The sequence below is a fragment of the Mus pahari genome, chromosome 21 (genome assembly GCF_900095145.1).
Source record: "Mus pahari chromosome 21, PAHARI_EIJ_v1.1, whole genome shotgun sequence".
NCBI lineage: Eukaryota > Metazoa > Chordata > Mammalia > Rodentia > Muridae > Mus > Mus pahari.
The window spans coordinates 32287531-32359619 of NC_034610.1; the positions used below are offsets into that span (position 1 = coordinate 32287531).

Genomic DNA, 72089 nt, shown 5'->3' on the forward strand with positions numbered 1-72089 from the left:
GTGGGATGGGCCTTGTTCTCTATTCTCTGACCCCTGTGGGATCTCTGGTTGATGCCGTGTATGCTTCTGAGTCCCCCAGCCCTGGGGGGAGGGAGTGCTTTTCTCATGGGTGTTTGTTCTACATAGTAGATACTTCTTTTGCTAAAGCTCCTTTTTTAAAAAAAATATTTATGGTTTTAAATTTCTATACATTATGGATTAATGTTTGTGTCTCTATTGTAAACCAGGCTTTGAAATCTGGTCACCAGGGCTCCGGAGGGACCTTTGCAAGGTAATTAGGTCCCAGGGCTCAGTGAATGGGATTGGGCCCTTGTAATAGCATGGAGCAGAACATAATCCCAGCACTTGGAAGGCTAAGGACGATAGCGAACTGGAGGCTAACCTGGGCTACATAGGAAGCCCAACAGAGTAAAACAATATAAAAGAGGGCAGGAAGCCTGCCTTCTCCCCCTATGAGGGTAGGACAGGAAGAGTCTATTATTCTGGAACAGTCTTTACCCAACTTGAATCAGCTGTTATCTTGATCCTGGGCTTTCCCAAGCTTCTAAAACTGTGAGAAATGTTATTCATTGTGTCACAGCACATGGAATGGACTCTATATGAAAAGATATACTCATGCCAACTGTATAGTTTATATACAATATTATGTTCCCTCCATGAAGTTTACATTTTTTTTTAATATTGCACTTTGTATGTGTTGAGTGGTGGTGTATATAGTTGGCCCATGGAGTGACACTATTAGGAAGTGTGGCTTTGTTGGAGAAGGTGTGGCCTTGTTGGAGGCATTGTGTCACTATGGGAGGGAGGGTGGGCTTTGAGGCCTTCCTCCTAGCCACATGGAAGCCAGTCTTCTGTTTGCCTTCGGAATAAGATGTAGAATTCTCAGCTCCTCCAGCAAGATGCCTGGCTAGACGCTGCCTGGGCAACAATGGACTGAACCTCGGAACCAGTAAGCCAGCCCCCATTCAATGTTGTCCTTTGGAAGAGTTGCCTTGGTCATGGTGTCTGTTCGCAGCAATGGACACCCTAACTCCGACATCACAGAGGGAGTCAGTGGTCTTCTGCCGTTTGGCCACTGGAGACTGACTTCAGGTCACTAGAACAAGCAGGAAGTACTCACTAGCTCTTAAGCATCTCTCTCCTCATATATAACCTTGCTACAGTGAGCGTGCAGCCCATTTTAATCACCCCCAAAGTCTGTGTTTCCCTCTGCAGTGAGTCACGTCTTCTAGCCTCCTCTTGCAGTCACTGTAGAGGGTTTCTGTCTTTCCTGCAGATGATACCAGACAGGATGGGGTCTTCTGCGTCTGACCGCCTTCATGCAGTACGACACACTGGAGACCTATCGACATTGTATCCGCCTCTGCCCTGGTAGTACTGAGCTGCATTCCAGTGTAGAGATGTTCCAGAATCTACGCCTGCCTCTTGATGAAGGGAGGCATTTGGTTCATTTCTAGTTTTTAGGAACTATGAGTAAAGCCGCCATTGACATTTGTGTGAGTCTGTGTCTGAGCTGACGTTTTCCTCTCTTGGGCGGCGTACTCTCATCTCTTCAAAGGCAGTGCCTCGTAACTGTTGAAGGCATGAGTGGAGCCAGTTGATTTTCAATTCTTGCCCAGGTGCTGTACGTTGTGACCTCAACTCTGCATGCTGTCTGTTGAGTTCTGAGGATTACATGAGCTAATATTTGGGAGGCAGCAGTACCTAACACGGCTCCAGTCCGTGCCCAGCGTGTCTGCTAATGAGATCAGGCCAATGTGATTGCTTTGGGGGAGAGAGAGCTTTGCGGAATGTGTCACTTATGCTTGGCACCTTCACTTCCAAGCTAAGCAACTGAGATCATGGCCACTTATTAAGTGGTCAGCATCTTGACATGATGGCGTCAACAAAGTTCAAAGTTCATGTCTGGAAGCTTCAAAACTGAGTTACAAAACAAACAAACAAACAACAAGCTACCTAACGTTTTGAGTCAGTTTCTGATTTTGTGTTGGTTGCCATTCTTCGTTATTCTGGGGTTCATGCGGCCTTGCAGGCCCAGGCTGGACACAGCTGCCCGGTGAGAAACCACACCGTGAACTCAGATGCAGAGCTCTTTCTTCAGCATCAAGGCACAGACTGTCACTCACCGCACACCGTATGAGAAGCCGCGCCACACTCTGTGCTTGGTTCCTGTGGGGGACGCCTGTGGGTGACACAGATGCAGAGAGGTGTCGATGAAAACCCCTGCGGGATGGAATATTCACCCCCAAAAGAGTAAAATTTAACTGAAAACATTAGACATATGACTAAATAGCCTGGAGACAAATGTATGGATGAAGGAGAAAAGAAAAAGAAACAGAAACGGACAACCACCGACAGGGTAACTGGAGGTCAGTTGGGTCCAGGCAGAACACTATTTGATGATCCCTTGGTGGAACAGCTCCTGTTTGTTCTAGCAAGGAATTTGAAGCACACAGTGTGTCCAAGTCCATAAATGAAGCCATAGCCTGCTTCCCTAGCAAACCAGCACACTGACCGACTCCCTGGCTGAGCAGTAATTTCTAAGATGTGGCAGGGACAGCTGGGCCCTCAGAAATGGAGAGCAGATTGTATTAGGGAAGACATAGTTGCTTTGTCCAGAGTAGGAAGAAGGAAATCACTACCACTCAATTATATTCTTTGAGGATGAAAGGGCCTCTCAGTATCGTGCCTATTAGAACCTGAAAGAGCAGGCAGTGAGGCATGACGTAATCCAACATGCCACTCGGGGAATGGGGAATGCTAGGCACACTGAAGCTCTGCCAGGATCCAGTTCTAGGGTTGTCAGGTTCCCGTGCTGGAGAATCGCATTTTGGCTTCCAGGACTCAAACAGGAAGTAGCATACTCTCTGACCAGTGCATTATTGACTAGGGACAGAGAGGAGACAGGCTGGAATTCACGGGCATACACGAGGAAAGCCTAAAAAGAGTGTGTGTACTCTGGTCATTAGAAATGTAGCGACTTACATTCCGGGTCATTCATGACCATGACAAAATTCACTTCCTCTTCGCTGCAGGGAACTGCCAGCTGTGCCTCTCATCAGCTCAGCAAAGCTTGGCTGTCTGGATTCACAAGTGAGTGCCTCACGCATATGTGCTGCCCTGTTCGGAGACCACGCTGGCAGGTTAGCACAAGGCCGTGGCAAAGACTTATTAAAACCACAAAGGTAGTAATTAGGACTTCAAGCCAACGGCTATAATAAGCCACAGGTCTGTTTCATGTCACATATTACATGGAGTCTTGGTTTCATGGACTCAATGTACAAATACACTCGTGGTTGCTGTTTTTGTCTGAAACCCATCTTTCTGTCTTTCCTGGGACACAGGAAAGAGGGTTATCACACCCTTGACATTCAGCTTTTTTCTTCTCTTTTCTTGACCAGTTAGTTTTCTTTGTAAAACTATTCTCTCATGTCCCTCTCTGTTCTAATTCTCTTTACCCCTCTCTTGAAAAAGGCCAATTTCCAGCTATGAAATAAAAAAATCAATTTGACGTAACAAAACTTAGGGACCTTAATTTCAAATGGCACCTTGTTTTAGAGTATCCACAGGCACGTACGTCTCACCAGCACAAGCTGTGTAACTAACATTACTAATAATTAACTAATAATTACTAATTATTAACTACTAGTGAATGCCATTGTTACATTTATGGATCCCACTCTACTTATATCGGCATTCCAATAGTGGTCTAGCCTGGGAACCTATCATTTATAAGATAGCTACTATGGGGAAATACATGAAGCTCCAAAAGGCTACCCTCACTGGTGAGGTTGAATAGATGTTGGAAACATTACTTGGCTTTCAGATTAAGAATCATCACCATTGCCAGAAAGAGTTGGCACATCCCTTTAACCCCAGCATTCTGGAGACATAGGCAGGTGGTCTCCTGAGTTTGAGGTCAGCCTGGTCTACAGAGCGAGTTCCAGGACAGTCAGGGTTACACAAAGAAACCCTATTTCAGAAAACTTAAAAATGAAAAAAGAATCACCACCATCAACAATTACCAGTCTCTATGTTCCTTATTCCACCAGGGAATAAATCTAGGGCCTTGTGCATTGGTGGGCACATCACTGATTATATATCCAGCTGACATCTTAGTGTGCGTGCGTGCGTGCGTGTGTGTGCGCGCGTGTACTCTATCAGAATACATGTAAATGAAGTTGTCAGAACACTTCAGGGATATGAGGGAAGGTGCAATATGGAAGGCCCTCACCACTTTAAAAAGCTTTTATGTGGCACGTGTATGTGTGTTCACACATGGAATAATGTAAATGTGGGTCGCAGGGATTGAGCTCAAGTCCCCAGGCTTGGCAGCAGGTGCCTTTACCCACTGAGCCATCTTGTTAGCCCAATAACTTCACAAGGATGGCCCTGTCCTTGATTAGTTAAACTGAATGAGAGAGCCAAGACAAACAAGGCAGGCAAAGGTGGGGATGTGCAAGGTCTCTCAGGGAAGCGACAAGGCCGACTTAGATGTCAGAGAGGCTTTTGTGGAATTGATCCTGCAGAGGCAGCAAGGCAAGCCCAGTGAACCTCCGAGGACAGGAAGGCTCTGGACAGGAGCCTGTAGATGAGGCATTTTCTCTGCCTCTTCTGTATCGTACTACAATGCCGGAGCAGGTTAAGTCCCAGACGTGGAGTGGGCAGCCAATTACAAGCCTACTGACCCATGGCGGCTAGGTTCCCAGGTGGGACTCTCTGAAGCAGAGGATGGAGATGAGGAAAGCTGCAGCAAGAGGCAAGGGAGTGTTTGGTGGATTTATTTTAGGCCACATTAAAGTGCAAGTGGGCAATCCCCAGAGTGTCTTTCGAATACAGCATTTGTCATCCTGGAGAAATAATTTGTTATACTTCATTATAAAACACACATTTCCTAGACAGCTGGACAAGCAACAGAAACACGCACATGATCTTTAGGCCACATTTACATGATCCCATGCACACATATACACATACCCTGACATTAAAAAAAAAAAATTCAAAAATATCTCTGTAAAAAAGCAGGCTGGAGGACAGCGGTGGGTAACGTGGTTTCCTGAGAGCCCAAGTTCAGCCCCCACCCCCCCACCCCCCACCCAGCATTAGGTGTGCTGGCCCACACGTAGTGCTACGGAAGCAGAGGAGGGTAGCTCTTGGAGGATGCTGGTAGTGCTACGGAAGCAGAGGAGGGTAGCTCTTGGAGGATGCTGGTCCTCTGGCCTCTATGTACACCCCTCCCCCACCCCCATCTCTGCAGACATTGAGAGGACTTCAGTCTCTGTGACTAAAACACCAAGTGATCCACAGAAATGAAGTGTCCTTAGAGCTTGGCAGTGGTGGCGCACACCTTTAATCCCAGCACTTGGGAGGCAGAGGCAGGCGGAGTTCGAGAAACGAAATGTCCTTAGAGGCCAACCTGGTCTAGAGTGAGTTCCAGCACAGCCAGGGCTACACAGAGAAAAATCCCTTGTCTAGAAAAACCAAAGAGGGGAAAAATAAGTCTTTATGGCAACTGACAAAATCAAAACGCAGGGCATCTCATGTGTTAATTGTGCTGTGGAGAAAAAGGCCTTGTAAGGCAGAGGAACCTCAGGGAGCTCACACTGGGAGACCCAGGCCCTCTGGTCTCTGTGGGCACTACTCACATACACCCCACACCCAGACACACATTACATGCAATGAAAGAAAGCAAATGGCTGGGTACAGTGCACAGAGGCTGAAGCAGGACAATGAGCCTAAGGCTAGCTTAGGTTACTATGCAGCAAGACCTTGTATAAAAAAGCTACAAACTGCTGGGCTGTGTTGGCGCACATCTTTCATCCCAGCACTCAGGAGGCTGAGGCAGGCAGATCTGTGAGTTCTAGGCCAATCTGGTCTACAAAGTGAGTTCCAGGACAGCCAGGGCTAAACAGAAACCCTGTCTGGAAAAAAAACAAACAAAAAAACAGACATAAAAAATAAAAATGGTAACTTAAAAAATGTATTTTTGTTTACAAAAATTTGCAACGTGGGTCTGTGTACATTAGACATGGTAACAGAAGGTAACCATTGCCTTGAACTGTGTGTGTGGATGTGGATGTGTGTGCTTGTGAGCACAGCACACCCATGTAGAGTAGTTAGAAGATGACTACCAGGAACTGATCATTTCCTCCCACCACGTGGGTTCTGGGGACTCAACTCTGCCTGCTGAGCCACCTCATCGGCCCTGGCTAAGGTTTCAGCGAGTTCCTTCGGTGTCTGAGGATGGTGGCACATGCTCCTGTGAGGCTCTCAGGTGACTCTTTTCAATACGGTCATTTCTAAAGTTGGCTTCCAGACCACTGTCCTGGTCAGGCTTCCTATTCTTTGGCAAAGAAAAAATTTCTCTCACTAGGTTTCAAAAACTCAAGGTAGGCCTGCACACACAGACCATGTCCAAGACGCCAGCAGACATGCATGACATTGCTTGTCTCCAAGTCTGACTATGAGAGTTCCCTCCGAGAGAAGCACCACTGTACACCCAGGGCTGTACACACCACGGGGCTTAGTAAACATGAGCTGACTCCTAGGCCAAAGGGCCCAAGACATCACGTGCTTTTGAACAGGAGGGTAGAATTTTTAAAAATTAAAAAGAAATAAACAGCTAAAGTCCACCATGAAAAGAAGCCACCGCCCACTTCCTTCCTCAGGTGAAACCCGATCAGTAAGCCTGAAAGTCAGACACGGTGGTGCACGGCGAGAATCACAGGGTTTGGGAGGCTGAGACAGGGGGACTACAAACGGGATGGTAGCCTGGTCTTATGTAGTCAGACTCTGCTTGCAAGACCAAACCAGGCAACTAACCAATCAGGACGCCCAAAAGAAACTGGTCTGCAGCAATGGGCAGAACTCCCAGAGGGATGCTGGGCGCTCGAGAGGGAGGGCCGCTTCCTTCTGACTCCAGCCAGCTATGGAGCACTATGCTGGGTACACACTGTCCCACGAACTTCAAAGACAAGCCACAAAATCCACATTAGAATATAAGTTTTTTTTAATTTTTATAAATAACTTATCTGTTACAAAGATAGTTTACCCAGCTAAATCACAAAACCATCAACTCAAGATATCCAAATTACGTTTTATTAATAAAACAAGTAAAAACTGATTTACCAATCTTCACATAGAACTGCAGAGGAAGCTGAAAAACAAGGCCCACTTTTAAAACACAATGCATCAAATGTACGAGTTTGGGGTCCGTTGCCTAGTGACCTACGGTTGCCGTATCTCTTTCCATACTCACAGCGCACAGCCTGGGAGGCAAGGCTCTGACCTTTTAACGCTCATCCAGAATAATCTTGTTTATTTAAAACATAGCCACTTGTGAACATTTACAGTGGAACAATCTACATTATTTCCTATTTTTTCTTATATTTCAGCACTTTCCTCAGCCCCATTCCAAGCACTGATAATTTCATAATTCTTTTAAAATGCATACTGTTATTTTTTCTTGATTTCATTTAGTTATCTATATTCCTGATCATATGAATATTTATTTTCCTTACAAAAATATATCATCAAAATAAAGAGATGTCTGAGGTTGCGTCAGTGTTCAAGTCTGCTCGTTTTCTTTCTTTTTTCCAGCTTTTCTTCAGTTGTCCTAAAGATGACTATGTTTTATAAATACACATGACTGTCCCAACAGTTCGGCAGCTACACTTCTTCCCGGGAAGAAGAGGCTGTGGGAACAGCTGCCGAAGCTGCTTCTTAAACTGCATTTTCCCACCAAGAACCTCCCATGGAGTTCTATGGGATACCACACAGATGGGGCAAGATGGCAGTGGGTTGAAATACTTTCTGCTTTAAGCTGCTGGAGAAGACAAAAACGACATGTTTGGTCACCCACTGCTCAAGTCAGTGTACAGCGTGACCATGACCATTCGACATGGCTGCAGTGTTTCCTGCAGTGACTCACATGCAGCACCTGCATGTCTTCTCAGAGCACTGGCACCAAAGGACAAAGGATAGGAGGAGGAGGAGGAAGGGGAGAGGGAGTTATGTTGTGCACAGTTTCATTTCATTAATGCTTTCTATCTTATGGCATAAGGTAAGGCTTAAAAGGAACATGATCGTGCTTACTAAAAGGGAAAAAGGACATTAGTTAACAAAAGTCTATTATACTATACATATAGAAATTTAAGAAGATAATGGATAAATCAAAGCAGACATGAGAGATCTGTACAGTAGGAAAGGCTTGGGGAGCGCACTGCGGATGTACAGACAGACACACTGCTTTCCTTTTATCTCACACCTAAATGCTGGCTTCACAGAGACGTCCTCAGAAGACAGAGGACANGGCCAAAAGTACCACAGATTTGTGACGTTTCCCACATCTACTGGCACTATGTGGCAGCAGAGTTTTTAGTCAAACCTTGTTCCTTCTCTTTGTGTATGTAGTGTTTCACCAAAAGCTTTAAAAACACAAAAAGCATTCATCCTGTCCCTTCCTCCCGTCAGGATCAGTAGTGACAAGAGGGGAGGAGTCCTGGGAACACCTAGGCATTGACANGGTGACACTGGACATGGACAGGCAGCAGGCAGCCTGTCGGTCACCTTTCAGGTGATGAATCTCACTGCCCATGACGTTAGACTGAGGTATCGTTAGCTCTGTGGGCTGACACTCAACACAGCACACCACTGTCTCATCACACCTTCAACTGGACTAACTCCTGTGGCAGTGAAACACTTCCCCGATGACAGGCGACATTCTTGAACTTTAGATGTGGTTTCAGAGGAAGGCGGGGCCTTTGGCTCAGAAATGCNGAGGCATCTCACACTGTTCACAGCGGATTAAGGCCGGGTGATTCAGAAACGTGCAGGCAGTGCAGTTCCACTGAGCACCCTCCTCATCCTCTGTGTCTTGGGTCTTTGGTGCTTTCATGGTGGACCTTTGATCTGTAAGGAAGAAAAGAAAAAACAATTTTAAGTTAGAAAAAAAAAAATCACAAAGTCTACCAAATGGTGACCAGATAAAACACCTGCAGGACTGACTGCTTCCCCTGGGGGAAGAGAGCGCCGTGACTCGACACCAACACTTCCGGTGGCCTAAGGGACAGCACAGCCGCGCGCGCGGTTTCAAGTGCAAGAGAAGGAAGGGTAAGCGCCCTCACCACCCTACCGACTGTCACATTAGACTGTGAAGGGTCCTGCTGACTGTCACCAACCCTCCTGCCTCAACCTCCTGGGCGCCGGGACTCAGTGTGTGCTATGACACTTGTTTTAAACAACTACTTTCTAACATTTATGGTTTACACTATGGCAGTAACATGTTGAAAAAGTAAGGCAGAGTCAAAAAATCATCCCATTTTCTTGTTGTATTTTTAAACCTCAGACATGGCCTAAGAGAGCCCTGAATCTGGTTTAGAACAGCAGGGAGCCTTCTGCAGTGTTCAGTCCTTTGGTATACAGCTCCTTAGATGCCATATGCAAAAGTCACCTCCCTCAGCAATGCCAAATGTTTTCATCTACCGAGTGTCAGCTTCTATTTAAATTTATAATCTAGTTAATTTGTTTTACATTTATGCATTTTGTGTATGTACATGTGTGAGTATGCATGTATCATAGCAAGCACGTAGAGGCCAGAGGCCACCTTGGGGGAGTTGTTTCTTTCCTTCTACCATGTGCAGCCTGGGGAGTGAATTTAGGTCATCAAGGGTTGGCCAGCACCAAGAGCCCTTAGCATTCAACCTTCATGCAGCTCCATCTGAGTCACTGTTTGGATACAGAGGGGCCAACCCCATTACTCTGCATGTGGAGACCCGACTTTACTAACTGTCCCCTGTAAGAGGAGGTGGTTACTGATGCACCTTGCTTGTCCCTCTTCTGCCCCACAGCTGTGTGTCAGGGGGCATGCTTAGGCCAGTACTGCACTCTTCTGATCACTGTCCCTCTGTCGTCCGTCTGAGGTAGGCGTGCGATATCCCCAGCTCCATCCTCACTCAAGGTGGCCCTGCCTATTCAGAGTCCTGTCTGAAGTTTATAATATTTTCCTCATGTTTATAATGACATTGGAATTTGGTAGAGTGTGTGGACTGGGGCTGAAGAGATGGCTTCGCAGCTAAGCACACTGGCGGCTTTTCTACAGGACTGAGGGTCAATTCCCAGCACCCACATGACAGCTCACAATTGTCTGTAGCTCCAGTTACAGGTGACCTGACACCCTCACACAGATACAGGCAGACAAAACACCAACATACACTAAAACAAAACAAGCTGTAGATCTTGGGTATTGTAGGTAATTCATCAGTGTAATTTTTGTAATCCATGAACATGAATGTTTCTGATAGCTTCCTTCTTCAGTGTTTATAATTTTGGTATAAAATTCTTCTGCCTCTTTGGTGGAGTTTACTCCTATTTTAACGTTTTGATTGTTACTGTGAATGAAACCTTTTTTTGGTATCTATGAATTTCTTTTGCATAACTGTACAAAAAATAACTGATTTTTGTGGGATGATTTTGTATACTGCAACATTAATGAATCCACTAAGTAGTTTTTAACAGTAAATGCGTGAAACTACGACTAACACTGAATCTGATAAATACTGCATTTTCCTTAAAACACAAATACCCAAAGCTTAATTTATAAATTAGGTATACTGAAAGAGTAGTAACTCATAGTAAAATAGATCATTAACACTATACTAATGAATACTATCTAAAATTTTACTTCTCTTAGGGCTGAAAGCATATTATGCATCATAATTAGTAGTGACAATAGTGACCTAAATAGACATGCCTATATATTTAACTTCAGCCAGTCAGATTTATGTACGTAATTTCATTTGTACACACATCCTAATGTTTGGCTCAGATACACAGGCCTATCTCATGCCTCAGCTTGGCACACACATACCCTGTGACTTTCAATGCTGGAAATGGTTCTAGATGATAACACTTTTTTGAAATTTACCTGGAATTCAGGATATATGACTACTCAGAATTATACAAAACAATGTTCTCAAAAAACTGAATTTCTCTAAAGTGCCTGCCTTATCACTGTTTACAAATTTAAAGACACTAATCTTTGCACTTTGTTTTAAACCCAAACTTTCTGTTTTGGGAGTCCACAATGGGTTCTAAGGTCTCAAACATACTCTAAAAAGTTACACACGTCACACCTTTGCATCCTCCCCAACCCAGAGTGTAAATAAATAAACAAACACCTTCCCGAGGAGTCAGCCCATGCCAGAATGCCCACGCTGGAAACACTTCCCAAGTGGAAGGTTGAGAACATAAAAAAATAAACATTTTCTAGGATTTTGCTTTCCAAACAGTCTCATATTTAATGGATGCACTAACCTTTGGGTTTTGGTGGCACAGGGCCTACAAATCCAATATTATCATAAAAGTTATGAATAGCGCTGGGGTTAAAATGTGGTCCTGAAATATAAAAAGGAAATATATCAATATTTATAATTCTTTCTAAAAATAAGCAGAAGAAATGCTTTAGATGATACCCGCTCAATCTCAAATTATATGTAAGACTTCAAAAACGTATCTCAAAATATAGAGATAAGATAGCACTCATAAACAGAGGCAAGTGATAAACTAGGAGGAAGTGAAGTTAACACCCGCGAGGAAGAATCAGCAGCAGATCCCTGGTTCTACGTGACAAGGTAAAATGACAGCTTATTGGCATTTTAACATCAATTTAAGAAAGGTCCATCATCGTTCAGTTTTAATGGATGCTGGATTAAACACAGAAATGGGACTCAAGACTTCTTCGTTAAGTTTCTTTTTTCTCTTTAAATTTTGTGTATTTCTAACCTTCCTCCCTGACCCACACTTCAGAATTAGGTTTCAGTGATAAAATTTCATTTATGTTTTCTATGGAACCTAGTGAAATCTAAGTACTTTTTACTACAATAAGAAATTAATGCTGGTAACTAATTGCTTGAAAAGTATCAAGTCCTATCACTGTCCATAGACTATAACATACTTTTATGTCATTTTTCTATTTTATCAACCAAGACAGTGCCAGTGAGATGAAGACACACAATTCTTGAAAGAAAAAAGCAAAAGAGATAGAGAGCTACATGGACACATTCTTACTAATACATCCCGTATATACCCAGAAGCCAACCCTTTGACATGCAGCTAGAAAGACAAGCACTGCCTTCTCTTACCACAGGCTACAGCAGAGGCTACAGCAGAGCTAAAGGCTACTGGGTGTATCTGGTTTCTTGACCAAGTACATATTTACTGAAGGCAGAGGGGCGAAAAAGCCAACTGTTCTTTAGCGCTTTCTGGCTCCAAAGCTGAAGCTCTGAGACAGGGACTGGGAAGCCACAAGAGAAGACTTGGCAGATCAATTCAATGAATTTCAGCTGAGAGTGCACGGGACTTTACCTCGGGCTTGAAAAAGATCAATTTCTTTGGTTAAGCAGTCAATGTCGATCTGGAGTTGTCTATTACAACTTCTCAACTGCTGCATTTCTTCGAGCTGAAAAATAATTCCATGTAAAAAGGTTTGTATTGAATTCTCATGTGAACAAAGAATGGAGTTGGCAGGGGAGGTAAGGACAGAAAAACAAGTATGAACTAAGAGCATTTGCAGAAAACTAGACCAAGCCTTTACACTGTGGCAGGCAGCCTGTTCTCCTGATCAAGCACAGACCACGGTGGATGCATAACACTTACTGAAGGTATCTGGGAAATGGAATTTGATCTCTTCAGGTGCCTTCGAGTTAGATTATTTTCCATCTCATTGACCTCAGATTTGAGTTTATCCAGCTTTTTCTTTTGCATCTCGAGCTCTCTTTGAAGCCGTTCCATCCTGGCCTTCTGGTGCACCAGCAGAGCTGCAACATGAGCACATGCGTGAGGACCCACCCACTCCAGCAGCCAACTCTTCAGCAGACAAGCATTTCTGTGACAGTCTGCCAAGAACCCCAGAGCTACACTACAACAAAATATTGGGATGCACTTACATTTTCAAAAATCTTGACCTGGAAACTTTTCATTACTTAAGCAAATACTGCACACCATGTTTTATGGTTTGAATGAAACCTACACTACTATGGCTGAAGACAGTGGTCTGTTACTTTTTAAAAGATCCTAGCTTACTAAACTAACTGAGTTTGCTCTTTTGGTAGTTCACATCTGACTTGTGGAAAGGACAAACCTCTTTCCTCCAGTGAGACACAACGGTCTATGTTCGAGATATTCTAACATGATCATTTTACAGACATTTTATACGGGAATATGGAATGGGGTAAATAATTTTGATTATAACAAATAAGAATGACTTCAAACCACATGAATATTAACAAATTGTCCAAACTTCAAATTAAAAAGTGTCAGTTAAGAGAAGCAATAAGTCTTATGACATAAATGCTGAGCTATCTGGAAAAGTTCATCAAACTGTCAAAATTGTTGTCTATCCCTGGGAGCCAGCCCTGAGAAATGGAAACCTTGTCTTTAGGACACTGGATAGGAAAGACACCTTGGGATGATGCTACCCAGACAAAAATAAGCTGATGTGAGAAAGTCCGTCAAGTCTGCAGTATTCTTAGTGCTTCCAATGTTCAGAAATGTTTGGATACACACAAATACTTGCCATTGTATCACAACTGCCCCAAACAGCCAGTACAGCTGCATGCTATGCAGGATTGCAACTTACAGTCAGTAGGTATACCAGGGTCTAGATATGCAGTAGCATTACCACACTGGTCTGGGCACTCCATGGTAATTGTATGATAAATGGACTGGCTACATGGCACAGTTTTCAGACTGAATCACTTCCTGAATGTTGTTTACCTGTTCATTTAAAAAGGAATTCCAGGGGCAGGCAGAGTGTGTGGAGAAAGTCAAGATCTGAAGAGTACTGGTTAGAAATGTCCCCAAATTGAAGAAAAAGAAAATATAATTCTACAAGATAATGGAACAATTTGTTCACCTAACTAACTAAATCATCAAAGAGTACAGATGAATAAACACATTTTCAAAGTTTGGGAGAATGTGCAAACAACAGGCAGCTGCTGATATACAGATAAATATAAGCTGATATCATGACAAATGACAAAAAGCTAAGACTACAGGAAAATACCACAAGACAACTACGGTGAAGGGAGAGAGAACGCTGGAGACTGTGAAAGCAAAGGAAAACTCAAGTACTAGAAAATAGCAGAGTTTTAGGAAGTAGAGCATCCGAGAATTCCGCCAAGGTCTTGGAAAGAGTGCCCAAGCCCAGTGAACCAGCCGTTCTGTGTTTCCTCTACAGGCCATGCTTCAATCTACACGGAAGCCCATTCTTAAATGCCAACATGCTAAGTGTTTAGAGATTACAAATGAAAGGAATCGAGATGTAATATCTAAATGAAATACCCAGTTTCTAAACTAAAATAACCAAAAGAAAAATAAAGAATGTGTGTTTAAACCTAGTCACCAAGAAAGGACATGAAAGACATAGAAAACAAAAAAATTGACAAGAACAATTTATACTGTTATTAGTGACCACAACAGATTCAAATCCTAAATAAATAAATAATTTCTTGAGATGGAGGAAAGCAAAGAAGATTTTAAAAAATATTTACTCTATTTTATATGTATGACTGCATGTATGTGCATTCCTTGTGCCTGCATAGGTCAGAAGAGGGTGGAAGATCCCCTGGAATGGCTGTGAGCCTCCATGTGGGTGCTGGTACCTCAAGTCCTCTATAATAGCACTGCTGAGCAATCTCTCCAGTCCACAAAGTAGATTTTATAAATTAAGATCTATGTTGTTTATAACAGTCCTAGAAGAAGCTGCCTTGCGTCAACTTCTGCCAGATTCTGATGGACACAAACGTTTTTTAATTTTATTAAAAACTGTAAAGACCTTTAATCCCAGCACTCGGGAGGCAGAGGCAGGCGGATTTCTGAGTTCAAGGCCAGCCTGGTCTACAAAGTGAGCTCCAGGACAGCCAGGGCTACACAGAGAAAACCTGTCTCGAAAAGCCAAAAAACCAAACCAAAACAAAACTGTAAAGACATTTCAAGTTCTATAGTGTTAATTTTAGGTACTGTAAATAATGCCTAGTTCTTACAGAAACACCAAACTCAAAACTATTAGAAGAGAATGCACTTATTAAAGACTATCCATTGCACAATGTCCCAGGTATTAATGATTATAATGATTTTAGATTTATTTTTTTAAAAAGATAATTTTTGTCACTAAAATGTAGCAAGCCCTTGTTTCTCAAGTTTAAAATTTATATGATTTAATATGCCTAAGTTAGGTATATGACTAAGCCATATTCAAGTTAGAATGAAGACAGTACAATGCCAGCTTTTAAAATAAATCTAAATTCTTCTGGACAGCAGAGATTGTATCTGTTTTATACATTGCTGCATTACTACTAGACATCCATTTGGTGACTGAATTACAGAAGATTCAAAGATGGCATCTTGTTTTCATTTGTTTTGCCATTTTTACGGAGAGCTGAGATAAGATCTTGCAGCAGGGCCTGTACTCAAACAGCGACACAACAAGGAAAGTGAGATGCTGCAGGAGCTCTGTACCTGAGCCATCCACACCATTTACACTCAGTCCTGACAAGACATGATCACATTAACACAACTGCCGTGGCCTCTGCGAGGCACTCACTTGTTGGCATTATCTGCACGTAACTAAGGCTCGACGTGCAGTTTTACAGCACTGAGGTACAGACACCATCTAGAGCTTACTTCAGAGCCTGCTTACAGCTTAAACACATCTCTATTTTAAAGGAGACACACAGCCTTCAAGTCTGTGATGGAATGTCACGAAGCTAGTTTCTTGTGGTTTCTAGGATATCACCATAACCAGAGAGGAACAGGGCAACATTTCTGCTGTCTGTTTTTCTGAATTGTGGAACAGGAAAGGGTTTTCTAATTATGATACAATTGCCAGAAACTCGAAGGGGAAGAGACTAGCAAATGTGAATACACAAAAGTAAAGCATTTACACCATTAGTGAGCACAGTAAAAAGCACAGCAAGTTACAAGAAAGTAGAACAAGTCCCTAATAACAGGCATGCTCACAAAGTAAGAAGCATGACGCCTCCTGAAGACACTCATGTTCCCTCACTGACTAGTTAAAAAAAAACCCTCCACACAGAACATTTCTATGTGAAAGAACAAGGAAGTATTTTCTTTCCAATCATTTATTCACTTGATAGAGGGAGAACACTCTTGTGAACACTCCTATGAAAGAGCTCTATGTTCATAAATGGGGCATACGGACTAGTCAAGAGGGCTAGGAAGCTTTTCATAGAAAACGGCCACATTTCTTGTGGTAGTGGCATGGTGGGATACAGAACTGCAGTTTACTTAGGGCTGGGTCTGGCTATGGGACATGCTTTACCAAAAGAACTCTCCTAATCCCCTCCCCCCAGCCAGGGGCGTGACAGATCTGCTAGCCTTTCTCTTGTCATGGAGCAGAGATGAACTTTTGCTATCTGCTTCTTGGGTGGAGATGGTGCAGAACAGAGCCCCCCAGCTAATCTAGTAATGGCATAGCCTATGAGGCAGGGAGAGCTTGAATTCAAAGCTTATTTGGGCATAATAGAGAAAGGACCTGTCTCAGAAAAAGAAAAAAAAATGTTAATATTTGCATAAGCATAACTTTGAATTATTTTTGATGATATCTAATATCTTATAAACATTACATAAACAGCTGTTATACTGTACTGTTTAGTGAATATGTCTGTATGTCTACAGTCCAGATGCAATCCTGATTAAGTCCAATTTATCAACTAAGGTTAGATGTGACTTAACCCATATATTTACAGATATACATGTATATAATATGTACTAAAAATGTGCTTTTATGTGTATATGTAGTTGTATGTATACATATTTATATATGACTGACTATAAGGAGAAAGACTTAATAGAGATTGTATTTAACAGTTAAGTAGATAAGAGGTGAAGACATATTTACTGTATCTTTTTAAATTTGCATACTACTTTCGTAATACTTTTTTTTTTTTTTTTTTTTTTGGTTTTTCGAGACAGGGTTTCTCTGTATAGCCCTGGCTGTCCTGGAACTCACTCTGTAGACCAGGTTGGCCTCGAACTCAGAAATCCGCCTGCCTTTGCCTCCCGAGTGCTGGGATTAAAGGCGTGTGCCACCACGTCCGGCTGTAATACTTTTAAGATACCATTTTTCTTTGTTTTTTCAAGACAGGGTTTCTCTCTGTGTAGCCTTGGCTATTCCGGAACTCACTGTATAGACCAGGCTGTTCTGTAACTCATAAATATTCACCTGCCTCTGCCTCCTGAGCGCTGGGATTAAAGGTGTGCACCACCAATGCCCATCAAGACATCAGTTTTAAGACACAGCTTGCTAGGCAGAGCTCTCCAATGCTGCTCCAGAAGGTAGCTGCTAACAGATCTGCCATCACTGGGGCTCCTGTCTGATGGGGCAGGATGGGGACATAGACTGGTAACCCTGGATACAGAGGGCTGCACATTTAAGGAGTCTTTTAATTCTAAGAGTGACACCAAACTAATAATGGTTCCTTTAAAGAATGAAAGAGCCGACAGGTGGGAGACTCACTTGAAAAGAACAAATCACAAGCAGTTTGATATCAACTTGTAATTATTGAGATGATTATTTAATAATGTGATTACAATTAACATAAAACAAAGTTCTATGGGAGGCACTTCATAAAATTAAACCAATTTAAAAATGTAATTTATATTTTATTTCCTTTTAAAAACAAATCACTGACTTTGTATGACAAGCAGAATTTTATTAATTCTCCATAGGAGTGCTGTGACTTGTAAGGAAGTGCTGGCGAGAAACGACGAGGAATGAGAAACATAAAACTCAGTAAACTTTTCAACGCACAAGTTTTTTAACTTAAATTTCTTATATTTTGGTTGTGAGCCTAGCCTTTAACGGCTGAGCCATTTCTCCAGCCCACAGACCATATGAAGCATGAAGCTCAAGAAGGAGGAAGACCAAAGTGTGGATACTTTGGTCCTTCTTAGAAGGGGGAACAAAATACCCATGGGAGGAGTTACAGAGACAAGAGTGTGGAGATGGAAAGGCCATCCAGCGACTGCCCCACCTGGGGATCCATCCCATATACAGTCACCAATCCCAGACGCTACTGCGGAGGCCAACAAGTGCTTGCTGACAGAAGCCTGATATAGCTGTCTCCTGAGAGGCTCCACCAGTGCCTGACAAACACAGAGGTGGATGCTCGCAGCCATCCATTCACTGAGCACAGGGCCCCCAATGGAGGAGCTAGAGAAAGGCCCCAAGGAGCTGAAGGGGTCTGCAGCCCCATAGGAGGAACAACAATATGAACTAACCAGTACCCCAGAGCTCCCAGGGACTAAACCGCCAACCAGAGAGTACACATGGAGGGACCAGTGGCTCCAGCTGGATATGTGGCAGAGGATGGCCTTGTCAGTCATCAACGGGAGGAGAGGCCCTTGGTCCTGTGAAGGCTCTAAGCCCTAGTGTAGGGGAATGCCAAGACCAGGAAGCGGGAGTGGGTGGGTTGGTGAGCAGGGGGTGGGGGGAAGGGGAGAGGGGATTTTCGGAGGGGAAACCAGGAAAGGGGATACCATTTGAAATGTAAATAAAGAAAATACCTAATTAAAAAAAATAATTTCTATTTTAGGCTCAAGTGAAGGCAATCAATCGCTCAGTAAAATCAATGCTTCTGTTGTTATTAACAGGATGAGAGAATCACAAATATGGCTGGAGACAAGACACTGAAATCAAATTATTAAAATATAATTTGTGTGTCCATCAATTACTCTTAGAGAGGTTGCTTGGAGAAGGGAGACTGAGTGCTAGTCCGCTGAGCTTCTGTCACACATAGTATGTACCTTTCTTTTCCTTGTGACAACAGTCTTACTGAGCAGTGTCAGCCCAAGGACAGACAGCATGCCACTGTGGGGGAGGAAGAGATAGCCCCCCCTCCTTTTCAGCAGCTACTCTCTGTAGTGGTCTCCATCAGGAGGGAAGAGGAATGAAGCTTATAGCTCAGCAGGTTCTCAGGGACATCCAAACAGTAGAAACAGTAGTAGGTACAGAGGCACCAAGGGATGCATTTCTTCTATGTTTATGACAACCTGGAAAGACCAGAGGAGCTGGACAGATCAAGCCAGGTACTGGCTGAAAGGAAAAAGAGGGGCCAGCAGGACGGTTCAGTGGGCAAAGCACTTGTCACACTCATAACTTGATAACCTGAGATTGATCCTCACAAGCCATGTCAAGGTCAAAGGAGAAAACTGACTCTGAGTCCTCTGAGCGTCACTCAAATGCTGAAGTACACGCATTCCTACCCACACATGCAAGTACACAAGAATGCATGTGTGAACATAAACACACTCTTAACCACACATACTCATACTCTAAATAAACATAAAAAAAGGAGAAAGCCAAAAAGTAGATGAGAAAGCATGACAGGCACGAGAGCTTTCACTGTGGAGAGAGCTATCACCTGCAGTGACGGGTTTGAACAGTGTCCCTCTGGCTGCTGGGTGCGTGTGGACCACAAGTGTGAGGGCAAGGGTGAGGGCCAGGTGCTAATACACTAATCTGAGAGGTAGTGGCATTTGTGAGGACAGGGACTATGCGGGTGGGAGGACAGGACTCTGGACAGACTTGGAAGGCTACCTGACAGAGGTGACCGTGAACTAAAGGAGTCAAGTATGTCCCCACAGTTATTTCTAATCGTTAGAAAATCCAACTACCAGTAACGGACCACGGGAAACCAAACCTGCTGGGAAAGTCTCAGGCTGCTTCAAGAATCAGTAAATTTGAGAAAGCCATCAAACATTCCAGTGCAGGGTTACTGTGCACACAAGATGCCTTAAACTCAGGAAAGAAGTCTGGCTTAAGAGTTACCAAGTTAAGGTATATATAATGTTATTTAAAATCAAAGGCCAGAGCTGGGCATGGTGGCAGAGGTCCATAATTCCAGCACTTGGGAAACTGAGGCAGAAGATTTTGTCTTGGGTAGAGATGGACTACATAGGACTATCTTGTCTAAATAAATAAGTAACAAAAATCAAGAGATCAAATGAGATACTCAAAGAGAAAAAGGAAAGAGGTTAAGAATTTTATTAAGCCGGGCCTGGTGGCGCAGGCCTTTAATCCCAGCACTCGGGAGGCAGAGGCAGGCGGATTTCTGAGTTCGAGGCCAGCCTGGTCTACCAAGTGAGTACCAGGACAGCCAGAGCTATACAGAGAAACCCTGTCTCGAAAAACCAAAAAAAAAAAAAAAAAAAAAATTTTATTAATCATGAGCTAGGAGACTCTGGACTCACTAGAACCAAAGAAGTGGAGGAGCAAAGACGTGAGCAGAGTCAGGGGAGAATCCACAGGGTAAGACAGTGAGGACACTGTGAAACAGTGCTTCATGGACAAGAGGGTGGCTGATCTCCAGAGAAGAGAGAGGAAGGCTCGGAGATGTGTCTACTGAGGATGTAACAATGCTATCTATCACCAAAGACCTTGACAGTAGTTTTCTGGGTGACTGCACTGGGGGAAACTTGATTGTAGTAGATTCTAGAGAGAATGGGAAGAAAAGCAATATGGAGGCAGTGTATTTAAGGAACATTTGTTTTCTCATTTAAGTTAAATACAAATAACTAATACTTAAAATGTCCAGTTAAATGCGAATGTCTACTTCATTGAATTTACCATCATAAAAACTTTGCTCTACATTTAAGAATCAGCAAATGCTCAAACACAGGAGTCTTGCCAGAGAGGCAACTAAGACTGATGGAAGGACTTAGTCAGTTACAGAGACTGAGGCACTCTGAATGGAAAGAAAACCAGTTTCAGGCAGTCACTGTATTGGGGTAGTATCAATTTTAACCTAATTTCTAGTACAAACAGAATCACTCACAGACCTCTACAACACACTCGGTACATCACTATACCAAGATGCTAACTGCGCAAATTTAAGCTGGGCCCTGGGCACATGATGTTTTAAAATCTCTATACAGGATTATGGAATGAGAAAAACACCCCAGTCTAGCATGGATGAAGAATCCCTGCGTAGTCATCTGTTTAAAACAAAACAAGAGCAAAGAGTCAGAGCGCTCTAAGGGAGCACCCTCACAGAAGCAGGGGGAGGGGAAACCAGGAAAGGGGATAACATCTGAAATGTAAATAAAAAAGAAGGAAACTTAGTAATAAAGTCAGTGTATTAGAAAAAGATTAAGGCGCTGGAGAGATGGCTCAGTGATTATGAGCACTTGTTGGTCTTAAAGTAGACAGAGGTTCAGTTCCCAGCACCCACATGGTGCTCACAACCCTCCTTAACTCTGGTGCCAGGGGATATAATGCCCTCTTCTGACTTCTGTGGGCACCAGGCAAGTATATGGTACAAAGACACACAGGTAGACAAAACATTATTCATACTATGGAACAAAATAAAGAAAAATATTTAAAGCCAAGCCAAGTTGATTTTCTGAAGCACTACTAACTATAAAACTCCAGATTATAACCATATTAAAATTTACATGAATAGTTTCAAATACTAAAATAATATTATCTGGGACATTTAAAATTGAAAGCTGGGCCAGGGATGTAGCCAAGTGAAGAACACTTAGTGAGCAAGGCCAGTACTGCGAAACAAACTACAGAGACCAGAAGGCATGCTGATGCCCTCTTCTGCTGTGAAATCACATGTACAGAAATCCAGCACGCAGAATATGCACCCCTTAACATGAGCATTACCTTGTGTGTAGGCAGCGTCATCAGATCCCATACTCAGCTTCCGGGCCTCGCTTATTCTATCCACATGTGCTAAAGCAGGGTCTGTGAGGTGCTGANTGTTCTCTGTTTCTACATAATGGTCAGGATGGTTTAGAAGGTTTGTGAGTTCAAAGGTGGGGGAGACCACCCCGGGGGAAACAGCAGGGGGCTTATTGGGGGAAACTGTAATTTTGAAAGTATATTTTGTGTTGGGTTGAGTGACCACCACTCGAGGAGACATTGCAAAGTTACCACCTAACACTCGGCTTTTGGGAGGATGGTGATGGATAAAGGCAGGACCCATGCTCACTTGCCCAGACATGTTCCTGGAGGCCGCAGATGGCCCAGAGTTTGTAGATATGAAGAGTGTCGGTTGATTCCGCATGCCTTGCTCATCTCCCGTGGTGGCATTGGCTGAAATATAGACCTTGGGTTGACTACGGGAGATCATCTCATCAGTATTTGGAGGACTGGCAGCTATGTAAACAGTGGGCTGATGTCGGTTTAAGGGCTGGCTGTTGACTAATGAGGAAGTGCTGGCAGTCCGAGGTCCAGAAGAACGCAACTTGGAAGAGCTGTTTCTTTGTGGGGGTTCAAGTTTGATTTCTATCTGGTTTTTTCGAGGTCCCGTTGAAATATTCTGGATGTTATATTGGCTATGGGCAGAAGACTGANAGCTACCAGCCGAGTGAATGGTTGGCGGCTGTGGAGTAGTTGGCGAACTGATAGGCATGTAGACATGAGAGGTCTGATGGCCCTGCTGATTCTGCTTCTGGGTTGAGGTATGTGGCAGAGGATTGGATGCAGGGTAAGTAGTCNAAGGTCCAGGCTGTGAAGGTTGATAGGCTTGCTGAGGGTTCATGGGATTAAACTGAGATACCCAGCCAGAATGTTGTTGTGTCTGTCGAGTTGTACCACTAGGAGTTGTAATATAAGGCCTAATATAGAGAGAATTTCCCTGTGGACTGTTCAGAACAGGCGGAGGTACACCATGTATGTGCAAAGATGTAGGAGTACTACGGCCAGTCTGTATGTTTGGGGCTAAAGTTACCATAATAGGATTAAACCGGGGAGTTTGTTGAGAGAGGTTTGACGTCCCTTTGCTGCCTAGGTGAAATCCAAGATGCGGTGTTGAGTTTGAAGCACCAGATGTACTGGGCATTCCAAAAACATTAAAGCCTTGAGGAACTTGAGCTGGTGCTGTCTGTGGCTCCTGCTGAAACAGTTCGTTATTGGACTGCCCACCTTGAAGCTGTCCATCACTAACGCTGTGTGTTAAAGTCCTGCTTCCATTCACTCGATTTCCTTCTCTTCCATGGTGGTAAACATTCTGTGACTGCAAGTCCAAGTTGAGAGAAGTCATGTGATTGCGTAGACCAGAAATTCCAGACTCATCTGAGAAATTCAGGTCTCCTTCACCATACAGATACNGTGTACTCTCCTGAGAGAGAACAGCACAGCAGGCGTCCAGGTTATTATTGTTCTACGGAGCAAAACAAGGAGTTAGTCTTAGTCATGACAAGTGAAACACAGACTACCATTACCACAGAAACACCATACAACTAGCAAGGGAACAGAGAATAGAATCACAAGAGACATCTTTTGATTTGAGAACTATTTTATGTATATGTTTATTAATTCTCACTATTAGTATAATGGAAAAATTTACTAGTAACAGATAAATGTAAACCAAATCATTGTCTAAGAAGCTACTTAGTAAAACGGACTTATCCGAATACAGTAAAAGTGCAGCCTAATTAAAAATACAATTTTTTACAATGAACAAAGTAATTAACTTTAAGAATATAATAAGGTAAAATTATATTTCTTTTTAAAGTGAAATGATAAAATGCAAATTTCTTCAAAGCACTTAGAAAAGAAGTCAGTATTTATATAGCCAATTGTTACACGGATTCTTTTAAAGACCACTTATTATCTCAGTTCTACCTGTGCTTCTTCCTCTTGTAAAAAACATTCATCTACAAATGAAATATAAGCACAAAGTAGCCAACAAAAGAACTGAGTTCATGTCTCTGCCTTCAACAGAGCACAACAAAAGCCCATCCAGAGCAACATGCAGAACAGAGCAAACTCCAGAACCAAGTGCTTTACGTAAAGTACCACATCACTGGTCATAAATTCTCCAGAAACAGCCTTATTGGAAATCAGTCATATATGCAGCAGTCTTTGAGCTTGTAGAAGACTTGAGTTTTCACCCCGCTAGAGCCTGTAACTCAATCAGGTAGACAGTTTTGGAAAATGGCAGTGGTCCGTTCTCTCAGGCCCGACCTCTGCAGCCAAGGACAGTTAGCTAGGCTTAGAATTTATAGAATTTATAATACTTAGCTAGGCTAAGTACTTATCCAATACCACGGACAGGCATAGCTCTCACTCTCATCAAAGCAGTTTCTTTTTGCAGCAGGCAGAGACCATTACATAAATCTACAACTGGTCAAAATGCAGATAACTATGGGGTGGGTACCTGGCACCAATGGGTACATCTACAACACAACCTCTACTCCACAGAAGAGAGGATGATACAATTTTAGGAGCCAGTGGACCAGGATGCCTGCTGTGAGACAGCGTCTTCTGGAACGACAGGGAAGCTACGCGCATGAAATCCTAACAATATGGCTGCCTAAATAAGACCGGCATAATGACAATACCACGTAACATGTCAGCATGGACAGGGAAGCTACACAAGGCACCCTCCCTAGATGAGGAGCTTTAGGCGGTCAATGGCTGCTGAGAGAGGGGGACCCAGTCTTCTCCAGGGATGAGCCCTCCAATTCCAAGTGGTCAGCCTAAACACATGGACATTAGAGCGAGACAGCTCAGTGACCTGTGCCAAAGAGACAACATGGAAAGCTCCAGAAAACAACAGTAGAGGCTTCTCTCATCTCAGGCCCCTACTCATGAACATGTCTTCACATCCTTGCACCTATGCACATTAATACACACATTAATGTGTACACACACACACCCCTGGATTAATGAGGTAGATATAGCTTGATGGTTCACAGAGCACACGCAAGTTGGATGAGGAGAAAACAGACCAACTACCATCCCCCAAACAAAACCAATACTACCACAGATACTCTAGGTTCTTGGTGTAGGGAATGGTAGAGTTAGGTGAACTATGCTATAGTAAAGGTTCACACTTGAAACTGCGGAAAAGGCATGGTTGGGCTTAAGTAATGGAGGATTTAAAGAAATGAACGGCACTACAGTTTAGTTGTTATAATAAGCAGCTGAGAGAGCTAGTGAACCCAGATGAACAGAGAAGTAACAACAAAAGAGTATTTTGGGAAAACAATTCTGTTAGTAGGTAAGATGTAAGGAGATGGATAGACTTTTGACAAAGCAGTCAGTTAGAAGGCAGGCAATGACAATAGGTACAGGTGAGTGACAAGAGACCAACTAACACAACTTAGACATGGGAGAAAAAAAAAAAAAATCAGAGCACAGGATGGAAAATTAGGAGCCAGAAAGAAATCAAGGAAGTTAAAATGTCTACAAGCAGTCAGATAAAATCATGCCAGAACTCTCATTAGGAAATGATGGTCCACACACACCATTTGAACAAGGAGAGCAAGCAAGAAGAAAGAAATGACTGATACACTGTCCCCTTCCCCCAGTGCTTCTGCCTCTGGAATGCTTGGTTTGTCTTCTCAATACATCAAGATTACACTGAAGTATACGTTAGAGTTCTGTATTTTTTGAAAATACCCTAAGCAGTTCTATAAAAGACTTTATGTTTCATTCCCAGTTTTCTAATTTTAAAATATAACTGGGTGCAGGGCAGTGGTAGCTCATGCCTTTAATCCCAGCACTCAGGAGGCAAAGACAAGTGGATCTCTTAAGTTTGAGGTCAGCCTGGACTACAGAGAGAAACCCTGTCTCAAGACACCAAAAAAGAAAAAAAGAAGAAAAAAAGAAAAAAAAAAATCACTGAACTGTAAGTGTTCTAGATAGTTCTTTCAATATCAAATCTGTGAAATTTGTTAAAGAAATTACATTATTTTTCTATTAGTTTTTCAATGACTCCCTAAACACCCTTAGTATAGCTTTATTTTCCTACAAATTTCTACCTTCTATCTAATTAAACAAGTTAGACTTGGGTTCTGAGAGAAGGCTTACCTTACCCCTCTTCCCAGTTTCTGCTCTTTTCCCATCTTAAAACTTTGACTCCTACTTTATTATTTTGATGCTGGTTGGTCTCTGTCTACTTAACACAAAACTAGACGTATCTGGGAGTGGAGGTCTCAGCTGAGGAACCGAATCCACCAGATTGGCCTGTAGGCAAGTCTATGGGCTATGTTCTTGATTAAGGACTGCTGTTGGAGGGCACCAGCCCTGGGCAGGTACTTACAGTTGCCTAAGCAAGCAAACTGAACAAGCCAGTTAGCAACACTCCTCTGTGGCATTGCTTCAGCTCCTGCCTGGAGTTCCTCCCTTGGGCTCCCTCAGTGATAGACTAATCTGAGAGTGAAAGATGCAATTAAACCCTTTCTTCCCCTAGTTGCTCCCAGCAATAGGAACCCAACTACGATACTCCCCTTTCCTCCTTCTTTTTTCCATTACATTCTACATTGATAACTGTGAACTAACTACTGACTCATTTACCAAATATTTATAATGGGGAACTTCCATTACTGTTACTCTTTTTAGAACTGTGAGTCATGTATCCTAGCAGTCAATTTACCTGGATTATACTTTTCTTTGAAGATTTTTTTCTCATTGAACAGTAAAGAAATAAAGTAAAAATGAGGCTCATAGATGTTACTGTTGGTAGCCATCTCAACCTGAACTCAAGTCTGCTTATTCTAAAACACAGTTTAACCACTGTAAAAAGGGGGCAGGTAAGTTTGGAGAACTTCATATACCTGAGGGTAACTATGCTGTAGAGCATGACATTAAGGTATAGAGTAAGCTGGGATCCCAGACCACAGACTAGTGTATCACAGTATTATAGTCAAGACACCCAAAATTCAACTTGAAGAACATGGAAAAAAAATTTTCAAATGACAAATATATAGTAACCCGTATTTACACTGCCAAGAAACAATAATATCTTCATTTCGAGAGGATTCACTTAGGAAGATGATCGGTGGGACTCAAACTAGGTTAAGGCTGAAAACATACAGAACAACTCAAAAACAGATAAAAGATGATAAGGGTATGGGTGACATATATGTAGTCACTATAAAATAGGATAAAAATTTCATACATTATCAAATTTTAAAAATAATCTTTCAAATTTTGAAAGATCTTCAAAATGACTTTTGAGAGGAAGATTTCCAGGTTAAATGAATGGCCAGCTACAACTACCACTAAATACTTAGAATTATGGATTTCTAGAATTTTGTATACTAAGAAAATGTAGAAACTAGAGAGATTACTTAGAAATATAAAACAACATTTTTTCTTCATAAATGGGAAGTTACGCACTGTTCATACTAATCCCTCACGTCAGAGGTAATAGACTGACATGGAAACACTGTTTTGACAAATGTACCAATCAATAGAAGAAGAAGCTTTCTGACTCAATTATTTTTTTCCCCCATTTTCATACAAAGATCTGGGATTTCACAAATCTGACGAGAGGATGAGGAAAAGGGAACAAGACTATAGAAAGCAGAACTCCTGTCTATAGGGCAGACAAGGCCTGAATTACAGGCAGGCACTGAGAACGCTATTTTGCCAGAGGCCATCTTACTATGAGACACCAAAGATCATTTTTCATTACAGCACAGTAATGCTAACAGAGTTTTTCTCCAATATCTAAAAAATACCAGGTTAATATTATAAATAGTATTGTATCAATAAATCCAAAACTCATTGAATACTAACCTGTAACATGCACCTGGATACAACAACTTAACTTCTGGGAATTTTTGTCGCAGGTCATGTAAAACCTGAAAATCAATTTGGTGGCTTCCTTGGGCCATTCGTATGTCGCCTGCTCAGGTCTATCTCAATAGGCAATTCTAGGCCTGAGTGGAATTAGTACTCATCTCTTCTGGCCAAGCATTTTCCTTCTGCTTGTGGACGTTGTACATCGTGGTGCGCACTAGGCTCCGCACCACGATGTACAACGTCCAAATTCTAGGCCTGAGTGGAATTAGTACTCATCTCTTCTGGCCAAGCATTTTCCTTCTGCTTGTGGACGTTGTACATCGTGGTGCGCACTAGGCTCCGCACCACGATGTACAACGTCCAAATTCTAGGCCTGAGTGGAATTAGTACTCATCTCTTCTGGCCAAGCATTTTCTGTGAAAGAAAGAAAAATTATTGAGAACTGATTTTAGAATGAATATTGCTATGGATTTATAATCACAGCTCCTAACTATAAACTATAAAAGTGTTACTTAGGTTTAATGATTTTCATCTAGCTATACATTTGTTTCTAATAGACAATTTTGAAATGATCTAATCCCTCTGTACTTGTATGCTCTAACAGCAGAAGATGCATCTGGTTAGGAAACTGCTGGGATGCTGTCTTGTCTTTCCTTGATCTTTTAGGGAGAATCAGGAACACCTAACCTTTCTTAATGCATACACGGGAGAGCCTTAGGTACAAACCTTCCTTGTTTTACTTAAAACCTTTAAGAATGTGGCTCTAAAAGACCACATATATGCTGCTATCTAAATGCTGTTTCACATTCAGTTCTGAAATGCACAATCAACTCCTCGACACAAAATAACTAAGTCTTTTCTACATCAGCTCTCCATTCTCACTTACATGGGCAGTCTCCTGTTCACATAGGTCCTTCTCTTCTCCCATGTTCATTTACCACCAAGTCTTGTTGTGTTTAGTTGCAAAAGTATTTTGTATCTGACGATTCTTTCTCATCACTACTGCTTTTTTCTGGCCACCTTACTCCATCTTAGCTATTACTGTATGTAAGTCTCCGAATGGTCCCCCTCTACCTCTGTTCTTTGTGTCAGTTTCCCTGCCTCCCACATCCTCAGTCTTTCCCCATAAGCTATCTTTGTGAACAGTATAGCAGAGTAGCCACTCTCCCATCCCTGTGGCTTAAAACTGCATACCATGTGGCCTCTTGTTAACTACCACATTCCTGTTCCCTCTGTTGCTAATGGGTGTCCGGTATATCTTCGTTGAGGCTTTTGAACTGAATCCCCTCTAACATTCCCTCATATCCTTGAAAGCTCTGTCTACTTCCTTACACCCACTATCAAGTGCCTCCCACTAAAAAACAGGTTCCCTAACCATTTTTCCTATGTTAAAGACAAAACAAAACAAAAAACAAAAACACATCCACATACTACTTTTTCCTCAGTGACATTTATAAGTGACCTCTAGAGGATCAAGACCTCTAAGATTAACTACTGTATTCCCAAGACTAGACCAAATCTAGGTTCATAAAAGATGCAACATCATTAAATGAAAGTTTTACTGTAAAGTTTCTTTTCCATTACAGTTTCTAAAGCACATTTCAAATGTCTTAAACTCAGAAAAAATAATTTATACACAATATTAGGAATGGGAAAATGAACACCTAAATGAGAAACACCTTCATTAACTAAAGATGCAGAATGAAAGCGAATTCTAATCTCTCCCATTATTAAAGCATAAATGAGAAACACCTTCATTAACTAAAGATGCAGAATGAAAGCGAATTCCAATCTCTTCCATTATTAAAGCATACATAGCATGTTACCACTGGCTTGCTTTTCTACACACGGAGGACACAAATAGGAAACATTCAAATGCCCAACTATACTTTATGCCTACTTTCTGAGCGGTCAGAGCAGATCATGGAGAAAGAGAGACTTGAATTGGAAGGCTTATCTTGTGTACTCTCTGTTCACTAAGTTTGCTCTCTGAACTACATATACGAGAGACACTTAGAACAGCCAGGTTCAGGCCCTGGGGTTCATAGTCTGGGTTCAGCATAGTTAACTGTCCCTAAAACAGACTAAGTATCACTATCCACTGGGAAACATAAAAAAGAATCTAGACTTCCTACTGCCATCCTTGTCCTTAATTATATCCTAAATGATTAAAATCAAACAGGAAAAACCAATCTATACTTAAGAAAAAGACAACCAATGGAGAACAGGCCCAAAATGACTTAGTTACTAGATTTAGCAATATGGACTTCATGAATACAAGGGTGAATATACTTGGACTTCTCAGGAAAATAAGTGGAATATATATTTTTTGTATTCACATATATGAAATTTGTATATAATATCTATTTAAGAACTAAAATATGGCTGGGTGGTGGTGGCGCACGCCTTTAATCCCAGCACTCGGGAGGCAGAGGCAGGTGGATTTCTGAGTTCGAGGCCAGCCTGGTCTACAAAGTGCGTTCCAGGACAGCCACGATTATACAGAGAAACCCTGCCTGGGGTGGGGGTGGGGGTGGGGAGAACTAAAATATGTGAAACAGAACTCCACTGGACATGCTTATCTACAGTAGAAGAAAATAAAGCAGTCTGGAAGATGGACAGAGCTGTAAGTGGGGCGGGGCTTCCAGACCCTTTGGGTGCAGTAGGCGGACCCAAAGCTTTAACTGTCCTTCTAGTCAGAGACCGGAAACTCGGGCGCATGGAAGGAAGTGGGTACAAACAGGCAGACAAACCTTACCGAATTGTGATTGAACTTTTCTCAAGTTAGTAAATGTTGCAAATTTACAGATTTAAGGAAAACATACAAAAGGCCCAATACTGTCTAACTGCTACAAACCAGGGAAAGAACTCTTAAACACAACCTGAGAAATGACACCTATGGCCAGCAAAACAGTGTATTTATAGACAGAGTTCATCATGGTATAGCCCAAGGTAGTTTTGAACTTGGGGCAATCCTCCTGTCTCAGTTTTTTTTCTAAAACACACAGTGAAGAGCAGTTCTGCAAAAGTGGAGGAACCATGACCTCTGGTTAGCAGGAAATATGCATACAGAATTCTTAAGACATAGAGGGGTACTATGCTCAAGTTAAGGAGGAACAAGAACAGATTCAATAATTCCAATCTTAAGAAATTTGAGTCAGGCAGGCATGCTGGTGCACATCTTCAATCCCAGCACTCCAGTGACAGGTGGATCTCTGAGTTTGAGGCCAGCCTGATCTACATACAGAGTGAGCTCCAGGACAGCTAGGGCTATGCAGAGAAACACTGTCTCAGAAACCAAACCAAACCAAACCTAGCCACACCAAGCCAAACCAAAGAGAACTTGGTGTTACTTGTTTGTCATTTACTGTTTAAGTGTATTTCAGCAACATTGCTGTTGTGCAGGAAAAGAAGATTTTGGTAGAACATATTCAGGGATGTTGTTTGAGGATCTCCTTACTACTTTAACGTGTAGTACTAAGCACAGGCAGCAGAGAAGATGAGCAAGACACAGAATTCTCCAGACTTCCCTGGAGCACCACCACATACTGGTATCTATCTTATGTGGAGACGCCAGAGGGAAATGATGCCATACAGACACAGAAATTAAAATACAGCCCTTCGTTGGCTGGGAGCTTATGGAAAGGCTAGAATGGTAGACCAGGAGCCCAGGAGTCCAGCTGTTTGCTTCCCCATCACTGGGGTTTTAAGTTCACACCACCAAGCCTACATTTTATATCTATGTGTTCTAGTATTGAAATCAGACTGAGCCACCCACCTGAGCTCCCCAAAAGCCTAAAATCCTTAAATAAAAGGAACGGATAGGGTTCCTTCTATGAAATTCTTAAGAGATACACATAAACATGACAAGAATTTTCTTTCTATTAAAGCAATAAAAAAGAAGGTAACCATGGTAGATGAGAAGAACAAACTTTCATACAAAGTAGAGTTCCCAAAGAGTAAAGGAAACAATATTCAGCTTTAGTCATGTGAGTTTCTAATTTTTTTTGTTGTTGTTGTTAAAAAGGGTAAAGAAACAAAGAGGGAAAAAAACATGTTAATAGTTAAAAATGGAAGTAAGCGACACTCTCCTATCACAGAGCAAACAAAGTAACTAACGTATACAGAAACAAAGTAACTAACGTATACAGGGCACACAGTAGTTGCTAAGTGAAACCCCCGAGAATTCTTGAAATGTCCTCTTTGGCAAATCATTGAATTTCAATACTTTAGTTATCCTCCTATATAAAACAATGACAGAGTATTCAACTGTCATGAGAATCAAATGAGTATTTCATGTTAAGATGACAATGACAGCAAAAAAAAAAAAAATCAAATATCAATAAAACAGTAATAATATCATCTTATTTTTATAAAACAGACAAACACTCAGAAGTTTACAAGACTACACAGTGTAAGTTAATTATATTATTAAGCCTGTCTAGCTTAGGGGAAAAAAGTATGAATAGGTAGCAATAATGATTATTTTTCTTGACTATGGCGGGTTCTCACAAGATAGGGAGGAACCAAATTTTAGTAACCAGGGCTTCATGCTGCCCTGGCTGCAGGCTTCTGATGTTGATTTAATCTTTGAGGTGCTCCTTTTCAGTCTTCATAGAACAAATGATTAATGTACGTTAAAAAAACGGAGACAGCTAAATGCAGATCTTATCAATCTGTAAGCCTGTGGCCAAGCCCTCGAGACGTTGTATAAGCTGTGTATTCAAAGGGATCTTCACTGAGGGAGCTGGAAACTCAAAGTACAGCTATGTGAATGTTAGAGATGAAGCAAGATCATAAAGTAGGTCGACTCTGGAAATGAGGAGGAAGTGTGGGTAGAGTAAGAAAGGGGAAGCCGCAGGAAGCATACTTGGGAGGACATAGAAGGGGCGTGCAGTTGCTATGACAGAAGAAATCTCATTGGTAGAGTGGGTTTTATTTGAGGCCCAGAGATATACTTAAGTAGAATTTTAATATTATTACATAGAAACTGTACATATCATTTTGAGACAAGATCATGCTATTTATCCCAGGCTGTCTTTGAACTCATAGTCTACCTGCCCCAAACTCCCAAGTTCAGGGGTTACTGCTTCGCCCTTATACAATGTGAATTTAATTGTAAAAAATTTAATTATTTTAACAAAGAAAAATATGTACATGCTGAATATCAAACAATAATAGAAAGACGTACATAACTTTCACTTCTCAAACACATCAGGATCCTCCCTCAGTTTATGGGCAAGAAGGCAAGGAGTCCACTTAAGTATATTCTAGAATTGACTCTGGGGTGACTTTCTGTAGAGTGTGAAGTGCTGAGCTGGGAGAGTGGTGGGAAGCTACTGTACAGTAGAGCACTCAAGAGGCTAGGAAACTGCCATGGACATGTGCTGCCAGACTACTACCAACAATGCAATTCCACTGTTCAGGACCAATCCCCAACTGCTAACAAAAATCTTGACACATTTCAAAGTGGTGAGACTATCTTGTTCACTGCTGTACACTAAGTACTTAAAAATTATATGGTAGGGACACAGAGACGGCTGGTAGGTAAGAATTCATACTGCTAATCCAGCGCGCCCAGACCCAGTTCCAAGTACCCATGCTGAGATGGCTCATAGCCCCTCTTTAGGCATTGCACTAGCCACACTGTACTACAGTTTTCTTTGGTTTCAGAACTCTTTGTTCAGTAATTCATAAAGCTCATTTTCATAGGTAAATTTTAGGTCTTGTTTGAGGCAAAGTACAATATTTGTTACAGTATTTATACATTATTACTTTTGTTTCTTTTTTTTTTTTTTTCAAGATAGGGTCTCTCTGTATAGCTCTGGCTGTCCTAGGACTCACTCTGTAGACTAGGCTGGCCTTAATCTCAGAGATTTGCTTGCTTCTATCTTCAAGTCATCACCACCTGGTCATTTCTTGACTTTTTAACATGAATAAAACTGTACTATATTTGTAAAAGGTTCTTAGTTTTAAAAAATGTTTATGACTCAAATTTTTAAAAGCTGTATCTCTTTTTTATTTTCCCTATCAGCTCTGCACTGTTTTAGGGAGGAATACTTTTGGTAATTTTTAGGAACATATACATCAAATTTTAACAGAACTACAACACCCCTCTGACATCAGCTGTTAGAACAGGAACCTCTCCAGGGTTCAATGGAAAGGCAGGCAGTTTTTCTCTCTCCCTACCAGTATTTCTTAATACTAACTCTAACTCACGTTGCTTTTGTGGATTGGCTGACATTATCAATGAGTTATTTTGAAATAATGTCTTTCCTATAGGAAACTGATGTGCAGTCAGAATAAAGTTATAGTAAGTTATAGAATCTTCTGATCTCAATGAAGATTTCCAATTGAAACCTAAAAAGAGAATCAAATTATCTAAGCATACACGTTAACACTGTTGCTGTAATATATATCATATTATAGGATAGGTAAGTAATACTTGATATGTGATTTATTTTTAAAGAATTTACAAATGTCATTAATCAGCCTAAAAAAGTCAGTATTTTTCTTTTCCTCCTCTTATTCAGACAGGGTGTTACTATGTCACCCTAGCTGGCCTGTAATTCTTTGTGTAGACCACCAACTCATTCCATCTGCCTCTTCCTCTGCCTCTAGAGACCTAGGACTAAAGTGGAGTGCCACCATACACAGGCCATCAACACAATTTTTCTAATTACTTGAATTCTATTTCTTGAAGTAAGATGTTACAATTTTAACAAGATAATCTGAAAATATCTGTCAATATTATTTTTCTATGATAGAAATAAAAGAGTTATAGCCATTCAATAAAAAAATCTGAAATTTAAGTACTATTACCATTTAAAATAAAAATAAGAATTGCCAGACCTGGTAGTGAATGCTGTTAATCTTACCCTTGGGAGGCAGAGACAGATGAAGTAAGTTTGAGGGCAGCCTGGTTTATGTAATGCTCTAGGACAACCAGAGCTATCTAGAGAGATCTGTCTTAATGAAAAACAAAACAAACAAAATACAAAAATAAGATGATAAAAAATCTTCAGCACTGACTCTGTCATAGAATTTATAATATGGAATCACATTGCAAAATCAAATTAACTGCCAAGACAATAATATACCAAACCAGTTATCCAAATGCTAAATTATTTTACGTTAGCTATTATGGTTTAACCTAATACATTTAATAACTTGAAGTGAGCAAGCAAGTAAGTATTATATAAAACCAGACAACTTTACAGGCTGAGAACAATTAACTTTTCAAGGAAAGCCATATACATTATTAGTCAGCAGTGTGATTTATGCCTTCCCTTTTTTAAAAAAAAAAAAAAAAAAAAACCTTCCTATAATCCCATTACTTGGGAGGCAGAGGAAGGTAGAGAGATCTGAGACTGAGGCCAGCCTAATTTACAAAGCAAGTTTTCCAGAGACAGTCTGAGGGTTACACTGAGAAACTCTAGCTTGAAAAACCAAAACCAACCAAGCAAACAGAAACCCTCCTTCCCAATCCCTTCCCGTAGTACAGCACCTTAAGGCCATGAATGCTGACACTGATTGCGCCTCCCCTTTTACAAGTTCTTAAAGGAGTGTGCAGGCCAGCCACAGTTGGCCACTGATGCTTTGTGGGTTTGTGGTGGCTGCTGCCATTTTCTATGGATGAAGGAAAGTGCAATAAATCTGAGACAAACATATTATATAAGTGACTACCTTGTGTGTATTTTCCACTTCCTATCTTACTATTTTTCCAACACGTTAGCATTTTACTATGGAAACAAACTTACTTTCCACTGCCTTCTTTCACTTAATTTTTCAGATAATGTATCCTGAACATAAATATTTCTCCAAGAAAATAGGGACCAAGCATGTTAATAAATCCTTATTTATAGGTAAAAAGAGAAATGAAAACCAGAATATTAGAAAACCTCATGTTCTAGTCTTAGAGCATAACCATAAACATTTATAAGTAATGAATTAACCTGACATATGAAAATGATAATTAGGTTGAATATTAATTTATTCACATGTGGTGTTCCTGCATATTTGGTTACAAGGGCCTGTCTTTAACTACAGAGCCATCTCAATGCCCCTCCCCTTCACTCCAAACAACAATCACCTTCAAAGAGAAATAAACTATTGCACTGCTACATTAAGAAAAATTATGAGTCTTTTTCTTAGTGGAGTAAGACATCCAAATTACTAAATATAAGAAACTGATGGAAAATATCAAGATGCAGAGTCCATGTATATTAAACATTTTGTATGGCTTCTTTCAAGCAATCAAATAATATATATGTGTGTGTGTGTGTGTGTGTGTGTATATATATATATATATATATATATATATATATATATATATATATATATGCAAGTTAATTGAAATATAATTGAATTCAGGTAAATATACCATGCAAATACAGAATTTTGTTTTATCTATAAACAACAAACGCTATCATTTCAAATGGCTAGAAAATGTGTTAACTTCATGTGAACATAGAAAAAAACAGAACAGTTAAGGACACTGGGAGGGAATCTGCTTCACTCACTTACTCCCCAATATTTCTTGTCTTACACATGAACCCTGGAGAAAGACAGCTGTTTTATGCTTACTTTTTAATGGAGACCAGTGTACCATTTTGCACATTTGCAGGACTTGACTCTGTAGCACCTCCACATCATTTCTCTTAAACTGCTTCTGCAGTAATTTGCCACTACTAGCAAACAAACTAAACTAGAAGGACTCAGGCAAAAGGAAAGCTACAAGTTAATGCTAGCCATGTGTTACTAGGTGTTAGGGAGGTGATCATGCCACTCAGGTTAAAGCAAGGCAACTATAAGCTATGAACTGGGTGGGTGTTGTTACAGATCACAGCTTAAGCTTGAGTGCCCCAACTTTTGCATACCTGGAAATAGAAAAATTCAAACTGTAGCTGTCCTTGGTTGGCTCATTTGCAGTTTACAAATGTTTAACTAAGTAACTGCAGTGAGCTCATCTCTACTGGATACTTCTTTTCCAGAGCAGGTCCAGGATCTGGGTCTGGAGCCTTGAAAGTAGAAGAGAAACTACAGTAAACCTAGAGGAAGGCAGAATAAGAATTGTGGAGCAGACAACCTGAGGTCTGAAAGCAGCAGTCCTACAGCCTCAAAAAGAACATTCAAGTAGGAAAAAGCTTCTTTGACACAGCTGCCAGGGAAAGTGATTTGCTTCAGTAGGCAGCCTTCACTTGCCCCAAGCCTCACAATTCCCCATCCTGGGAAGTGGGAAGGAGCCTTTAGGAACTCTCCAATGGTTTCCAACACTAGCCTGTGCCTGAAATCAGTGCAAACTGTAACAGAAAAGCTACAAGACCTATTGTGACTGATAAACTTGGAATTATAAATTCTTCATTTTCAGGTTACTCTTCCCTCTCAATATTGTGTTTCCTATTATCTTTTAACGCTCTCCTATTTCCCAAAGCCTGAAGCTTCTTTGAAAATATTTTAGATATATTCGAGCAATGAAAGGAATTTCAAGTTCCAACTTTCTTTTGTTAAGACAGGGATTCTCTATGTGGTCCGGGCTGTCCTGGAACTCTGTAGACTAGGCTGGCCTTGAACTCAGAGATCTACCTGCCTCTGCCTCTGCCTCTCTGCCTCTCTGCCTCTCTGCCTCTGCCTCTGCCTCTGGAAGGCTGGGATTAAAGGCATTGGCTCAAGTTCCAATGCTTAAAGGGGGTGGCAGATAACAGGTCATAAGATGCGTTTCTTAACCAATTAAAAACTGCTTTTCTGTTATCAAGACAGAGTCATTTTAAAAAATATTTCCTAGTCCCATATTAAAACAAAAACAAGCTGGTAACTCTAGAGATTAGATAATCAGTAGGCTATTAAAAGTGGTAGTCAATGTACTAGTTAAGTTTTAGGGACCAGGAATGTTGTCCTTGCACTTGATTCTCAGTAGGCTGTCCCCTTAAGAGTTCCTCTAAGTGAATCCCATACTAAGTCAACTGAAATATCCGCTCTATCAAACATGAGGACTGTAATGGACAAAGATGAAATAGTGAACAAATGCAGGTAAAGGTTGAACAAATAAACCCCTGCAGTTCTCGTACAAATCCACCTAGCAAAAACACAGTAAAAAAATACTTTCCCACTCCTGGTGGGAAATACAAGCTTTCCATGTTTTGTGATGGTACGTACGTTATAGAGAAAAGAACCCTAGAAGACAGGGACCTTGATTCAAATCTCACTTCAATATGGCCTTGAATAAAAATTTTCCCAGCCCAAAGATCCTGTTCTACCAAATGGCAGACAACTGGCTATTCATTCTACCGGCTGCCTTAAGTTTCACTGTGTACAGGAAGCACCCAAAGCCTGCTGCATATTAAGTTTCCAACACATTGTTTTGCATCACTAAAAAGTGAAACACATTCCTTTCTGTTTGCTTTATTTCTGCTCTGAACATCGAGGTAAACTTAAGCTTTCATTTTCATAAATACTAAAGCAACAGCCATGTTTAATAAGCTTTAGGTGTAAAAAAAAGTGCATCACATTCTTAGAGATGTAAGTGATTTATCAACACTGGCTTCAGAATAACTACAAGAAAGAATATATGAGACAGCTTAATTCTCACAGCTGAAGATAAACACTGATGTAACAATTTACATTAAGGATATAAAGATAGTTGGTAGAAAACAAGATCCCCCCTCCCTTCCAGTAAATTAGAAAATAGGTGTGCCAACAGATTTGTTAGAACTTAGCTCTAGGATACAGAACTTAAAACAACAAACCCAGGAAAGTAATTAATCCATGATATAACTTGATTTTTATACAGTTAAAAGAATAGCCTTCTACCACATATGGGTAATAATTTCCCTCTTACTGATAGAACAGTGGGTTCCACACAAAATTATTATTTACCAAATATGGCTCTAAGATCAGATTACAACTCCTCTGCCATTTACCAAGCATAAAGCAAGTGTCACAAGTCACAGGAATTTAAGAAAAACATTTCTTTACAGTTACTTAAAATGTATTCATACCACAACTTTCTTTCAAAACAGTTTTAAAAACTTGACATAGAAGTATGTCACTCAAGATAGGATTTTATCTGTATATTCCTCACAAAGGGGGAAAAAAAAAAGTCATGAGAGATTCCCTGTCACTAACTCTTTTGGAGAACTTTCACTACTTTAAAGACTACCAAGGAGGGAAAACACTGTAGATAAATCAATATAATTTTATAATTATCTATCATATTGAAATCTCATTACTCACAGTAACATTTCAGCTTGTTTTCCTGGCTTTTTTCCATGTATAAAATATTAGATAATAGTAAACTTGCCTCCTCCCTTTCAGACATATGTGGCCTTACTTATTTACTTTTGGTCTAACTGTATGATGGAGCATCTCCAGGACAATGTTATCTAACAGTGATGGTGGGGCTAGATGTTGGGGAGGATGGCAGGCAGGTCTCATTACACAGCCAAGTCTCCTTTTGCCTCAGCCTCCTATGCAATTATAGGCAACATCCCAATAGGCTTTGATTTATGACTTCTTAATAGGAAGTTGGCATTTTTCTAAATACTAAAATGGGAATTCTAGCATCTTACCATTTTCTAGTACTAAAATGGTGGTTTCTGGTCTGAGATGTGAACACTTAGGAATATCGCTATAGTCTTCTTTTACTAAGAACTCTTAGTAATTAAATAACTTGAAATTCCCCTCTTCCACTTTTTTGATATCCTTTAGGTTTCCCACACCAGTGTTCACCTAACATTAATTAATCTACAATATTATTATAGTGATATAATGCTGGAGTCCACTTGATAATTTGTTTGTTTGTTTGTTTTTCAAGACAGGATTTCTCTGTATAGCCCTGGCTGTCCTGGAATTTATTTTGTAGACCAGGCTGGCCTCAAACTCAGAAATCTGCCTGCCTCTGCCTCTGGAGTGCTGGGATTAACCACTTGATAAATTAATTAAGCATTTTCACCAACTTTCCTGAGACTGGTCTGTAGTCTTTTATTCTATTTTACTATCATGGTATGTTTGGCTTTGTAGAAAGAACCTCAAAGTTTGCCTTTTCCTCTCTATGTTGTGAAATAGTTACCTGATGCGTGAAGTTCAAAAAAAAAAAAATTCAATGTTTAAAATCTCCAAGGTCTGGTTCCTCTGGGTAGGGAATGTTTAAGCTTAGACCTTTCATTTTGTGAGCCCAGACCCTTTCATACTTCCTTTTCTCCCTCCTTCTCTCCCTTCTCAGGGTTTCCCTTTAACTAAGAACATGTGCAAGTCTTAGTCATGTTAAACACACTGCCACGTGCATACACCAAAGTTGCCAGTTAAGTCTGAAAGTGATTCAGCAAGTACTAATCCATAAACAACTTATTCAAACTGCCCTCTACATTTCAGTCGATCTAGTAGGAAGCCAATGAGCACAGAAGAAACCACAGCAGCAGCGTAAGACATGAAACCACACAAATAAAGTCCAGTGCAGTTTGCCTTCTCCCGTTTGGGTCTCTACATCAGAGGGCAAGACAGCTACAGATTCCCTCTGTAGCTTTGGGTTCTGAATGCATAAGATACCCACGATTATGTTATTTTGAAAAGGTAATTTGTCAGGTTCAATGTGACACATCCAAATATGGATTGAAATTGAGAACAGTGATTACACCAGAGATGAGAAGATAAGGAGAGCGGTAAATAAGTGAAAACAAGGTTGTAAAAGCACAAGATAAACAATTACAGGGAAACGTGGTAGTGAAACAGCACAGTTACCTTAAAGAGGAACTGCTGACACTGCTGTGCTCTGCTGTGTAAACCCTTTCACTTCCGTGTGCACCTCTCCTTCAAATCCTAACCTTAGGTATCTTTAGGGCCATGTGATTTAGATTAAAATTTATTAAATGTACCTTTAAAAGAAAAAAGACAGAGTCTCATATACTCTAAGCTGGCTCACACTCTCTGGGTGGTTGGCCCTCTTGCTTCCACTCCCCGGTGGCATAACTACAGGTATGCATCACCATGCATGGCTTATGTTTTGCTGAGCTTGGGGCCTTAGGCATGCTTGGTAAGCGTACTACCACCTGTGCCATTATTTACCTACTGCTAAATTTACTTACTTTAAATATTTAAGTTTCAAAAAAAAATATCTTTGAGTATAGTCATCATCCATGGCCCTGTTCTTAGGACCTTTTTACACAATTGCATTTTGAACACTGAGCACATTCCAGTCTTCTATCCTCTCCCTTTTCCTCTCCATTAGTCCTCTTTGCTCCCACTATAGCTTTACATCAGTGTTATATACAAATACATGGTTTTACATATTTTTATCACATCTAGCAACTGAAAGTGAGAATGTATATGGTATTTGTCTTTCTGAGAATGGCTTGATTCACTTACATCTACTTTGTTCTTTTGGGTGGAAAGCATTCCTATTTGTGTCCATCCACCACATTTTCTTTATCCATCCCTCTGCTGTACCTGATTCGACTTGGAGGCCTGGTCTGTGGTCTGGGTGTGTGACATGCCTTGGAGAGGTATTCATATTGATTCTCGCGGTTGCTGGACTACCTTACCCTCCCATCAGCAGTATACACATGGCTTTCCTTTTGCTCATAGCCTTGCCAGCATTTATTATTATTATTTGTTTTCTTAAAACTGATCTACTCTTACTCCCCATCAGTCCCTATATCCATTCCAGCTTTCTGAACATATTCAAACCCCCTTTCTTCCCTCAGTGAGCAATGTTCTTGCTTAGAATGCAATTTCTCCACTTTTGACACATGCTAAAACTCCTTCAAAATCAACTTTAGTTTGACCTTCTTCTTGAATTCTTCTCCCCTGCTTCAGTCCTCACAGCCTCGATACTCAAAATTACTAATGCTCCTGTGGACTAATAACGAGTCATCACCATTCTTGTACTGTTCTATGTTTTTGGTGACATGGACTATGTGCTTAAATAGAGGACATTGCCTATATGCAATATTGACACATAAGGTGTACAAAATAAGTAAAATGTTCTTAATAAATCAAACATTGAACTTTTGTTTTGCAATTTCAAATACCAGAAAATATATCGGGAAAACCAAAATTCCACTAGTTGATGTGTGACTTAGGGAGTGGCCCTATTTAGAGGTGGCCTTGTTGGAGTAGGTGTAGCCTGTGGGTATGGGCTTTAAGACCCTGATCCCAGCAGCCTGGAAGCCAGTCTTCTAGCAGTCTTCAGATGAAGATGTAGAACTCTCAGCTCCTCCTACACCATGCTTGCCTGGATGCTGCCATGCTCCTGTCTTGATAATGGACTGAACCTCTGAACCTGTAAGTCAGCCACAATTAAATGTTGTCCTTGTAAACATTGCCTTGGTCATAGTGTCTCTTCACAGCAGTAAACCCCTAACACAGCAACTAAAATGGATTTTCTAAAACCCCAATGAGAACCTAGATACTCATTAAGAATCCATGAATTTATTTACTGAGCAGTAAGGAATTTCATGAATTTATTAATTAAGTTAGTAAATTAGGGAAGGAATACCTTAAAAGTAGGAACAAAATACTTCATTTTAAAGTATCTACAACACACACCTAGACTCTATGAACTAAGTTTCTTACATAGCTTAGTGGCAGGCCTTGGATTAGAACCAGGATTTTGACTCATTCTGAAGCTATAAAACAAACACTTTTGTCTTCTACAAAAAGGTTTAGTATGCAAGGTGGGTACATATGCATAAGGTTCCCTATTTCAGAATGTAGTGAAACATATGAAATATAAAGAAATAGACCTGGAACTAAAACATACAGTTATTAATATAGATATATATAACATACATGATGTAGTTTCAAATCTACATATACAATTCATAAATACAAACTTGAGGGTTGTTTTAATTACTCTACACAAATAATTTTTCCTAGTGATATGAGATGAATGATGCCCTATTTACTGATTACTAGTGATATGAGATGAATGATGCCCTATTTACTATTTACTGATTACAATCCAAATAGTAATTTGGATTGTAAACACAGCAAGTGGTTGCAGTTTTCTGTAACTAGCTCTAACAACTTATTCTATTTCACATATAAAAAACCAATCTATCCTTGGCCTGGGGTGGGGTGAGAAGACAGTCACAGCACTGGCATATCTCTAAGTATTCTTCACACAGGTCAGAGAAGACCTCAAGAAGAGAACAGGAATGAGGGTAGGAAATAAGGGACTGTTCTCCACACATAATAAGCTCTGCTGGTGGCTATGACTAAAAAGAACATACCTTTTCCTAAAGGGAAGCTCTTAGATTAACAGCAATGGAATTCAGACAGTGAGGGAGAGAAAGGGTGGGTCTGGAACAAGTAAACCAGCATCCCGACAACACACACTACCAGCTTTAACAAACAACTGAAACTCAACTCACTGACTCCTACCCAATAACGCATTGTAAGCAGTGTGGCCCTGAAGCCAAGAACTTCCTATCTTAACACAATCAAGTATCACTGATCACTACCACCAAGCTTCCTTGCATTCATCCCTCTATTACTACAGTAATTTACTTGTTCTGCTATCTGTTACTTTTACAGCCAATTAACAACAACCTTTTATCTGATACTTTGTCCTACTCAACAGCTTTTCTTCTTCTTTTTTAAACACTTATTTTATGTGTATGAGTACACTGTCTTCAGACACACCAGAAGAGGGCATTGGATCCCATTACAGATGGTTGTGAGCCACCCTGTGGTTGCTGCGAATTGAACTCAGGACCTCTGGAAGAGCAGTTGGTGCTCTTAACTACTGAGCCACCTCTCCAGCCCTCAATAGCTTTTCTAAGCTGTGTTTTACACTAGCAACAGGCCTATTAACGGCCCCAAATATAAACTGGGTCATATCATATTGTTCCTATGAGAAGCAAGGGATTTTATAGTTGACTTGTATTGACTTTGGGTACACGTCCTTGATGCTGATGTAGGGAACACAAAGGAGGAAAAGTAAGAAGGGAATTTATAAAACAGAGCCAAGAAAGTTAGTGTGAAGGTTTGTATATGCTTGGCCCAGGGTGTGGCACCATTAGGAGGTGTGGCCTTGTTGGAGTAGGCATGTCACTGTCCTCATCCTAATTGCCTGGGGAGCCAGTTTTCTCCTAGGGCATTCAGATGAAGATGTAGAACTCTCAGCTCCTCCTGTACCATGCCTGCCTGGATGCTGCCATGCTCCTGCCTTGATAATGAACTGAACCTCTGAACCTGTAAGCCAGCCTCAATTAAATGTCATCCTTGTAAGATTTGCCTTAGCTGGAGGCGTGGTGGCACACGCCTTTAATCTCAGCAGTCTGGAGGCAGAGGCAGGCAGATTTCTGAGTTCAAGGCCACCCTGATCTACCGAGTGAGTTCCAGGACAGCCAGGGCTACACAGAGAAACCCTGTCTCAAAAAACAAAAAAACAAAAAAAGAGTTGCCTTGGTCACAGTGTCTCTTCACAACAATGGAAACCCTATGACAATTAGCTACATGAAATCACAAATGAACTGGCATCAAGTTCACTGTTCCTGTTCATCCCTGTATTTCAACACTTGTAAAACTCAAGGCCAGCTTAGGCTATAAAATCAAATGCTATTTAGAAAAAAGAAGAAAAAAAAGTACCAAGAAGGCCAAATGAAAAGAGAAAATTTGGGCTGGTGAGATGGCTCAGCAGGTAAGAGCACCCGACTGCTCTTCCAAAGGTCCTGAGTTCAAATCCCAGCAACCACATGGTGGCTCACAACCATCCGTAAGGAGATCTGACTCCCTCTCCTGGAGTGTCTGAAGACAGCTACAGTGTACTTACATATAATAAATAAATAAATCTTTAAAAAAAAAAAAAGAGAGAGAATTTAAAGCCTTAATAACAGTAAGTGTCAGGTAGCTGGGTTAAATGACTTATAACGTGTTTGCCCGTTTAATGCTGCAAATAATCATGTAAAACAGGTACTTGGTTCAGATGCGCACATACATCATTAAAATATATACGAGTTACTATATAGCTACTTCCTCTTATTTCCGGTGCTTAAACCAGGTCACTAAGTATTCTTATATTGGTGTCAACAATATCAGAGTGTATCATATACATCCTATTAGTTTGTCATAGACTGACTGTCCTTATCTGTACACGAGTGCATAAGGATATATACATATACACATACTACGCATTTGGAAATAATACTTTAGTGCTAGTAGGTAGCTCATTTGGAGGGACCCGAGTTTGATCCCTAGTACAGATAATTTTAAAAAAGCCAGGTGTATGACCTGTATAATCCTAGGCTTTAGGAGGCAGAGAAGGTGTATCCCTTGGGCTTTATGTCTAACCAGCTTAGTTGAACTGGTAAATTTCAGGCCTAAGAGAGATCTTGCCTCAAAAACCATAGTGAATAGGCTCCTTACAGGAGGTGTTCCTTTGGCCTGCATTATATGCATTTGCATGCATGCACAAATAGTATTTTAAAATTACCTACTTTCCTGCTATTTAAATGTACAATAGGTTCATAGTGTTTTTGTCTTATAAAACTCAAAATGAAAAAGAATATGAAAATGTTTTATAAGTACAATAACTGACAAAGAAATGCAGCTTATACCTACTTCTGTCATCACCTGCAAACAGAGAAGGCTAGATAGAAAGGAGATCACAGACATTTTCTAAGACATTTCTACGCTACTATGTATTCTATGAACCCAGGCTACCATAAGCAATGTGCAATCTACTCAACACCATTCTGGACCACAAAGAAGATGAATCTGTAGACCCACCAGCACCAGAGAAGAACAGCACAAAGCAAAATACACACTTTACTGGCTTTGGCTGGTGAAGGTGTTATGGCACATTCTCCAGCAGTGAGGTACAGATTTAAATGTATCAGGTTCTCCTACTCAGAAAGATACCCAAGTGCAACCTGGATTCTTAAATGCATTTGTTTTTAAAGTCAAGTAAACCTTGGTAGGCTGTGTGCATCATTCATTCACAAATATTTACTAATAGTCTATGTACTAATAAAGCATTGTATTACAGTGTTAAAGGACGACTGGGACAGGCAGCCTGTTACTGCTATGCTTGTTGTATCCTTGCAGTATACCCAATGACTTTCCATTTTCCAAAAAAAAAAAAAAAAAAAAAAAAAAAAAAAAGTTTAAAACAACCTAGTACAAAATACTGAAAAATTAAGACAATTATAACAAATTGGTAAATCCTACAAATAAAGCAATGTTAGCCATCTATAAATCACCAATAAGAAAGTATCATTAAAGTCAATGATCAGTTACAGGAGAAAAAAAGAGATGTTTTAAAAATATTTTCCAGAATTTAATGAAGTGTAAAGCAAATCTGAGTGGGACCCAAGGCTCATGCTTTCCTTTCCCAGCTGAGTCTGAGCTGTGTCTCTCCTCCTCGGTTACTGCACATTCATGTCTCTCTGGATGGTTTTATGGACAAGAAATGCTGTCAGAGGACACCATCTGAGGACTTAATCAAATCAAGCTTGTAACAATACCCACCAGACCCCTTCCATTTATAAAGGCTTGGACAAAGCTCTGAATTATCAGGAAACTAAGTAGAACTAATCCACACTTGCACAAAATTTTTTATGTTGCTACCACACTAAGTGTACTAAACCGAAAGGAATTACAACTCATAACAAATGTATATTTCCTCAACTGGCAAACTTATCTCTAGCCTCAATCTCACGCTTAAATTCCACTTTAAACATTGAATGAATTGCCTACTTGATGCTATGAGTTCTCAGTTTAGAAGGCATTTGGAGCTGATGTTCAGAAGCAAGTTCCTGACTGCCTAGCCCAGTCTCAACTTGCCATTTCCCTCCTTTTCCCAACGCAGTCAACAGCAGCTCCACACTTCCAGCTGCTTTGGAAACCCCTTGGGAGTCCCTCCTGAATCCCCTTTTCATGCCTCACATACGATTCATCAGCAGCTCCTGCCCACACAGGGCCTGGAACACATCCACACTCTGACCTTTTCTCACCCTTTACTGTTATTACCCTGGTTCCAGCCACTCTGCCTCTCATCTGGATGACTGTAATCATTTTCAATGATTTTTCAGTCATTTTCTTTGCTTACACCTCTGTTCTATTTTCGCAATCTATCCCACACACTGCAGAGTGATGTTTTTTAAAAGGGAGTTACCTGTTTAAAGAAGACTATAGACCAGTTAATGATGTATAATGATGGACACTGTCCAAGACCCAATTGTGATAAAAAATTTTAATCAACTAGAACTAGAAAGGGAACTGATAAACAGCACCTACAGAAACCATTCAGCCAACAGATCCCTTGAGATCAAAAACTGAATACATCCTGAGATCTGAAAATAGCTAGCAAGAGCTGTAAGAAAAGAAAAGAAAGGGCACACAAACTGAAAAGGAATGAAAATGGACTGGGCTCACAAGTATACTGAAGACTCACAGAACCTAGCTAAACAGTTTTCAAAAGTCTCAGAATACAATGTGTGTCCTCAGAAATCAACTATATTGGTATGGTAACAATGAACAATTAAAAGGCAAAATTTAAAACATAATAGCCGTTTACAACTGCTTGTAAGGCCTAGGTATAAATCTACAAAAATGTGTATAATCTGTATGCTGTAAAGTACAAAAAGTAGAGGAAGGAAATAAAAAACTAAGTAAGCAGAGAAAGATACTATGTTCATGGACTGAGTTAATAAGAATGTAAATTTTCTTCAAAACTGACCTACAAGTGTAGTATAATTCCCACCAAAATCCCAGTGAAACATTTTTAATATGAAAAGGAAACAGAATAGCCAAAACAATTAAAAACAATAAAGTTAAAGAAACTTGACAATTTATCATGTAGTTACAGCAATCAAAATAGTATAATATTAGTGGGAAGGACAGAGCCAAAGAAAAAAGAAAAGAATAGAAAATCCAGAAATGAACCCTTGCAATTATAGCCATGTGACTTTTTTCAAAGTTGTAAAAGCAATTCAATTTATTCTTAAGCCAAAAATATTCAACCCAAACATCAGACCTTAATATAAAAATTAAATCAGATGACACATCTCTGTATCATATTCAAAACTTTTAGAAAGAAAACTTTTATAATAGGAAAAAAATCTTTGAGAACAGATGAGTTCTGAGAGTTAACAAAAAAGGTAAAATCCATAGAAGATAAAATGAATAGAAATAATAGCTAGACTTCATCAAAATAAAATAAAAAAAACCCTTCTATGTAAAAGACGCTGGTAAGAGGACAGAGAAGTCACACACTAGGAGAAACTCTGCAAACCGCTAAACAAGGAACTTGATCTAGATGGCATAAAGAAATCTCTAGACTCAGTAAAAGAGTGTAAAATGTGTATAGAATCTAGGCACCACACCACTGAGGACACACCAACAGCAAAGAAGCACACGAAAACATATTTACATGTATTAGGGAAATACAGATTAAGCTACCCTGAGATATTACCTATTAGGCTGGCTGAGATGGAAAAACTGACAATACTAAGTGCTGGTGAAAACACAAAGAAGCCAGATTCTTGTACATTTCTAAGTGCAATGTAATTGGCACAATAACCTGGAAAGCCAGCCAGCCAGCCAGCTAGCCAGCTAACAACCAACCATCTTTACTTTTAGAAACTAAAGAAAATGAAACATGATTTGGAAAGGAGCTTATACCAAACAGTAGTCAAAGAATCCTGTATGCCTTTTCTAATTCCCTGTTCCAACAAAACTGTTATATGTACCAATAATTCATCCCTTGTTAGTGCCGAAACTATTCAGTTGTTGGATGTACTATGGTTTAATCATATGCTAATCTGAAGGATTTTGGATTCTCTAATCTGGGGCTATAAAAATTCGGCTGGGAGTTGTATTGTATTTCATACACAAACTCCATGCTAAAAGCCTTAATGATTGCTTCCCCCTCACATTCTTTGTATCCAGTCCACTTGCCCATACACACCTATCTGAGTGCCCTCATCCCGTTCACATATACTGATATGCCACATCTCTGAGGCCTAGTAGGAACACTGATTTTCTATGCCATGTTGTGACTAACACCCACCACTTGGCACCCTTCACTCTCCTGATGGCCACATCTCAATGTTAGTGAGAATTAACAGTGACCTGCTCACTCAAGTAACTATTCAAAATCTGGCTACTTTCAAGAAGCAAAAAGTTTCCAATCATTAGTCTTTTCTGTTGAAACAGGCAAGGTGTCTTTTGTAAAAAACAGAACTTCTGTTCAGCAACACAGAGAGCGGCGAGGAAACCTCGGAATCCTCCACTTCCCTGAGAGCCAGACTGACCCACGTGCATACCCAACACTCTACTCCCAGCTTTCTTCTCATAATGTCAAACTGGAGACCCCAAAGTCCTGCAAACAAATCAATGTTTTAAAAAATTACAGTACATCCCAACAATATTATGCTTTTTGGTACTAACAAGGAATGAATACTGATTCATACAACCATCTGCATGGCTCAAGGGTACTAGAGTCAAAATAAAAATCTGATTTCACAGGTAACATAATGCATAATTCATTTATGCAACTCTTAGTGATTAAACTAGTGTTATTAGGGAACAAACTGGTGTTTGTCAGGGGTTAAGGTTGAAGGAAACGGCTAGACTATAAAGGAACAAGACAAGAGTTTAATGATGATTAAAAAGTTTTACTCTGACATCACTCTAACTATGATGACTATCTAAATCTATACACATTATAAAAAGATACACACACACACACACACACACACACACACACACACACCAATTAGTAAACCCATGTTCTGCTGGGCATGGTGGCACACGCCTTTACCTTGGGAGGCAGAGGCAGGCAGATTTCTGAGTTTCAGACCAGCCTGGTCTACAGAGTGAGTTCCAGGACAGCCAGAGATACAGAGAAACCCTGTCTTGAAAAACCAAAAAAACAAAACAACAACAATAAAAAAAACCATGTTCTAAGATGTAAAGAAAGCAAATTAAGTTTTATCTGAAGAATCTTGTTGGCTTCCTACCTCATCTTGGGTAAAATCTAAAATCTAACTATAGTTAAAAGCCCTACAGGGAATGTACACACTTCGGTATCATTTCCTATTTTCCCATTGTCTCACTCAGGTTCCTAAGGCGTTCCAGCTCCTGGAAGATAGCAAACAGGCTTCCATGCACAGGTACCTGCATTTGCTACATACATCCTGTGTTTGGAAACCCTTACCTTTATCATTTCATATTCAAATACCTGCTCGAATACTACTTATACAAAAATCTGCTTTCTTCCATGTAAATACAAAAATCACCTCTTTTTTTCCCCTACAAAGGAGTCTTAAAACCATTACACAAAACTCAAACAACTTCCAAACTTCATTGTTTCCTTTGTCTGTTCTGTATTGGTGAATGTTGTCAGGATCACCAGGAACTCAATCCAGGAATATGTGATCCTTATCTCTACTTTACACTCAGTTTTCCCTCCTCAAGTCCACTACCAACCCTACTCTTTATTTTCACAGCCTGAATTCTGATCCCCATCAACTCTAAAACAGCACAAAGTCCATCTTTCCCCCCAGTACAGCACTTTCCTAAAGCATTTTCTCCACTGTAGCCAGTCTTTTCAGAATGTTAATAAGCACTTGTGTTCCATCAGTAACAAGACAAAGTCAAAGTCTTTACAGAGTATACAAATATCTTCATACTCTGTCCTCTTCCTAATTTTCCACCTTACAAACCATTAGAGCTTAATGTATCATAGGGCTGGGCAGTGGTGGTGCACACCTTTAATCCCAGCACTTGGGAGGCAGAGGCAGGTGGATTTCTGAGTTCGAGGTCAGCCTGATCTACAGACTGAGTTCCAGGACAGCCAGGGCTACACAGAGAAACCCTGTCTCAAAAAAACCAAAAATTATTAATGTATCACAGAACTATACACAATTTATAGACCTTCCTACCCCCATGTTTAAGGCATACCTTTTCCTATGTGAGATGAAACCTCTACCCTCAACCTGTGTATCTCTCTTCCTTGTCTTTCTAACTCTGAGATTAAGTGCAATCTCTCTCATGTTGGGCTGTTTAATTGCCTACCGAATCAGGCGCTCCCTCCCATAGATCCCTAAAGGGCTTTGTCTAACCCGGTTATAGCATCTGTCCTAATATATCATATTCTTGTGCACACATCTCTAGGACAAGAATGATATTTTAGTAATCTGCCCATCCCCCTCTCCTAGTAAGTACCCGATGCAAAGCAGAGATTCTAAACGACGCAGCCATTACATCAGGAGTTGCAAGACATCTGTGGGTTATTTACATATATATTTTAAAGTATAGGCATTAGACACCATGGAAGAACTCCAAGTTTTCTTTGCACAGGTGTGAAACTGAAGCAAAGAGGCCCGGAGGTGTCTTCTGGTTCTTTTAATCCCGTGACACTACAAACACATCAAAATACTTACTGCTTAGTACCTAGTTTTAGTTATAAGATCACTAACTCAATTTTCCCATGGACCAGATATCTTTCTCAAAAAGTACTTCTCGTTCTACTTCCAAACTGCAACAATGGTACATGACAGTCATCCTCCAAATCTATGTCACTGTTCATGAGTGGAAAATCTCATGAAAAGAATGAGGATGTCTCACTCAGACCAACCAATCACTTCAGCTTAAAAATCTTTCAGTATGCAAGTATACTTTTTTATGGAAGGAAGCAGAATCACCATATGTGGAAGTGGGAATTTTCTTTTGAAATCCCCATTTCCATTTATATTTCTTTTTCCATTTTCTGGGAAATCATCAAGAAGATAGCAGACTAGCACTTACTTCGAGTATAGCTATGCTACATGCCAGTCACAGAGTGAATGCCAGCAGTTACCCTTGCTGTATACACAGAATATGTTTGTGCTAAGTGGTTCTATACTGAACATGTACTCTGTTCTGAATTCTTTTATTCCCCCTTGAGACAGAGTCTTATGTATTCCAAGCTGGACTCAAACTCACTAGAAAGCGAAGGATGACCTTGAACTTCTGTATCCTCTTGCCTCCACCCCAGGACTGGGATTAGATATTCTTTAAAATTTTTTTTTAATCAAAACTGTTTGTGACTGTATTGCCTACTCTATATCTACTTATGATAAACACCAATAGAAACCTATAATCCATAAATGTTAGTATAAAAATAAGAACAAAGACACAAGGCAATAAGAATAAAGCAGTGCTGGAAAGATGATTCCCTTTAAAGACTAGACTTATAACCAAAAAGAAGAATATGGGAGCAAATATATATTTATCCGAGAGGCTTTATGTACAGCTGAGGTTTAAAAGGCACAGGATTCATTTTACACTTTTGGTGCTACTTCTCATTGACGCCAACTAGGATCCAGGTAGACGCTGTGCTAGGTAACATAACAAACACAGAAAATACAGTCACAATGATTGTGTAAACTAGGCAACACAATATTCATTTTGTAAGAGACATCTTACATATACACCCTCACACACATAATACAAAGTAATAGTCTTTTAAAAAGTTTGAATAACAACAACACAACTCCAGTGATAACAGTTAAACAACAGCATTTACTGTATCTGAGTAATGATTTTAAAGCCAGATCTTTTTAAATTAAATCTCCAACACACTGAAATTAATGTACTGGATTGCTACAACAGAGACGGACAATCTGACAAGTTAACAAGCAGACCAACCCAAAAGCAGCACTGTCCCCAGCGTCTGAGAGGAACTAAGTCAGGCGACTTAGTTGTCTACACCTGTAACCTCAGAGCATTAGCATTCCGTCTTCAATGGTTTCTCTGCCTAAAAATCTCCCTGATTAGTTCTGCAAGATCAAACTGTTCAGATGAAATTGTTATTTCTATTCCAAAGTATTTTCCTCTCACTGGTAAATCATCCTGCTGACCAGCAGTATCTTTGGATCACATAACTTCACAGACAGGAAGTTAACATGGTATCTCAATCCTGCTAACACTATAAAGTTAACAAAAATATAAAAGGTCAAAAAAATGCAAATATATGTGTGTAAAATGCTAACACTCAAAATTATAGTCTTATTTAATATCTCAATTAAACTAGGAAGTAAGAATTTACTAATCAAAAGTACTCTATAATGGACCAAAATGCCCTTGAATATTTCTCTTAATAATCAGCATACAGTTCTCCTAAACTCCTTTTCCTTTACATTCTTGCCTTCCCTTTTTCTCTCCTCCATGGACCTTCCCAACTCTACATTAGTTATTAGCTTCTGGGACTTCAACTAGAAGGCCTTAATTTAGCCACTTGTTGTTTGTTGTTCCTTGAGAGAAACAAGAATGCCATGTTCTTTAATAAAGCAAATAACAGAGTACATATTCATATTCTGCTCTCCTCTGTTGGACCTGCCTGTGAATCAGACTTTTTTCCTGAAGCCCCGGGAGCTCATTCCACAGTTGATTAGCAGACAAGCAACACAGAATCACAGACACTCAACTGCCACTTCATTTATTTCCCAAATAAGACCACAGTGTGCCAAATCTCAACAGACAACAAGCGCATGCACTGTGAAGGCTGTTTTGGTTGTTTTCATACTATTGGGTATGTTGATGGGTGCATGCACCTGCCATGGTATGTGTGGAGGTCTGAGACAACATGGAGGGCTAGGGTCTCCTGCTGTGGTGTCCATGGACTCAGACTCGGGTTGTCAGGCTTGGCTACGGGCAATTTCACCTGCTGAGCCATCTCTCGGCCCGGTGATCGAAATTAATCTATCTATCTATCTTTCTTTCTTTCTTTCTTTTCTTTCTTTTCTTTCTGTTTCTTTGTTTCTTTCTTTCCTCCCTTCCCTCCCTCTCCCTCTCCCTCTTTGTTAATTCAAGAATACTTTGTGTAAATGGCTCAAGGATTTTTGGCCTGTTCAGTTTTTAAATTTTAGGGAATCTAGAATCATTATTCGCTAGGTAAAGGACAGCCTGCATCAGGAGAAAGCTGACCAGTGTTAACATTAAACATATAGAGAATGGTCACTGCTAAAGCGAGTGCTGGATGTTTTCCCCTTCCTGTGCAAACACCATTATTCTCATGTCAGGAACTGAAACAAATGACTGGACTATTTAGTTCATAAAGTGAGTGCATAAAGGGATTAAATAAATGACCTTTAAGTTAGTTAAGGTATATAATTATACATGAATTATTTTTCTGTTTTGCCTTTAAAGGCTGTTATATCCCACAGGGTGTGAGCACATGTCTGTGACCCCAGGTACTTTGAAGGCTGGGGCAGAAGTACAAGTTAAGAAGTCAGACTGGACAACTTGGCTAGACCTTGTCCCAAAACAAAAAAACAAAGAAATGATTGGTGTGCTACCTTAATGGTAGACCACTGCTTAGCATGCACTGAGTTTGGTTCTCCAGACAGACTGAGTTATTATTACCCATTTCATGTTCATGTCAACAGCATCAGAGTTAATAACCAACAGCCTCGCTGCAAATATAATTAATCCATTTCTTTAGATTTCTAGGATTCTTTCTCAAAAATTTTGCTAGACTTGAAAAACATGAGTTATAAGATTTTTCCTAACAATTTAGGCTATGCTTAAGATTAGAAGCTCAGCCAGGCTTATATAGCTTATATAGCTTATATAGCTTATATATCTACATCACAGCGTTAGAGAGGCAGGACTGCAGTGAGCTCTAGGCCAGCTTAGGTTACACGGCAAACCTCTTCCTCAAAACAAAACAAAACTCATACACTCAAAACCTGAAGTCTACTGTAACCCATAACCTTTCAGACACAAGAGTTTACTAACAAAGAGCAGTGGTGCAGGGCACGACAGAGCACGCCTTTAATCCTAGCACTCTGGTGGCAGAGGCAGGAAGATCTCTCGTGTGTTCGAAGCCAGCCGCATGGCGTAAGTTTTTGAGAACCTATCTCAAAAACCCAAAAATAATAGTGGTGGAACAAAGGACAACCATTACAAACCACTCAGCATCTGGCCGGCTGAGTGCCTAGCTTCACCAGACCATGCCCTCCCCAACATGTGAGGAAGGCAGAGAGGAAGGAATGCTCTATCTATCCTGAGGAGCTCAATGTAGTCACCTCTCAGTGTTACAAAGATTTGCAATTTGAATGGCTATTCTGTTTTTCTTCAAAATCTCATTCACAAGCTGCACATTTGACCTTTGTAAATGTTTTCCTTAATATTTTGCAAAGTGTGTGACATACCCTTGTTTATTCAGTATGGGAGAAATTCTATGTGCCATACATACACTGTGCTACATATCTCAAGGGTCTGCATAAACTGGCATTTTATTCAGTTCTTGCTGTCCATTTTTCAAAGTGTTTAGGTCCAGTTTATCAAGCTAAATGACAGGCCCACAATGCTCCTTCACCAGAAAGCTGTAATGGTCCTCCTGAGACTAGATATGACACAAACCAACTCTCCAGAAGGCGCCCAGTGACACTATACTACAGGGGAGGCTGCTCTAAGTAGCCAAATGAAATGTGGATTTAACAATGCCCATACAGTGATGGTAGAACTTGCTGCAGTTACCAACTCAGACACATTTATTTTGCAGAGCTCCAGAAAGGCAGAAAACAGAAATGGCACAATGTATCCACACTCTACTGCTCACAACTTGTATTTAAATTTACCACTTTATCAGCAGAAACCTTAGCCAATTTATTTTACAGATTAGAAAACAGGTTCAGAGAAGCTAAGAAGTCTTAACTGGCTCTAAATCAAGTGGCAAAGTAGAAGGTGGCCAAAACTAGGATTCAAACAAGGGTGGTAAATTCCAGAATTTTCTACTGAGTCACAAAGTAGCTTTCTAAAGTACTAACAATAGGAAATCCCAACTAATTGAAACTCTGTAACAATTTGTAATTCTGAAGCAGAAATACAAGTTTGTTCCAAGTTTGTTGGATTCTTAGTCTAAGAAAAAATGTCACTGGATAGTTCTATTTTTTGAAATCAAGACTAGTACTAGCTGCAGAGCTCAAGTCAAACAAGGTCCACTGCTCAGCCTCCATGCTTTCTTTCCTTGTGTTTTCCCCAGACACATTTTACTCACTCATTACATCTCTACCTATAAACTAGATGAGAACAATTTTGTCTGTGTTCAGCGTACTACATCTCCAGGATCTAGGAGTCCCAGACACTACAAGCAGTGCTTAGTAAGAACTTGAGAAGTGATGAAAACTTGGTACCCTGTAGGGATTCAATGCTCTCTTTTCTAACCAGGACACTATGTGTATAGTAACACTTCTGAAGTGGAACTGCTCATTAATAGGAAGGGGGGCAAGGACACACCTGTAAGCACTGCATTAGGAGGTTGAGGTCAGCGCTCAAATCAAGACCCCATCTCAAACAAACAAAATGAACAGGGTCAATAAAATAGTCACATTCAGCAAAACTTTATTTACCAAACACCACTGGAAGATGGAGGTAAGGATCTACATAAATTAAGTTTTGAATTAATGTACTTTTAAACTGACAAAACCTAAAAAATATCTTACAGAAATCTTCAAACATCAACTTGTCAGCTAATAATCTTCAGAGTCAAGAAAATCTAAGTGAAATATGTAATTCCCCTCCCATTTCCTTTAAAAAACAAAGCTAGAAGGGTGAATGTGGGTGAACAGCACTTGTAATAAACAGGCTGCTCTGAGACGAGGGTACTCAGAAAATGACAGTCTTCCCCTTAATTCTGGCCTCTGTTACCAAGCTCACAGCTGAGTTTAGTGATTAACCAAAGAGAATGCACAGTACTTAGCAACTCTGAGAGTACTTAGGACTTGCTTTTCTGAGTGTGTATTCTTGACTTTTTAACAGTCAGAATAATTAGGACATAAAATATTAAAATATGCAAATACTATCAATAATGCAAACATATATTTAATTTTCATTTTACTTCAGTATCTCCAAATTTCTTACCATCTGAATACAGCGCTAAGTGAAGACACACACAGCTTGTGAGCACCCATCAAAAGAAAGAACTCTCCTTAATGCAGTCCAGCAGTCGCTTTGCTATACTTGGCAGGCGTCTACCCCCCACACTTCCATATTCCTGCAAACTGCTCATCCAATCCTCTACTAGCATCTTCCTCGGCACACCTGTCTCTATTAGCGCATAATCCTGATTTAAAGAGTTCTTGTTAAAGAAAGGCAGCATAAGTCAATCAAAAACAAAAAGCATTACTTCTGTTCTCTGAGGCGTGTGAGAGAATGAAATTTAAATGTTACTGTATGATTTATAATCTACATTATAAATATTTCAGGAACTTTTAAAAAAGATAGGAAGGCAAAATTTCTTTTCTAAAGTATCCTGATATTCATAAAAATAAGCATTTAGTGTGTATGTGTAACTTCAGTTTTAGAAAATTCATCCTACAGGAGTTTTACTATTGCATACCTCATAAACTCAAGCAATCTCTATTATACCTTATGCTTATTTCTCAAAATGAAGGTGGCTCACTGAACCAGTTCTTTAGGAATTTTCCTTACATAAAAGAGGAATAAAACTTTTATTTCTGTCAAGGCACAAAACCAATCATGTTAAGACCTTTGCCAGAGTATAAAACACTCAGTAAGGACGTAACTGGGGGTCTGGCAGTGCCCACCTAACTATGCAGAATTTGCCTCACTTAAATAGGTGTCGTAATGACACATCTTACCATAGCCTTGGCTAAAGGTAAGCACCGCTTTCCACAGCTGACTTTGCTCGTTGAGAAGCATTGTCATTTGCACCTTTGATCATTTCATCTACTTATGAATTATACAAACACAGGTTCTGTTATGAGAGGTCACAGAGAACATTTTGAATAGTGGTATTTCCCAGTGTCCTTTGGAAACCATTCTAACTCAGAAAAAGCTATCTGATGAAACAAAAAGAAAGTTGAAGCGATGGCATATATTCAGTGGATAACATAATAATTGCCATATTCAATTTTCCGTTTGATTCTTTAAGATTCAAAACATAAAGCACTCTCTATTACACACTGGTGTAGGGGGCAAGTAGAGGTTGTGAATCACTGGAATTTTTGTTCTATTTCCTGCTAATACACAGATAGTACCACCATTCAACATATTCATTCCACACACGTTTTAAAAGCTACAGAATCCTTCCTGAACTATCTGGATACTAACCCAACTCATGAATCTGAAATTTTTTCCTAAGGATTGGAATTAAAGTAGCTAGCTAAAGCATATAGGAAAAGAAAAAGCAATTGTTCATTTATTAGACATATGTATGGTTTCAAATTGTGCAGTTTAAAAAGTAATCATGGATTCACCTTTACTAAGACATTTAGGATGTTTTTGAAAAGGTGTCAAAACTCTTGCTGTACCATGTGTGGTAAACAGTGATAACTAAAAGCCAAGAAAAACGAAAAGAAAAGAAAACAAAAAATAACCAAAACCCAACCAAACAAAAAACCCCCTCATTTGTACCCAGTGAAATTCCTAGCAAAATTTGAACCTGCCTAATGAGCAACATCTTCTTTGAGTACGCTAGGACACAAACTCATTCCTTTTATAAAATGACAATCATCCTAACCCTAAGATTTGGCACTTTACTAACTTACCCAGCACTGACAAAATGGATGCAAAGCTCGAGTGCCTGAATAGGCTGCTGCCTCGAATACCGCGTTTGTGTCCAAGAACTTTCCAATGAATAGAAGCCCATCTACCAACAGCCTGCAGTGCTTTTGGGAACCCGAACTTCCCGGAGACTCGAATAAAAGCTCCACGAGGCTGCAAGTCTCCACCACACTCCTGAAAACCCCTCTTATCAGAAACATTTGAAGAATTCCTCCATAACAATTAAGCTGACTTGAATGGAAACTTAGCATCTCAAATATACTATATATGGAGTGAAACTTGGCCAAACACGTAAATACAAACTCACACGCTCCCTGACACTTTCCGTCTACAACTCTGAGCCACCGAGTCCACAGCATCAGCAGCAGACAGATCCACCTGTCACCTGTCACCAACACCCAGAGACCCTCGTTAAGCCTCCCGCTTCCAACCACTCTCTCGGGGCAAGAACATCAGAGTAGTCCTGTGGACTCTCAGGGGGCCACCTCTTCACAGCGGGGCGTGCTGCCCATTCGGAAGAAGGCTGCAGGCGAGCAAAATCGGAAAGGAAAGCGAGCGAGGTGCTTCCTCTTCACCCTGCACTGAACGTCCCCGGCTCTCCCTTAACTCGCGGGCCCCGAAGTCATCCTTAGCCAGACCTGGGTTCCCCCCAAAGGCGTCTGGTTCCCTCCCTCCCACTTCCAGATCACAGGCCTGGGGGCGGGCCGGGGGGGGGGGAAGCAAGGCACCCCCCACCCCTGGCTCTCTCGGGCGCTGGGCTCCGGGGCAGGCCCGGTCCCCCTCCCCCGACGCCCCGGAGCCCGGGCCAGGCCCCAGGCTCCCCGCCCCCACCCTCCCCGCAGGACTTGGGGGGCCTCCCTGCGCCTCGCCACCGCGGCCAGGAGCCGGGCGGAGCGGGGGTAGGGGGTTGGGTGGAGGGACGAAGGCGAGGAAGGCGCGGACGCCCCGCCAGGGCCTCGCGCGCCAGGCAGAGCCGGTCCCCGAGCCGGTGCAGGCAGGCGCGGGGAGCCGGGCTGGGGAATCCCGCCGAGGCCCCGCAGCGCCGTCCGCTTACCCTTCGCAGCCGCCGCCGCCGCCGCCGCGGCTTCCCCCTCCTCCTCGTCCGCCGCCGCCGCCGCCGCCGCCTCTCCCACTTGGGCAGCCGTCTCCCCCGTCGTCACCGCGGCCGCCGCCGCCAGCGCCGATTCCACCCGGCAGGGGGGACGCCTCAGCCCTCCCTCCCTCCCTCCCTCCCCGCTCGGCCCCCTCCGCCCGGCCGCCGCCGCCGCCGCCAACTCCCTCCGGCCGCCGCCGCCGCCGCCGCCGCCGCTCGCGGCTGAGGGGGAGGGGAGGGGGTCGGCCTGGGGCGCCCCGCCGCCGCCGCCGGCGCCTGCCGCGGATCAAAGCGATGGCCGGGGCGGCGTCGCCGCGGCCCGCTGCTCGGCTCCGGCTCGCACGGCCGCCCTGCCTCCCTCCGCCCCCACCCCCCTGCCGCTCGCCTGCCCTCCCCCCACCCCCCCCAGCTCTCGCTCGCTCGCCCGCTCGCGCCGCGGCTCCGCCAGCCCAGTCCGCATCAAAATACGGCCCCCACAATATGGCGGCGCGGCGGCCGGCAAACACCGCGAGATCTGAGGCGGCGGCGGCCGTGACGACGAGGCCTCCCTCGGCCGGGTGGCGGGGATGCTCTCTGTCCACGCCCCACCTCCGCCAGCCGCCGTCCCCTCCCCACGCCCGGCTCGGCTCGCCGCGGCCGGAGAGGGGAGGACGCGTCCCGGCGCGGGCTGAGGACGACGCCGCGCGCGGGTCCCACGCGCTCGGACCGGGGAGGGAGGGAGGGAGGGAGAGGAGCCGAGCGCCGAGCGGTGCGCGCGCCGCCCAGGGGCTCGCGGCTCCGGAAGCGGGTGGCGGGCTGGGCGAGCGGGGCGAGCGGGGCGAGCCGGCGGCCGCGCTCGGGGGGGGAGACGGGCGGGACCCTGCAGGCCCTGGCGGACCGCGGGGCAGGTGGGCCGGAGGCGGAGGCGAGCGGCGGGCCGCGGGGCCGCGAACCGGACACACCCCCTTGGAGCTCCGCCGCGCCCAGGCCGCGAGCTCCCGGGTGATCCGGGAGGGACGGCGGGACGCGTCCGGGAAGCCGCGGGACCCGAGCGGAGTTGGGCTCGGGCGCTCGACTGACTTTCCTTGAGCGGCAGCGGGGGCCCGGAGAGTGAAGGCTCTAAAGAATCCGAGCGAGTCGTTGCGATGTTAACGGCACGTTCCTAGAAGTCCTAGAAGCAGAGCCAAAGACACTTTAGCTTCGAGGGGAGACGCGGCGGCGGGGGAAGGGGGGGCACTTCAAGTTTCTATCTTAAAAGATGCGCTTCGTTTTCCCTCGGGGTGGGCTGGGCTGGGGTGGCGGTGGTCAACCTTCAGATGATTCCCACAAGGTAAAATATTTAAAAGTCTTGGCGGTTTCATATGTCAAAAAAAAAAAAAAGGCTTTTTTTCCTGACCCTGTCCAAAGTGTGCATATCGCTGCCAATTTCTTCCTTGAAGAAATTCATACTACCGAGAAAAATCCTGAAGGACTATTTTTATTATTCTGTAATCAGTATAAGCTCCATAGGTGCTTATTGTTTATTGTTTTTAAAGCCTCCTTTTTAAACACTTAAATAAAACCCTTTCACTTTCCTTCTACACTCAGTTTTTAAAAGTACCAGAACTATTGGTGTTTAGCTCCCAATAAAAACTTTCAGCCCGCCGGGCGTGGTGGTGCACGCCTTTAATCCCAGCACTTGGGAGGCAGAGGCAGGTGAATTTCTGAGTTCGAGGCCAGCCTGGTCTACAGAGTGAGTTCCAGGCAGCCAGGGCCACACAGAGAAACCCCTGCCTCGAAAAAACAACCCCAAAAAAAAACCCCTTNCAAAAAAAAAAAAAAAAAAAAAAAAAAAAAAAAAAAAAAAAAAAGAAAAAGAAAAAGAGCATTGAATCCCAATGGAAGCAGAGTTACAACATTGGAATTTATAGATTTTTCTCTCGGTTGACATGAAGAAAGTAAAAGTATATACTTTGAAAAAGTGTTTTTTTGTGTGTGTTCGAAGTAAAAGTAAATTATATTTTACATAGTAGATGCTGTTTTCATTAATTCACAGTAACAGAAGTCATTGAACCCTAATACTTCCCTAGTCAGTGTAATGACTTTAGGTAAATTGAAGAAATTATTAAGTAAAATGTACTTCTCTTAAACTGAGGCACAATTCGAACATATACTGCTGAAATAATAGAAGTGGGTTAAGTAAAAAAATAGTTTCTGTTCAAAATCTGTTTTCTGAAATGTACGTGTACACATTTTAATAGAAATATATTTTCCATATAAACTTAAATGTAATGGGTGTGAGTAAATGAAGAGAAGATGTAACCGTATGTCCTTGCCCAAATTTGAAGAGCTTGGATCTCTAATGGAGAAAGCCCCAGATAGCTATGTAGAGGAAAATTCTGTGAAAGAACTAATGCCTTAAAAAACAAGACAAAACAAAACAACAAAAAAAAAAAACCAAAAAAAACCCTGGGATCTTGTAAGAATCAAAGACCCCAGATTAAAGGATGCTAAAGAACATGACATCTTAATGCAATATGGGACCCCAACGTAAATCCCTTGCTGAAAAAGAAAAAGTTACAAAGTATTTTGTATTGGGATAATGGGTAAAGTTCCGTATGGACTACAGATACAATGTAAGTATTATGTTATCTTTAACCTGAAATTTCATCTGCATTATAATCTTAAACACACTGAAGTGTTAAAGAGGTAAAAGAACACAATGTATAAAACTTTCCCCACGTGGCCCATCGTCTATATGCCTTCTCTGTGTGAATGTATACTTCCTATTTTCCATACACATACAGAGAGTGGTGATAAATTTTAAATCTTGGTAATCAGAGGCATTTTAAAAGTCATATTTGATGAATCTAGGCCATCTGTAGTGTCCCGAAATGTTTTGAAAGTTTGGTCGTGAGCTCAGCCTTTATCGGGCAACATCTGTCCAGTTCTCAAAATCACTTAAGCCCAAAAGATCTTGCAGTTTCTGATAAGTTTGACACTATTTCAAAACAAATACTTTTAGAAAGCCAACCTGGGCTGGATATGTGTTGTAGCACTAGAACACACCTGTGTGAGGTCCTGGGCTTCACAGCCTTAGCATAGCAGTCACAGCAAAATAGCAGAGGCCTTTCAACTCCTGGGGCCTTTCAACTCCTAGGGCCTTCCTTAGCTCAGTAAGAGGAGGCATTTAGTGTGCTCCAGATAGATGATCCGTCCTCTTATTTTCTCCTTACAAACAGACTGGAGATTTGGGTTATCTGGGTATGTTTTCTAGTATTTTCAGTCCATTTCATTTGGAACATAAATAACTAGGAATGCCTTTATATAGTTGATAAGTATGATTTCTGTTTAGAGAGTTGGTGGGTAGTCATCTCTAGCCACAAGAGTGTAATGAAAATAAGGGCAGACTGTGTCTTCCAAGTATTCTTTGTAGTAGCTACAGGAAACTGGATAAAATTCCATTCGGCATTCGAAACATTTTAATGTGGTTTTTGTGCTTTCTGATTCAGCGAGCATTAGCTACCTGTGATTATTTAAATCAAATTAAAATTCATACCCAGAGTTGCACTGCCCACCTTTCAAGTGCTCAATAAACCATACATTCCATCTTCACAGAAAATGCTGTTCACAGAACCGGTAGCGGAAGAGAGATTACACTGTATAAACAGCATCTGCAGAAGGTAGACGGTGATAGTCACCATAGAAGCTTGGGAGAGGAGATGGTACTGTGCAGGGTGTGAACACAGAAGCAGGGCCAGCTTCAAAAGGAAGACTGCATGTGGCAGGCGGAGGTGAAGCCAGAGGGTTCCGGGCAGTGACAGCTTGAACAGTGTAGGAGAGAAGTGAGAGAAACAATTTAGTGTATCTATAGCATAAAAGATGTAAAGGAAGGCAGAGCTGCATAAAACCACAAATGCTGAGCCTAGCCTGTTCTTGAGGCAGTGAGAGCGACGTGGGTTTATACTAGAGAAAGGACATGATTAAATAAATGGTTCTCTAAGATGGATGCCCTTATGGCTGTCACGACACCTCACCTGGCTTTTGCTGGACAAACCTGAAGATTGATCTCTAGATCCACATAATAAAACTGAAGCAGTATGGCATGTATCTCTAATCCAAGCACTGAGAAGGCAGAGATAGACTGATCCCAGGGGGTTTGTTGGTAAGCTACTCCGGACATTGACACCTCCACCACCAACAAGGACATTGGATTGGGGCTGAAGCCGCAGATTGTATAGCAGTGCAGTAGTCCAAATGAGAGACACTGAGAGGCTGCTATGGTGTGGCCTGTTATTAAGATAGTTTTTAATGGCATTTAACAAATCTTGCTTTCGAAGATGGCATAAGTAATGAGCCATGGTGGTGCACACCTGGAATCCTAACACGTGTGAGGTGCAGACTGGCCAGGTGTTCAGCAGCATCCCCGATTCCAGTTCCATAGTTAGAGGACAGTCTAACCTAAAACATCTTATTAAATAATATAAAAATCCATACCTCACAGATTTGGGGACTTCAAAACAGGGTAGACCTCAGTCTGAAGGACTTTAAAGTGCAATAATGGTCAACATCTGGGTTCTTTTCATTTCTGCTCTGCTGTTTTGGGCTTTTGAATCTTCCTCAGGCCAATAAGATGATCCTAGTAGTGGAAGGCATCTGGACTGTTAACTTCTAGAAGAGGAGGAGGAGGAAGAAGAAGAGAAGAAGCAGGAAGAGGAGGAAAGGAAGGAAAAGAGAGGAGGACGTGTTTTCTAAGACAGCTTTCCTTTTTCTTCCTGTGATGGTCAATCTTGATTGATTATCAGCTTGACGTGACTTAGAATCACCTAAAAGACACATCTCTGGGCATCTCTATGGGGTGTTTTCAACCGGGTTGAACTGGTGGGAAGACCTGCCTCAGTGTGGGTGACCACCTCCTGGACTGGGGCTTCAGACAACCAAAATGAGACAGTCACCTGCTGGTAGCCACAGAGATCTTGGCTGGGGGAGGGGTGTCCGGCCCAGGGGAAGGGTTCAAGTGAAGGGGAGAGGGGAGTCCATTAAAGCTGTCTTCCGTGGCTGCTGCGACTTGAAGACACTGCTATGACAGGCCAGATGGACCTGGCAGCCTCCAGCAGGGGAAGCTTTGGGAGAGAGCCCTCTTTCCCAGGCAGCATTACCACGTTTAAGTGACAGAAGCTCTCCGAGTAATTCTCACACTCTTTTATTCCTTCTGGATAGGATCTTATATACATTTTGAGGTGGGTTTGGGTCTGACAGCAGATAGTTTCTATTGGCTTGGTCTGAGTCTGCATGTGGAGGGAGGGGCTTGGGGTGCTGGCCTTAGCTGACTGATTGTAGTGATCCTCTCCATGGGGGGGGGGGTATGGTCATGTATCAGGGGCTTGATCAGAAGCAGGTGAAGCTCCTACTGTCCTCCGGTATGAGGTTCCGGGGCTTCCAACCCATTCAACCTTACCTTACCAAGTTTCCTGCCCCACAGTGACCTGAGCACCGGCCTGCATCTCTCTCTGCTTCCTGACTGGATGCGCTGTGACCAGCCATGCCTTTCTTGGAAAAATGGATTGTACACTCTGGCTTGAACCAGAAACCTCCTCCTCCTTTAAGTGGCTTTTGTCAAATATTTTGTTATGACAATAAGTACCGAATATAGCTCGCTTCTCCCAACTAGTTCCCTGCCCTTCCCCTGGGTCATATTTGAAGCACAGACTAGTCCCTGGTTCTCACAGTGAAATAGGTTTTGAATAGTAAAGATGGGGAGGTAAGAGTCAAAGATACCCCGAGGGCTTCTGCCAAATGACTCAGGACCATAGTAAAAGGAGCAGATATGAGAGGAAATGTGGTTCTTGTAACTGTTTTGGTTTTGGCATGGCAGAGATGAGAAGCGGGAGATGGGGGGCGGGAGAGGAATGGGGTGAAATAATGAGTCTTGACCATTCGAGAGAAATACATAAGAACGGCATGGAAAACACAGAGGAAATGCTTGACTTAGGGGAGGGGCTACTGTGTGCGCGCAAACGCACATGCGCACGCAAACGGAAAGCTATTCCCAAGATGTCTACGGATCTGCGAAGGCCTAGAAATACAAGAGGGTCCTGAAGAACAAAGCTGGAAGACTTACCCTACAGAATTTCAAAGTTCATTATGAGGCCCAGTAATTGAGACAGTGTGGTACTGGCAGCAGACTAGATGGATATACCAAAGGAATATAATAGAGAATCCAGAAATAGAATTTGGGAGCTTGATTTACAGCAAAGTCACTGCCACAGTACAGCGAGGAAAGGATAATATTTTGAACAAATGGTACTGGAGCAATTGGCTACTCATCTGGAAAGAAAGGATATTTGACTCCTACCTCACTCCATATACACTAATTAGTTCAAGATGATCATAGACCTAAGCGGGAAAAGTTTTAAACAAGCTTGTACTAATCAAAAGATATGATCAAGAGAGTGGGTTGGGAAGAGAGACTATGTTTTAGTACACACATCTGGATACTGGACTCATATCCAGAATCAGCAAAAAGAATTCTGTAAGTCAGTAAGAAAATCAAGCAGACTACATTTTAAAATGAGAAAGGCTGTTGTTATTGGAAGTTTTTCTTTTTCTTTTTTTCTTAAATTTTGAGACAGTGTTTTACAGTAGTTCAATCTGGCCTTGAATTTACCATGCAGCCAACACTAGCCTTGAACTCGGTATCCATGGGATTGTAGACAAGCATCACTATGCCAATCTAAGAGACCCCAGAATAAGTGCTCTACCGAGATGATTTCTAAATGACCAAGAGATTCCAGGGAAATGCTCAATGTAACTCCTCATGAAAGAAATGAAAATAGCAATAGAGAGATGTACAACAGCCCAACCTATGGGTTTAGTTTTTCCAGAGAGCTCCAGTACATCTGGCTGTCTCTTGTCCACTAAAAACACATTCATGAATATTGATAACACATTCATTCATGACAGCAAACCCCAAATGCTCATAGCATCCTTCCTTACCTGCCGAACCATCTTGTCAGCTACATTCTTGTTCTTTTTAAAAAGGTGTGTGTGTGTGTGTGTGTGTGTGTGTGTGTGTGTGTGTACGCATGCGCGCATGTGTAGCTGGCAAGATAGTTCAGCAGGTAAGGTTGTTATGAACATATGTGGCCAAAGATAACTTTGCAGAACCAGTTCTCACCTTTAACCTTTGCATAGGGATTGAACTCAGGTTATCAACAGATTTGTACAGAAAGCACTTTAAACACTGAACCATCTTCCTGGCCCAGCATCCTTATTTTTTAATTGCCCTAAATTGGCAATGACACAAGTGTTTGCTAAGAGAAAGATGAATAAATTGTGGTATATTCATACAATGAAATATTACTTAGCAATTAAACAGAACTAATTACTTTATCAATAATCAGTTGATTTTTCAAAAAGATGGTCAAGAAAATTCAATGAAGCAGTAGAGAGAATTTTTTTTCCCCCTTCAAACTGTCACACAGGGACAACAGATTTTCAGGTCAAAAAGATGCATCTGAAACTCTATCTTATACTAGATACAAAAATGTGTCTGTTTTGTGATGTCACCAGAGGATGTGCTGAATGAGTTTAAAACTTCAGAGAATAATAAATCTGGGTCCATGAGAAATCAATAATCCTCTTTGTTGGGTCCTCTTTGTTTTAGGAGTAGACTTGCAAAGAGATGAAAAGGACACATCTTTCTGTCTTGGTCTTTCTTCCCACATGCCTTACCTACCCACTTCCATAAAAGGTTTCATTTGTGATGGTTTCTGTCTGTATAAACAATGGACCACAGGCTACAACTATCACCTCCCTGTAAGCTGAACTCAAGTGGTAAATATGTGTGCTTGCATTTGATGGTCAAGAAAACTTCCTGACCCTCAATGTCGTTAGTTTCCGATTAGACATTACTGTTAGCCATTGCTCTATAGTTTGTAAACATTCCCCCCCCCCTTTTCACATTTGTGCATAAAACCCAGCACCAGGGGAACAGAGGCAGGAAGGTGAAGAATTTGAGATTAGCCTGGGCTACGTTGTGAGGCCTTGTTTCAGAAAACAAAAACAAAAACAAAACAAAACAAAAAAACCCCTACCATTGACAACAATTTTTTGAGGTATTATGGATAGAATCCTGAGTCTTATAGATGCTATCCCTTAGCTACACCTTAAGTCTTTGTAACCCAAGGAGACTCTTCTCTCTATAAGTTACTTTGGTAATGGTGTTTTATCACAGCAGTAGAAAAGTAACACATGAACTGTAGGTTCAGATGAATAAAGTCAACAAAGTAGAGCTTTATGAGTTTATGATTGCCATTGTTTGGATTTTTGGTGGTGTTGGGGTAGAGCTAAGATTTGTACATGTTAGGCAAGCACTCTACTACTGAGCTACACCAAGAACAGGCTTTTAGAGGAGGAACAGCCGGGGTCTGGAGATAGGTCAAGATTAGTGTGACAAACTCTACTAGACAAAACTTTTGTCAGAAGCATGGAATAACTGGGCATGCATAAGTGCCATAGCAGTTCTTGGCCTGGGAAGTATTGCCACGAATATCTCTTGAAACTTCAGACTCTTCATGTGGGAACTGTATGACCTGATCTGCAAGAAGATAACATGTGATATCTAAGAACTTTTATAAGGGGGGATTGTGTTGCTGTTGTTTGCTTGCTTTTGTGTTTGGGACAGGGTATCACTCTGAAGGCTAAGCCAAGCTGGAGCTCATTTTGTCGCCCAGGCTGGCCTCAGACTTTCAGCAATTCTCTTCTCCAGCATCCCAAATACTGAGATTACAAGCATGAGTCAGTGTGTGTGTGTTTGTGTGTGTGTGTGTGTGCGTGTGTGTGTGCATGTGTGTGTGCGTGTGTGTGTGTGCATGTGTGTGTGCGTGTGTGTGTGTATGTGTGTGTGTATGTGTGTGTGTGTATGTGTGTGTGTGTATGTGTGTGTGTGTGAGCATATGTGTGTGTGCATGTGTGTGTGTGTATGTGTGTGTGTGTGTGTGTGTGTGCCTATTTAAGAATAAGGCTATATCCAGCAAGATAGCTCAGCAGGTAAAGATACTATCTCCAAGACCCATGTAAAGTTGGATGGAGAAGGCCATTTCCCAAGAGTTGTCCTCTGACTACCACGTACACCCTCTTCCCGCATCATGCACACTCACGTACAACAATAATATTAGTAATAAATTAAAAATAAACTTAGAAGATACATAGCACACTGGGAAAGTGTAATATGTGTGATGGCAGGGCCAGTCATCCTGCACATATTCTGAGTATCTTCTTCCTTAGGTTAAGCCTCATGGTAGAAAGCAGTTCTCAGCCTGTGGATGGCAATGTCCACAGGGTCGCATATCAGACAGCCTGCTTACCATCTTTACATTATGATTCATGACAGTAACAAAATTACAGTTATGAAGGAGCAATGAAATTATTTTACGGTTGGGGGCGTCACCGCAACACGAGGAACTGTGTTAAAGGGTTAGGAAGGTTGAGAACCACTGAGTTGCCTGATTTGGGACTTTGTGGAACTTATATTTAACAGAGTCTGAGTTAGAGCCCAAATTATAAAGGTTATTAAGATTGTAAGGAAAAAATTCACAGGCCAACAAGAAACTAAAAGAAAAGAATTGCTGGGCTGGAGAAATGAGTCATTGTTTCAGAATGCTAACTGCTTGGTGCTTGCAGGGGACCTGGGTTGGGGTCCCAGCACCATACTGGCTTTGTGTGTGTGTGTGTGTGTGTGTGTGTGTGTGTGTGTGAACTCACATACTCAGTATAAATCAACTGTAACTCCAGCTCCACAGACTCTGACATTCTTTTTCTGTCCTCTGTGGGCACCAGCATGCATGTACGTGGTGCACACACAAACATGTGTACATACACATAAATAAAAAAAAAATTATATGTAGCAGAGGATGGCCTTATCTGACATCAATGGGAGGGGAGGTCCTTGGTCCTGGGGAGGCTTGATGCCCCAGTGTAGGGGGATGCTAGAGCGGTGAGGGGGGAGTGGATGATGGATGGGGGAGCACCCTCATAGAGGCAAAGGGGGGGGGAAGAGGGGAGTGAGATGGGGGTTGTGGAGGGATAACCAGGAAGAGGACTATCCTTTGAAATGTAAACAAATAAAGTGATTAATAAAAATAAATAAAAAATTTTAATTAAAAAAAAATTTAATCCCCCATCTCTTAGATCCTAATTCTGATCAGCTGGAAGGCTTTAAAAACAAAGCAATCTTAAAAAGAAAACGTTGCTAATTTCTTAAAAAGAAAACATTGCTAATTTCTTAAAAAGAAAACATTGCTAAAGAAAACATGGCCAATCAATACAGAAAAATACATTCAGCTGCAGGAGTCACTTTCACTGAAGTGACACCGGAGATTTGTTTGTCTATTAATGGTGGAGAAAGTCTTGGTGGTGGCATTCTGAGACACGGGCATTCTTCTGTCTTCGTCGTGGGAGTCTGATTGGTGTCAGCCTCCATCCTGCATGGCAGTTTAGCAACACACATTGGAATTTAAAGTATGCAGACAGTTTAACCTAGACAATCTACTTTGGGGAAGAAAAAAAAAAAAAGAAGTGGGTATGTATTTGAAGATATGACCTTCAATGTTGCTTATATTAGTTGAAAAATAAGAAGAAAGTGATGTATCTTATTAAGTGGCGAGTTAAGGTCCACTGATGTAATAGAATATGATACAGTGGTTAAAAAGGAGTTATACACGCTGGCATGTTATCATGTTATAATGAGTGAAGAAGGTAGATAGACTTCACAATAGATGACAGAAAAAAAATATAGTATGCTCTGGTCCCCTTAGAGGGGTGACTGTGGGGTTGAACGGGAATATGTATGGAAAAGTTTTAAAAGATTCTAAAACATAAAAGAGATTGTCTTTGGGTAGAACCATTTCACGGTAATCTTTATTTATATACCCTTTATTTGGTGGCATTTTCTCAATTTTTAGTGGTGAATATGATTATGCTTAGGTCAGTTAACAAAACAAAACTACCCAGAAGTTATTTCTTATTCCCCTGCCCCTCCCCCTATAGCCTTTGCTTAACAAAACTGGGATTTATTATTATTATTATTATTATTATTATTAAGACTCGAGTTTTGCACATTCATATTTTTCCTGTCCTAAATCAGTAAGGAAACCTTTGGAAATCATAAAATATTCCAAGAATTTGGAACAAAATGACAATCACAGAGGACTAACCTCATTTCCAAGATGGTTAAATAGGTGGGGGGAGGGAAAGAAACCCTGGTGGGATCAGAGACAAGAATTTGAGTGGCACTGGCTGCACAGTCTGTTCCTTGGAGGGGGCTGGGCGGGAGAATCGAAAAGAACCAAGGGGACTGCTACTGTCTTGTCCCCCCACCCCCAGACACCAGACATTGCCATAATGCTAGGCTTTAGAGTCCCAGAGAGCAGCAAGCCCTTTCCATACCGCTCTCTTCCCAGCCTTCCTGGATGGAACTAGATGTTCTATCTGTAGAGAAAGACCTACAACCACTATTGGCAGAAAAATCTACCGGCTCAAATCCACCCACCCTACCCGCTTTCTGTGGGTCTCAGGGGCCTGTCACAGTTTAGATAGAACTGTTCTGTGACTCACAATGCTACCAGTCCACAAAGGACTAATGACTAAGCCTCAGATCTCGGTGCCCTGGGGAGGAGGCACTGTGGGTCCACACACTGAGGTGGACTGTGGGTTTGTTGTAAAGAATCTACCACTTCATACAGGCCCCAAGCTAAATAGAGAGAGAGAGATACAGTTGCTGTGTGCGAGGATACGCGTTTTTAAAACACTTGGATTAAAAGGGAGCTCTTATTTTCAGAAAATGTTTACAAAGTACAAAATGGAGACCAATAAACTTTGCATGGTGAATTTCATGTGGTTTGTGTGTGTGTGTGTGTGTGTGTGTGTGTGTGCCCTTTCCTCACGCACTCCTACTGTCAGCTGCCTGCCCTCGCCACCCCAGAAGTGTGTGTTCAATACGACTGTTTAGTTCCAAGTCCTTAGACCCGGAGAGTAATCTCTACTCCCTACTATTTCTCCTTATTTCTCTTCGAATAAAATTCCAATGTAAATTTAAAAAAAACATGGAGACAGTCTTTGCTGTGGTATTTGGAGGTGGGTTTAAAGAGAGACACTAGATCATTTTCATGTGTCTAGACCTAATTATTGGTTTACTTACTAGAAAAATTTACAAACTTTTCTAAACGTCTTTTTTCTTTTTTTCAAAATAAATGTTGAAATGTATGCTATTGTAGCACGGAAAAGTTTGTGAATTCTGAAGAATTTTATAATAATAAGTCTATGTGTCTGAATCTGAGGAAAAATGACATGTTTATAGAAATACTTGTAGGCTCCAGTTTCAGCTACTATAGCATTTCTTTAAATAAAATTTAAAAGGATGTTACCTCAGATTTATGAATAACTGTCTTGTGTCTGTTTCACTCACAGTCGGCACCAGGGAGGAACTCCGTGTTCTGTGGTTTTGTTTTTCCTGTGAACTAGTTTCCTTCCCACATGATAACCTCAGGGCTTTGATTTCCAACATTTTCTCTGTTAGCAGTGAAGCTCAGGCAAGAGGTTTGAGATAAGGAAATGATTAGAGGGATTTCATATATTTAATGGCTCCGGGATCCCAGCAGTCTTGTGAGATTGGATAGGGCAATCAGAAAAGGAAAGATATTCTTAGTGACAACTTATGACAATATTTGAATTTTAAGGCTGTCGTGAGCCAAGGTACAGTGTGAGTTCATGTAACAGAACTTGACAATAGATTATGTAAGTAATAAATACTCTCACCCCAAGCCAATTCCATTTAAAATCAACATTTCAGAAGGACATTTGACCAGAAAGATATTCTATTTTTATTCTATCTCTCTCTCTATCTGTCTGTCCGCCCGCCCATCTATCTATCTATCTATCTATCTATCTATCTAT

General features: G+C 41.4%; 1 protein-coding gene across 1 annotated transcript; it reads right to left on the reverse strand.

The window, feature by feature from the left end:
- Positions 1-7084: 7084 nt before the first annotated feature.
- Tab2 (TGF-beta activated kinase 1 (MAP3K7) binding protein 2) lies at positions 7085-27745 on the reverse strand. The gene is given in 7 exon segments (XM_021221443.2): positions 7085-8910; positions 11314-11394; positions 12364-12457; positions 12655-12815; positions 21692-23192; positions 27563-27591; positions 27594-27745. Coding segments are annotated over 7 exon segments (2076 nt in total). The 5' UTR covers positions 27661-27745; the 3' UTR covers positions 7085-8767.
- Between the last annotated feature and the right edge of the window lie 44344 nt (positions 27746-72089).